Source organism: Micromys minutus (assembly GCF_963924665.1).
Source record: "Micromys minutus genome assembly, chromosome: 12".
NCBI lineage: Eukaryota > Metazoa > Chordata > Mammalia > Rodentia > Muridae > Micromys > Micromys minutus.
Window position 1 is genome coordinate 54,858,240 of NC_137981.1, and position 72,089 is coordinate 54,930,328.

Below are 72,089 nucleotides of genomic sequence, written 5' to 3' on the forward strand. Positions count from 1 at the left end.
AACCCACAGTGCATGAACGGTCATTATTCATTTTTGCTTGGACTCTGGCATCCAAAACTGCCTACTTTTAGCTCAGTGGGCTTCTTTATTCTGTTGGAATCCTACAGATTCTTGCAAAAAAAAAGTATAATAATCAAAATATTGCTTCCAACAACCATGGGTTGCTATATTTTGTCTTTTTGAGTCCAGAATTACCTGTTTTCTGCTTTTTCCACTGAGTTTGACTCTGGCTTTGTCAGCCAGCCTGGGAAGATAGTCTTTCAACATTTCCTTCATCTTTAGATTAGAGCTCTTCCATGGATGAGCCTACCTTGGAAAAATGACACATTCTGATTCTGACTAGAACCAGGTATTTCAGGGACTATAGAGATGATTGGTCAGTAAATATGCAAATGAGGCCTGATCCTTGGTACATATATAAAAGAGATGCCCTGTGTAAAAGGTGTATGTGTCTAATTCTAGCTTCAGAGATGTAGATTGTTGAGACTGGCTCACCAGACAGCCTAGCTAGTGCTTGGTCATCTCAGCAAAACAATGTGGATGCTTCTGAGAAAGACCCCTGAACCTACACCTTAACCCCACATGCATATTTGTACATACTTATATATGTATAGGCAACTCACTATTCAAATGTGGTGTGGCATGTGTACAAATGCTTTAAAGCACGCACACAGTTTTTGGGCTGATAGGTAACCTGAATTTTTCAGTGTTCAAAAAGTCAAGTTTTGCTAGGTGTTGTGTGCATGCCTTTAATCTCAGCACTCAGAGGCAAGAGGATCTCAGAGAATTTGAGGCCAGTCTGGTCTACAAAGCAAGTTCCAGGGCAGTCAAGGTTATTGCACAGAGAAATCCTGTCTCAAAAAACAAACCAACAAAATCATTTTGTTTGGTGTTTTATTGTGTGTGTTTGGTGTTTGTGTGTGTGTGTGTGTATGTGTGTGTGTGTGCGTGCACAACATGCATGTGGAGATCAGAGGATAACTTTCTGTAAATTACTCCTCTCTGTCCTGTGGTTTCTGGGGATTGAACTCCTGTGAACTCCTGTCAACCAGGCCCAGTGCCAAGTGCTTTTTCCTGATTGGCTGGCTTGCCTGAAAAAATCTATTTGAATCATACTAAATTATCACTCCTCTGCTTTTCTTACTACCTGCAGTAATTTAAGTTGTATATCCCTTGGCTTGTTGCTTTAATTACCAGCCAATAAACTGTTCAACTAGTATTTATTCTTGTTTTCCACTCAGCACACATTTGTAGATTTGAAGTTGTGTACCATATACACAGAGTAATGTAAAATCAGGTCTTTCATAAAATTCCATAAGGCACTTATTATTTTTATATCATTGAAATCCCCTTCCTCTTTTAAAGATGGTCATACTTTGTAGCCCAAACTAGTCTTCATTTGTAATCCTTTTGCTGAGTTCTGGGATTATAAGTGTGTACCATGACATCAAGCTGAAATAGCTGTGGTTTTTCATATATGCTTTTCTGACAGAAGTTATTTTTTAACTCCCTTACAAAAAGTTTTTGTATTAGGTTATATGTGGAGACACATAATCCCAATCCTTGGGAAGCACAGGCAGGTGGATCTCTGAGTTCAAGCCTGGCTAGAGCCAAATAGTAAGACCTTATCTTAAAAAAACAAGTGTGCATTTGTGTGTGGCGTGTTTAAGTGTATAAATGTAAGAGTGCTTGTATAGTGGCACATGTATGGCAGCTAAGACAACTTTGGATGTCAGTTTTTACCTTCCATCAAAGGCTGAAACAGTCCCAGTCGGCATGCTGGGATTACAGATGTGGGTTATTGTATCTGGCTTTATCTGGGTTCTGGAAATTTGAACCCAGTGCTTCATGCTTAACACCACAGGTGCTTTGCCAACTGAGCATTTTTCCAGCCCTAATTTTTTTGCTTATTATACGTTATTATGTTAATAAATACAATCCATGAGCATCTTTTGGAAGGGAGGAGCAGTGTCAGGGATTGAACTCAGTCAGGTCTTTGTGTGTTAAGTGCACAGGACCACTGTGGTGTGCTCTGAGGCATGTTTGTCTTTTTAGTGTCTATAGTCCATCGTGTGTTATACCACCTCAGCCTAATTACTGTTGGTAATTTTTTTTGTTATTTTCAGGGTTTTTTTTTTTAGTTGTTATAAATTACTGATGCTGATATTTCAGTTGTACACTACATGCATTTGTATTCTTAATTAGGAATAGGTTTGCTGGATCAAGTTGTGCCCATTTGAAATCTTTTGGTATAAAAAGTCATTAAAATACTTTATAAAAAATACTTTATGTATGCTACGTGCCTGCAGTTAGAAAAGGGTATTGGAGTCCCCTGGAATTAGAGTTACAAATGGTTGTGAGCCACCTGCAGCTTTGGACAGAGGTTCTCTGGATGAACTTTATGTGTTCTTAACCACTGAGCAATCTCTTCAGACAGATAACTAGCCATAAGAAAGAAAGTATCACCTAGTTTAGATTCTTATCTAAAGTGTTTTAAAATGCTAAATATAATTTCTTCCCTACAATCCATGCCATACTTTGATCTTCATTGTTATATTTATACATTGGATCAGCAGAGTATTATGTTTGCCCTTTTCATTTGAATTTTCTTGTTAGTGAAGTTAAACATCACTTCATGCATTTATTGGCCATGTGTGTATTTCTTTTGTTCTTTGATACTTTTTCTAGTATTTTAAAATTATTTTGTTGTATATGTATGAGTGATTGCCTGCATGGTGTCTATGCACCATGCTCATATCTAGGGCCCTCAGAAGAGGGCATTGGATCCCCTGGAACTGGGGTTACGGATATTTGTGAACTACCTTGTGGGTGCTAGTAACCAAAACTGAATCCTCTGTGAGAGCAACAAGTGCTCTTAAGCCCTTAGCTATCTCTTTAGCCCTGTATGATTTTTATATCCATCTACTTCTGAATTTCATGTAGATTATTATATATAAATAAATAAACTTACATTTGTAATTAGGACCATACTTAGGAGGTATTTCTTAGGTAGTGTTCCTTAGGCAATGTCTCTTTCTTCAGGGGAGTTTTGCAGATTAGAGGAAGTTACTACTAACTTGGAGTCATTCCTAGCCCTACTGTGGCTTGTCTACATAGCTAGGCCAGCCATAGGTGACCATTTGTTGGTCATGTGTTTGAGATTCCAGGTGAATAAATATGACATTACATTTTAGTGTTATCTAAAATGGTGCATTTGCAAAAACTGGCTGGTAATACTTTAGAACCTTCTATTTATTCAATATTGGTTGATAGAGGTGGCCTTGTCAACTGCGATTCAGTGTCCCAAACACCTAATTTGTAATGCTACTTTTTCAATACATTACCTCATAATTTACTAGTAGAATCTCATGTTCAAGAATTGATATGTAAATAATTGTCAGGAAAGAAAAATGGGTTAAGTGACAGTATTTACAGTGTAGCATTAATAAGATGCTTTAATCTCGTCCCAGACCTTTCCCAGCTGCTTCCTATCAAGTCAGTTAACATAAACATGTACTGACAACCAAAACATGGAAAGTCAATCTGAAATTCCATAGTCTGTTATACAACAAGTACCAGTTAAACACAGTTTGGGACAATGGAAAAGACATTTAAAATGGTTCAATTATATCTTGTGACAGAATTCTCTACCATGTATTATATGTGTAACTGAATATAAGATTGTAATTATAAATATTAAATGTTATTTAGGGATTTTTTAGTATGTGTGAATATATTCATATATATCATATATAATAAAATAGAAAAACTGTTACTTTGTGAACACCCTTGTATTTTCTCTATTAAATTAGTATGATATCTCATCAAATATTTTAATGTTAAGTCTGCAATATTTTGAGAAGTGATTAACTTTCCCATTTTCAATATTTTTCAGATACTGCAACAAGAAAGAAATCACTCTCCTCCTAAGATGGAATCTGTGATTTGGGAATGTGGTTGATAGACTTGACATGCTGGCCCAATGTGCCCTATGTAATAAAATGAAAAGAAGATACAGGATGGTGTCATTTTCCCATATTGTGAAACCAAAAACAAATGCCCTTTGTGAGACCAGGCTAACAGTTCTTTGACAGTACAGGGAGTTTTTAACTGAGGAGCCTAACAGATACAGAAGTGGTACTTTCAATCCGAGACCTGCAGGCGTATACTGATCTAAAACACATCTTGAGTAGATCTGATCATCCGAGAGCCTCATTCTGATCCAGGAAGTATGGCTGTGAGCTGGATTGTCTTCTGTCTTTGGCTCTTGACTGTGTCTCTGGGGCAGATAGGTGGGCACAGTTTGTTTTCTTGTGAGCCTATCACCCTGAGGATGTGCCAGGATTTGCCTTACAATACTACCTTCATGCCGAACCTTCTGAACCATTATGACCAACAGACAGCAGCTCTAGCCATGGAGGTAAGACACGACAGAAAACAACCTGTGCTGCCCAGGTGACTCACCTGGTGTGTCTGATAGAACTATAGGGAAATAGTGTTGTTTCTCACTTTATCTTAGACATTTGAAAATTTATATAGTTTGGCTCATACTAAAATAGATTAAAGAATTTGTGTTTAAAGACATTCTACTCTTGAATTTATTTTTAGACGTGTTTTTATAAAGAGTTAAACACTAAGACATGGGTGATGATACCTCTTCAGAGATTGCATCTCTTTTACTTAACTAATAATATAGATAGCAGAGTATAACAATTACATAACGTTCACTAGCTGAGTATGGACAATAATGTGATTTGTTTTGTTCTTCAAGACAGGGTTTCTTTGTGTAGCACTAGCTGTCCTGGAACTCACTTTGTAGACCAGGCTTGCCTTGAACTCACTTCAGCTTTCCTCTTCCCACCCAATGATGGGATTAAAAGTGTATGTTACCACTACTCAGCACAATGTAATGTTTTTAAGGCTGAATTCTTGTTTTGCAGCGTTCCCCCCTTCTCTTCTTCTCTCCCTCTCCTCCTCTCCCCCTCTCTCCCTCTCTCCCTCTCCATCCATCTATCCATCCATCCATCCAAGATGATTTCCTGGTCATGTCAATTTCATATCAATTTACAAGTAACGTTCAAGCAATGAAAAAGGTTTTGTTATGTTCATTCTATTCCTGATGGTTCAGAATTCTATGTAAGTTTGTTGCCTTACTTGAATTTTTCTTATGGTAATTCTTCAGGTACTTAATTTTGCTTCAGAAACTATTAATGGATATGGTTGATCCTAGATTTAAAAGTGTCTATAATGGTTTTAGATTTGAGGACAAAGATATATTTACTAGATAGAAATGGAAATGCAGTAAAGTCTGATGAAGACTATGGAATATGGGCTTAAGAGCTAGGCAGCCAGTGTTTGAACTCGAGCAGTGTCACTGTGGTAATTTGTGTGAACCTTGCCAACTTAGTTCCTTTGATTTTAGTAACACCAATAACCTGATGGTGGTGGTGGTGGCGGTGGTATAAGCCAGTACTTAGAAGGGGGAGGCAGGAGGATCAGGAGTTCATGACAGATCTCTGCTACAGGATGAGATAAAGGCCAGTCTGGGCTGTATATAACCCTGCCTCAAAACACAATAAAATAAAGTTAGTAATAATTACATAATATTTTATAGCACAAAATTAAAATATGCCTAGAGATTATTTAGTGCACAGTAAACACTCTCTAAGTGATGGTTTTTGCTGTTTATTTATTTAAGACAATGTCTCACTACATAGCCCTGGCTGGCATGGAGATCTGCCTCTGCCTCCTGAGATTTGGGATTAAAGACGTGTGCCACCATGCCCTGGCTATCCATATTCTTATATTGACATGACCATGTAATATAATTTGGTCAATGTCTTATATTTTTATCAGTTTGACAGTATTTTCAGAGCCTATATTTGGAATTCTTCATTTTACAGTAAAACACATTCACTGCTTCAAAGTCTTATATAAATCTGGTGAAATTTGTAGAATAGTATTTCAAAGTTTATCAGGCATGTTAAATTATCCATCTATTTGATGATGCTGTAGATATTGATTAAAACATTTTCTATTCTTCCTATAACTATAAAAGGTCTAACTAATAAAGAAAAATATATGAATGGGGTATTGTCTGATGGCCATAAGTTGTAATAATTTTTGCTATGTGCTGAAGATTGAATTAGAAATACCCTCACATCTAGTATCACCACAAAGTCCTAATTTCCTTGGAGACTATGATACGGAGGCCTGTACTGACTTAGGTTCTGTTTTGACTCTGTCGTGCAAAGGTGTAAGACTTTGGAGAAATTGCCTATCCTTTATCATAATGTATTTTAGGCAACAAAAATGGGGGAAAAAGGTAGAAATGTTTTGAGGATTAAATGACAGATTTGTAAATAGCCGTAAAATGCATGGTGTACAGATTTTAATTCTGTTCCTGATCCAGTTCTAACATGTCAGAGTTGCATCATTACTCTTGGGTTCCTAAGACATTCCGAATGATGGTGTCATAGGCTTTCTCTACCTTCTCAAATTTGCCCAAGTAACCTACATAGTTTATTGTCAGTGGGTCTGCCTCTTTGAATTTCTGATAGCCTAGGAAGAGTCCATAAGTGGGAAGTAGTATCTAAGAGAAGGCTTCAAAGATTTGACGAAACCCTGAAGAAATTGCTTATTTTGTGGCTGTCATAGCAGAGCGGGATTGCCACCAACAGAATCATCAGATACAGTTGGAAAATGTGAGTTCTGTGCAATAGCAAAAGACTTGAGAATTAGCAGACGCTGCAGTGCTTATAGCTCAGTAATTCTATTTTAAAAAAACCTTATTTTTCCTAGTGTTGGGGCTCAAACCAGCACTGGTTTTGTTGCTGTTGTTTTGGGTTGGGGGGATGTGATTTTTTGAGACAGTTTCTCTGTGTGGCTGAACCAGGATCTTAAGCTGCTAGGAAAATGTTGTATCAAACCATTTGTTTTGAGGAGCTACTGAATTACTTTCTCTAGTGGCAGCAGTTTCAGATTCCAGGTGACACCAGGATTCCTAATTTCTCTCCTTGCTCATGAGCACTTGCCTGCCTTTCTTTTCACTCTTAAAAAATTTTAATAGCTACACTATTCCAGTGGCTATGATATCTTTGGCTTTTAAAGCTATATTGAGTTGATAATTACCATTTCTTCACTCAGTACTTACTGATGAACAACATTTAGGATTTTTTTATCTGTTCTTTGCTCTTACAAGTTCCACATGTGTTTTCATACTTTTGCTAATATAGTTTTGAAATGAAGTTCAGATATTCAAAGAAAATGTTTTCATTGATAGTTTTAAATTCTCAATAGAAGTTGTATAGTAAGTTTTTTTGTCCCTGGTAGCAATGCATAAGGGAACCTGTTTCTTACCATTAGCAGAATCTGCTCTCTGTCTCTGTATTAGACTGTCACTGACAGAAACTACAGAAACAGCCTAAGGATGAAAAGGTTTATTTTGGCTCACAGTTTAGGGTCTTCCACTGCATTGTGGGGGATGGTATAGTGGAATGGTTTAGTTCATAGTAGGTGTTTATGGTCCTGCTGCTCACATTGCAGTGGACCCACAGGCAGAGAGAGTACTTGAACCAGCAGCTGAGTTTAACCCTCAAATGGACAACACTCTAGTAGACCTACTTCCACCAAGTTAAGTCCCACCTTCTCAAGCCTTCCAAAAGGGCCACACCTGCTGGGACCAGCTGTTCAAAACAGGAGCCTCTGGGAACATTCACATTCAAGCCATAGCATTCAGTAGTAGTATTAACCACTGTAGCTGGAAGATAGCATCTCATTGATCTTTAGTACTTCCTTTACAGACACAGAAATTGTATTATATGCAAAAGTAGTTAAGTAAAGATTAGTTACACTGTGATGAAGAGGGACTAGTAAGACCTTTGGAGGTACTATTCAAGCCCAGGTTTGTTACTTATAAACAGTGTAGCTGGGACTAAGTGTCTTACACTACCATCATTAGAATATATTGGTTACAAAGATAAAAAAACATGGAAATTACTTTTTTAAATAGCAGTGCCAATTCTTGACCAGAGGATGCAGTTTGAAGCATAATAGACATGTGTAACTGGCTTTACTTTAACAGTCAGTCTCTGGCCTTCAGAAGCCATTCACCCCCTTTGCACAGGTCCTTGACCTTATCAAGTCATTGCAAACACCACTTTTGCCTGGAAGGCTCTGCCAGTATCTGGGGGATGATACCTTTTTTCCCCAAGGCCTGGCTTGGGTCTGATTTTGATTTCCTTGTGGAACCTAGGAAGACCAAAGTTTATGCCTTCACCACCATACTTAGCAGTGTGCTTTGTTGACCCCTGGGGTGTGTGTGTTGTGGTGGTTGTTGTTACATTAGTTTTTTGTTCCCCCTCCCTCCTGGAATCTGGAGGCTTGTCCTTACTCACCTTTGTATGCCTAGCACTTAACCCAGAGCCTCACATGTAGTATTTACTAAAATGTAAATGTTTGAATTAGACTGTAGTAATGGTAGTAATCATAATTATGTTTTGCTGCTATACCTAAATCTTAGTCTCCTGGAGTTGAAAATAGTTTGGTGGGATAGTGATTCTGGCCTGTGAACATTACTGTGATACTTCTTTGTCTGTGTCTGACTGTCTGTCTTTGGTTGTTGTTGAAAGTAATTGGAAGTTTTCAATGTATGTGTTTGCATTTTATAAATAATGTAAAAGAATGAAGCAACATAACATTCTCTAGGATCTTGTTTTGCTTCTGTTTAAGTGTACCTTTGCTTGTTCAAATTCTGTTGTTCTCGATCTGTTAAGTTTAAGAAAAAAAATGTACAGGGTGTGTGACTTAACCAAAACATTTGTGATACTGTGCTGATTAGTTTTACATCAACATGATACAAGTCATCTGAGAGGAGAACCCTGATTGAGAAAATGCCTCCGAAAGATCAGGCCATAGGTGTGCCTGTAGTGCTAGGTTCTATAAAAGAGCAGCCTGAGCAAGCAGTAACAAATAAGCCAATAAGCAGCGGCACCCCTCCATGGCCTCTATATCAGCTCCTGCCTCCAGGTTCCTGCCCTGTTTAGGTTCCTGTCTGACTTCCTCCAGTGAACAGTGATTTGGAGGCTTAAGCCAAATAACCCTTTCCTTTCCACATTGCTTTGGCTGTGGTGTTTGATCACAGCAATAGTAACCCTAACAAGGACAGGCTAATATAAGAACCTTTTAAGATAAAAAAAAAAAAAAAACAGAAATCCTGTAATACAGATAGCGAAGAATTATTTGTGGATAGGCCTTTTGAGAAAGAAAAACTCTTTTCTTTGAGCTCGTTTTTAAGTGCTAGAATACATCATATTTACTTACTACCTTTTGTTTATTTTATTTTTTCTGTTTTTGAGACAGGGTTTCTCTGCAGCTCTGGTTGTCCTGGAACAAGATCTATAGAACAGGCTGGCCTCAAACTCAAGGGATCCACCTTCCTCCACCTCCAGAGTGCTAGAATTATAGGTTAATGTTTATAGGAAGTTTTTTTTTTTTTTTTTTCCTAAACCAACAACAGTGTAGTGAAGTGACCCATTTTATTATCTGTATTTATTTTTGCAGTGCTGGATATCAAACCTGGGGCCTTGTGTATGGACCTACATCCCTTGCCCTAACTAATGGCTTTAGAAGACAGTTCTGTGACTAAATTAAAACACACACACACACACACACACACACACACACACACACACACACACACAGAGTTTGAGAGAGAGATTGTAGTTTCTGCTTTTAAGAATAAAAATAACAGCCTTTAGAAATTTTGAGTTGGTTTTTTTTTTTATGGTAAATTACATTAAAGGAATCTTTTGAAATTCTTGCTTGAAATCAGATTATTAAGTATAGTAGGATTTGCACTATAAAGTATTACTTTGTAAGTATGCCATAATCTGGAACTCTCCACAATAACGAAGTGTTAAAGTGTGCTAACCCAAGAGTCTATGTAGTGTTTTAGAAACTCTACTTTGACTTATGAAAGTGAATAGATTTCTGTGATAATGGCAAATTTCCAATTAGATTATTCAGTTTACCAAGCTATTATCAGTGAGTAGACTACCATGATACATTTTTGAAAATTAAGGTTTGAAAAGAAAAAACAATTACTGAATTAAAGGTGTTTTGGACTTGGTTTTGTTTTGTTGTTGTTGTTCTGTTTTGTTTTTACCTAGAGGTTTTAAGTTATTTAGAATAACTTCGTATTCAAATTGGATCTAAAGTAGCTATGAATAGGAGTCTTGAATTTTAAGGCTGTTCTACACTAGTTCACATTTAGTGATTTTAGTCATGTTCTTCCCAAATCTAGTGTGGCACAGTTTCTATAGTTACCAGGCCCTTTGTGCAGAGACAAAGGTTGGAATTCTGATTCTCCTGAGTCAGATTTTGGCCTTTGACACTGTCCCCTTTTCACACCCTTGCTAAGCTTGGACTGTCGCTATGCTTGAAGGCTTGTCTGTTAGCAGGTTGCTATGGTGACAAATGGAAATTTGAGAGTAGAAAGAATGGGAGCACAAAGGCTTGGTTGATTTGAATTTAAACAAAGAATGTAAGGTTCCATGCAGTGCACCTTTGTTGTAGAAATGTGAAATCTACTTTTAGAAAGTTACTTTCCAGTTTGTAAACTTCCTATACTCTGGTCTTGATTTAGGGAATAAAAACATCACCGCTTAGAGAAACAGTCAGGAAGAATCATTTAGAATTCAGTCAGCAATGTTTCTCTTTCACAGATTGTGAGTACTGTTCCTTATGTTATATGTGTGTTCTCAACCTAAATGTCAAGGCAACATCGTTTAATTTTTATTTTGCTGTGGTTAGAAATTGTTAAGGTTAAGATCAAGATGGATTTGCTTATTTTAAAAGTACCAGTACTTAGTTTTTCATAACAGCTTTATTGAGTTGTACCATATATAGTAAGGTATACTTTAAAGTGTTCTTGTTGATGAGTTTAACAGCTCCCGTGTCACCATCTCTATCAAAGTGTAGAGCACTCTGCCGTCCACCATCTTTGCTCGCGCTTCCAGCCTTCATAGATGTGTGCTCTGTCCTTCGGAGTCAGCACAGTCTAGTGTTGAATAGGCATGGGCTCACACATGATCTACTTTAGATTTTATTTTTAGTTCTGTGTATGTGTGTTTTTGAGTGTGGGCTTATGCCGGTGGAGGCAAGAAGTAACCATCAGCTCTCCAGGTGGTTGGGAGCTGCCTGGTGTGGGTGATGGAAGATGAACTGTGTTGTCTGCTATAGCAGTTTGTGCTCTATCTAACCTGCTGAGCCTTTGGTCCAGGCCCACGGGAGCTACCTTTTTATTTCTGCTTTCTGTCACCTCGCACCACTGTTTTGGAGTTACCTACTTTGTTTGACATTAAAAAAAAAACTCCAGTTGAGTTTTACCATTTGACAGTTTAGAACAGGGAACAAAATCACCCTGTTATAGCCCTACTATACATGAAATTATTCTTTATTTTATTTATAAGTACCATTTATTAGTTATGTTCTATGTGTGTTATGACCATTTTATAAAAGGGGAAACTAAAATAGGTTAAGTGAAACAAATTGGATAAGTACAAGGGATCTGGGTAAAAATGTTAAAGTTTGCCTAACAGATTCCTGTTTATAGTTGTATGACCTTGGACAAGTTAGCATTTTGTGTCTGTTGCATGAAATTATTAAATTTGTGGAACTTTAAGCCCTGTTGTGCTATTGTCAGCCAAAATCTAGCTCAGGATATTTATAGTTCAGTGCAAACACACAAAATGGTCATTAAAATAAATTGTATAACTTAAGATGGCACTCACAGATGGAGATTTTAATAACACATTAACAAAGATACCTCAGCATCTGGTAGTTTACAGTTTGCTTATTGCCACATATATGTGCATGTTTGTCAAATACACATATATCAGTATGTGAATGGAATTCCTTAAATTTTGCTTTGTTGTTGTTTTTGAGATAGTCACTGTAGTTCTGGCTGACTTGAACTTTGCTATTGTAGATCCGTCTGGCCTTGAACTCACAGAGATCTGCATGTCTCTGCCTCCCAAGTGCTGTTAACTTTGCCTTTAGTTTTTAAACAATTGTAGGCTCTTAGGAAGTTAGGAATTTGCAAAAACAGGACACAGGAACTCCCTATTTCCTACTCTAATCTTACTATTTTATTAAGTTTTGATATCTAGTTAACAGTGAAAGGTGTGTGCATTTTTCCAGATCTTTGCTATTACAAATAAAACTCAATGTAAACATTTGTGTCAAGTTCTTCAGTGGACATAACTTTATTTCTTTGGGATAAATGACTAGGAATGTGATTGCAATGTTGGATGGTGAATATGTTTGGGTTTTAAGAAACCATAGTGGTTGTACCATTTTACATTCCTAACTGTGGATATAGTGTATGTTTGTCTCATATTGTTACCACCATTGTTTCTGTCTTTAGCGGTGCAGGTATCTATGTAGTACTAGTTCATGTGCCTTTTATTTGTCAGAATAACTGTTTGACCTTTATGGGTATGTTCAGTTAGATTTTCTTCTTTGTTAGAAACATTTATCAGGTTTTACTGTTTTTGCTGAACTTCTTTCCCTCCCCATATCCTTCCATGCTCCTTCCCCACATTCACCTTACAGTTTCATGGCTTCTGTGTTCTGTTACTTATTCCCAATCTCTAACAACCACCTTTTCCCCTCTAGTGTCTCTTACATTTTATTTTGGGGTCTTGAGTTAAATTTTACTTATTATTAATGTGTGTGTGGAAGGGTATGCCACAATTTGACTGTGAAGATCAAAGAACGACAAATGGGAGTCAGTTCTTGATGTGGGGTGGATTCTGGGGATTCTAACTCAGGTTACCAGGACTGTTCAGGTTAGCACTACCTTTATATGCTCAGCCATCTTGTTAACACCTGAGTTATTTATTATATTCCAGATACAAATCCCTTTAATTATAATTCCAGCATCTGGTAATCTGAGATAGGATTATGTTCTGGACAGTTTGGGCTGTGTGACAAGATTCTGTCTCAACAAACAAACAAACAAACAAACAAAACCTAACCCAACTAAAGCAAGCCAGAATCTTTTGTAGTATTTAAGATTGCAGAAAATGTATCCTAGTTTAAAATTTGTCTTTTTATCTTTTAGCAGAGTCTTTAGAATAGGAATTTTCTATTGTCTTTTTGGTTGTGATACCAGCAATTTAATGGCTGAGTCATCTCTCCACCTCAGGAATTTACTATTTTATTGAAGTCCAATTTATCCCCCCTTCCCCAACACACATTATGTTTTGAGTTTTGTTTCTAAGACCTCTTCACCTTGTCCTAGTTCTGAAAGATAATATTAGCATTTTCTCTGTCTCTCTCCCTCCCTTCCTTTCTCCCTCCAGTCTTAATGTTATATAGTTATATTTTTAGTTAATACTGGCTCAATATTTAGCCCTTGTCATATTTATTTCACCAGTTTTATGTTCTTTTGACTTTTTCTCTATGCATCGGTGGCTGTTCTGGGGCTCAATCTGTTTGGCTGGCCTCAAACTGAGAGGCCCACCTGCCTCTGCCTCCCTAGTCATTAGGACATGACTAATTTTTGGCTTATGGGTATTCATTAATTGAAGCATCATTTTGTTTAGAACATATTTTGTTATAATTTTTGGAAAAAGCTTGATTTAGTCTACTAAAAGTCATGCTAAGTTTTGAGTATGTCACTATTCGGTAGGTTGAGCATCAAACCCAGGACCTCATACATAAGAGATTTCACTAAATTTTAGAGATGATTTGGGGGAAGAATTGCCATCTTTACATAAACTCTTATAGTCCTTGAACAGTTATGTTATGGGTTTGTGTCTCCCCGAAATGCATCAAATGTTGGAGTCTAAACCTAGTGCCGCACAGTGTGACTTTTCTTCAAAATAGGATCATTCTAGATGTAATTAGTGTGAGGCAATGCTGAAGTACAGGGGCTCTTGATAAACTAGTGATATGACTAGTCTCCTTAGATGAAAGGAAAATTTGGGCATAGAGAAAGGCACACCTACAGGGAAATGATAGGAGCCATAGAGGAGTGCTGAGCTTTATTATTATTTCTAGCCTGCTTCTTCATTAATATCACCTGTAACATTTAAATATGTACAAGGATTTATCAAGTCTGGATTTAACCAAAATAACCCCTTAAGAAATAGCTCAGAGAACATTTTATTTTTAAAAAAATCCTAGAAATACTAGTATTCTTGAGAAGTTTTATAAATGAATATAAAAGAAACAAATTACTAACAAATTTGTCTAAACCTGTTTATTAATTATTCAATTTTAATTTTTTCCTAGCCATTCCACCCTATGGTGAACCTGGATTGTTCTCAGGATTTTCGACCATTTCTTTGTGCACTCTATGCCCCTATTTGTATGGAATATGGACGAGTTACACTCCCCTGCCGTAGGCTGTGTCAGCGTGCCTATAGCGAGTGTTCAAAGCTCATGGAGATGTTTGGTGTCCCTTGGCCTGAAGACATGGAGTGCAGTAGGTACGGTCAGTCATATTGCTATGCTAATGCTGGTCTTCATTATCTTAAAGAGCAGTGTATTTGTTGTGTTTTTTTTTATGTGTTGGTTTGTATACAAAAACTGTTCTGCAGTATTGTATGCAGTATTTGTATTGCAAAACAGTGCTCTACAGTTGAGCACTGTTCATGGTCTCTTTTTGGAAGAGCTAAAATGATAGGCAAAAGATACTTTTTGTGGACAATGTATAAGAATTACATAAACCAAAACTTTGGTTGATACATTTTTTTTCCTACTTTTAAAATACTCTTCTTGTCTTAGAAGTAATGCTGTTCATGGAAAATTACCAAATATAAAAAAAATAATTACTCAACTATCATTTTAGAAGCTTAAGTGCATTTGATACAGATGTAGTAATATCTAAGGTTGTTGTGTTGGCTCTATGGTTTGGTGTGGTTTTTTTTTTTTTTTTTTTTTTCCCTATCATATATTAACACCCAGTTGAGAAAATGTTGGGTGCTTTTCAAATCTCATCTAATATAACTGTGAGCTGTTACAGTCTTAAGGATTTGTTCAGCAGATGTTCCAGTAGTGTTGTAGGAATGAGCATTGTCAATAATAATAGCATATTACTATTAGTAATAATACAGTGATTATATAACATACTTTTTATCATCTGAAATACTTCAAAAATAAAGAATAATAAAGGAATACTTACATACTCATAATGATCTGCCTTTTTCTTGTCTCAACAATTTGTAATGTTTGCCTTCAGATGTTCTTGTAAGAAATAAAACAGTATAGATACAAGCTGAGTTTGATGTTTGTCATCCCAGCATTTGGGAGGCTGAGGCAGGAAGATTGTGAGTTTGAAGCCAGCATAGGATACATAGTGAAACCCTGCCTGGGGTGGGGTGGGGTAGGGGACTCTATAGTACAGTTACATGTTTTGTTGGTCCTGTCTTGCTCACATTCCCTTCTTTTCTCCCCAAAGTAAGAAAAACATCATGGTAAATTAATTATTAATTACTTCCATGCTTGGTTTTATATATAAAATATAAACATACATATATATTCAATGAGCAAAATGTTTTCCCCTTTTCTCTCTTTGTCCCCCCACCCCCGTGTGTGTGTGTGTGTGTGTGTGTGTGTGTGTGTGTGTGTGTGTGTGTGTGTGTGTTTATATGTAGGTTTGGTTCATTTCTTGTAATTACTTGTTAAAAGTTAGTATTTGATAGTTAAGTATGTTAATATCCTAAAGTTATTTAGCCATCTCTTACTGATATATTGCTTAGGCTGTTCCATAGTTTTCATTAAAAACTGTTAATTTCTTCTTTAAAGTGGTTTTGACTGTGGTCTGACAGTAGCTAGTGGAGGCATATACCATGTCCTCTTCGCCTTCGTAACTAGTCCCACTACAGTGAAGATTACATTTCAGCACATGAGATTTGAGGGCATTCAGACCATAGGACTAGTTCTTCAGCTTCACGGACATTCTCCATTTCTTCCCCACACTCTTTATTTTCCCCATTACTTAGTGTAAACTCTGTTGCTTATCACTTGAAATGATATTTTTGTTGATAATCTCAGTTTATTCTTTCCTCTTCATTTGTTAGATCTCCAAATGGAGTGCTCTGACCATTGCTTATAAATTAATATGCTATGTATTTGCCAAACCATAGCTATCCTTTTGTTATTTGTAACTATCTGTCCTGGTTTAAAAAAAAAATTCTCTTGGTCCCTTCAGCCCTTTGGCTGATAGAATTTTAGCTCAATGAGGACAGGGACTTTGTTCTGGTCATTGCTTATCTTCATCATCTACAAGTCTAGCACACTAAAATCGCTCCATATATTCTTTTAATTTATGCTTGTTAGATAAATATATTCATGGAACTCAGCCTAAGAATTCTAAGAGAGCAATGTGGAAGACAGATTCAACCCAGACTTAACCAGAGCAAGTGTATGCAGAGTTAATATGTCTGAAAAACAAAACAGCCAGGTGAGGTAGTGAGTGAGGCAGATCTGAAAGTGGCCAGAGGGAAGCAGCAGAGCTCATAACTGATTGGCTGTGGAGATGAGAAAGCAGCAGAGCTCATAACTGATTGGCTGTGGAGATGAGAATGCAGCAGAGCTCATAACTGATTGGCTGTGGAGATGAGAATGCAGCAGAGCTCATAACTGATTGGCTGTGGAGATGAGAAAGCAGCAGAGCTCATAACTGATTGGCCGTGGAGATGAGGTTGAGGAAAGCTAAACAGAACTAAGAAAACAAAAGAAATACAGTTTAGGCATGTTTCACTTGAGATATTTAAGACAAATATAAGAATGAAGATCCTGGCATTATTTAAACTTGTATCTAACTTAGAATCTAATTCAAATTTTAGAGTATCCTAGCCAAGCTGCTGTGTTACACTGTATTGGTCCAGGTGTCTTGATTCCTTCTTGCATCCTTTTCCTGTGTGTCCCTTGTGTGAGGTCCCTTACAGGGTTCAGATCCTGCTTTCTTTTATACTTTCTCTGAAATCTCGCAAATAAGAATCTGCAAAATTACTATCTGATTATAATGAAATAAAGCTAGAAATCAACACCTAGAGAAACTACAAAATAAATAGGCTCATGTAGATTAAACAACACTCTGTAGCATGATGAATGGGGTCATTGAAGAAATCAAGAAGGAAATATTTTTAATGCCTGGAACCAAATGGAAATGAAAATACAGCACACCAAAATCTGTGAGATACAATGAAAGCAGTCCTAAGGACGACAGTGTAGCTTTCTGAAATTTGTGGTGACAGTGACACAGAGCTTTCTTAAAAAAAAAAAATCTCAGTTTTATGCATAGCCATGTTTAGCAATAACTAATTTAAGGGTACAGTGGGTTGATGAGAAGTTGTCAGGATGGTAGGGAAAAGTGAGGTGACATTAAAGACCTTAGATGGCCTTTATTTACCTAGGAAGATAAATGGAGACTAGGCTGGAGTATCACCTAAGTGGTTGAGTGCTTGTTCATTCATAACAGCCCTGGATTCTAAACCCAGCACTGCCTCCCCATAGACAGTGGAGAGTGTGCTTGAAGTTTAAGTCTTTTGTGAGGTCATTACTGACCTACCTCACAGCACTGTGGACATTTAAGGAGGAAGGAGGCATTAAAGGAAGATTTTTAAGTCTTAGGTTTGAACTGTTAGTTGTTGTTCTTTTGGTACAATATTGCATATGCACATGCACACATATTTCACATTTGGAAATTATAAAGATTATACTAAGTACACATTCCACATATATGTTGTATATTATTAATGACTCGATTGACTATTTTAATGGAGTGCTGATTCTGAAGGTAAAACAAATTTAATTTCAAGACCAATGTAATTTAAGATCTGTGTGAAGCTCCCCCAAATATGCCATTTTCTTTATTTCTGTTTATCTTAAGTGATAGGAATAATGAGGTCATAGGTGCTCAGTTTAGAAATTGAAATTGTTAAGTGACAGCAGATTTCCCTGGAAGTAAATATGGTTCTCATCTTTTGGTTTTTAGGTTTCCAGATTGTGATGAGCCATATCCCCGACTTGTGGATTTAAATTTAGTTGGAGATCCGACTGAAGGAGCCCCAGTGGCAGTGCAGAGGGATTATGGGTTTTGGTGTCCCCGAGAGTTGAAAATTGATCCTGATCTTGGGTATTCCTTTCTGCACGTTCGGGATTGCTCACCGCCATGCCCTAATATGTACTTCAGGAGAGAAGAACTGTCATTTGCTCGCTATTTCATAGGCCTAATTTCAATCATCTGCCTCTCTGCCACACTGTTTACCTTTTTAACCTTTCTGATTGACGTCACAAGATTCCGTTACCCTGAAAGACCTATCATATTTTACGCAGTCTGTTACATGATGGTGTCATTAATTTTCTTCATTGGGTTTTTGCTTGAGGACCGAGTAGCCTGCAACGCATCCAGCCCTGCACAGTATAAGGCTTCCACAGTGACACAAGGGTCTCACAATAAGGCCTGTACCATGCTCTTTATGGTACTCTATTTTTTCACTATGGCTGGCAGCGTATGGTGGGTAATTCTTACCATCACATGGTTTTTAGCAGCTGTGCCAAAGTGGGGCAGTGAAGCCATTGAGAAGAAAGCATTGCTGTTTCATGCCAGTGCCTGGGGCATCCCTGGAACTCTAACTATCATCCTTTTAGCGATGAATAAAATTGAAGGTGATAATATTAGTGGCGTGTGTTTTGTCGGCCTCTACGACGTTGATGCGTTAAGATATTTTGTTCTTGCTCCCCTCTGCCTGTATGTGGTAGTTGGGGTTTCTCTCCTCTTAGCCGGCATTATATCCCTAAACAGAGTTCGGATTGAGATCCCATTAGAAAAGGAAAATCAAGATAAACTAGTGAAGTTCATGATCCGGATCGGTGTTTTCAGCATTCTCTACCTTGTACCACTCTTGGTTGTAATTGGATGTTACTTTTATGAACAAGCTAACCGTGGCATCTGGGAAACAACATGGATACAGGAACGCTGCAGAGAATATCACATTCCATGTCCTTATCAGGTAAGGGAACCCTTGTTACAATTACAGTGTGTGTAGTGAAAAGAGGGTTACTAGACAGAGGGTATTATTTATTGTTTTCTTTCTAATTCTTCATGAACACTAAGCATGAGTTGAAGTTTTAAAGTGAAGATTATTGATAAGTATATCATAGTATATAATACACATATACGTATAGACATTCATTTTAAAAGATGATTTACATTTCCATACTAGGAGTTTAAATAAACTTATTTCCATTATCACAAAATATTTATTGGTTCTTATAAGTCAAGCTTTTTAGGGGAGATAACTATTTCGACTCTGGGGTAAGTGTCTTATATGGAAATTTTACTAGTGGTTAGATTAGTAATTGTTTGAACAGTTTTACAGAAATAACAATTCAGTTACATAAACTCTTGGCATTATTTTTCTTGTTTGCATACTGACTATTTTATGATGTGCCTTTTAGTTTGAAGAGTCACAGAATCAGAATTTTAGATTTAGAAAGAAGTTTAAAAATCATTTATTTGGGTTCTGTATATAATTTAAATCTTTATACATATCTGTTCTGTTTGAATATTTGAAGAACTGAGTAACTTGCCAGGCTTAGTGTGTGACCAGCTGGTAGTTTGTCCTGGGAGAACAGCTCTCTAGGTGGTACCTGATCTTATCCCTTTTAAAAGGAATTATTGATCTTAAATGTTTAAGGTTTGTTTATTTAATTTTATGTGTATCAATGTTTTGCCAGCATATACACCTATATGCACTATATGTGTGCCTAGTGCCAGTGAATTCAGAAGTGTTAGATCCCCTGGAACTGGGGTTATGGGTGGTTGTAAGCCATCTTGTAGGTGCTAGAAACCAAACCTGGATCCTCTCCAAGAGCCATAAGTGCTTTCATTGCTGAGCAGTCTCTCAGCCCCTCACAAGGAGTTTTCTTAAGAGAGTGTTCTGACATTGCATCTATTCCCTGTCTTTTAAGTATAACAGTCATTTACAACTCCTGGTGTTTCTCAGACCTCTAAATACTATTAAAGGTGCTTACATCTTAGACTAAAGGGCTGTGTTCATATATCTTTTCTTCCTACTAGACAGTGAACTCTTTGAGAGCCAGAACTTTTTTCTTTTATTGAAACCATTATCTATGCTCATACAATATATCCTGATTATAGTTTTTTAATAACAGTCAAACATGAAAAAGTGAAATATAAAATGAAGTATACTTCCAGTAGAAGCCTCTCTGATGATGACGGAATAAAGCACTGATCCGTGAGTAGGGTTGAATGTCATTAGAAATCATCTTGGTGGTTTTTTTTTTAAGACCAGTAGTGTTTGGTTTTACCCTAGGTCTCTGAGCTGTCTGTAATCTTTGGTCCTTGGCAATACAGGCAGTGTTGGGTATGAGTTCTTTCTCATGGAGGGGGCTGTTAGTCAGATCAGATATTGGTTGGCTACTCCTACAAGTTTTTTGGCTGTGTTGGTGTCAGTGTTTCTCTTTCGGTACTGCAAAGTACCTTCCTCCAGCAGAGACTAGAACATAGGGGTAAAAGTTCCATGTAGGTACCAGCTCAACCTATGGGATGGCATGTATGTTGTGTCAGCAAATGGAGCACTTTTGTCAGTTTGCAGAGAGTCATCCATTGTCTCAACAACAACCTGGGTTGTTTGGGGTTTTTCAGGGAACCCATTGGCCAACTCAATTGAGTGCAACCCTGTTCCATACTGGAAGCTTTACCTGGCTATAAGAGATGGCCAGTTGAGACCCTGTATCTCCCATTACTAGGAGTCCTGGTTAGGATCGCCTTCATTGAGTCCAGGAGTTTTCACTGGACTAGATTTCCACACCATCCACCAAATCTAGTATTCTCACATTTTACCCCATCTCCCACCACACCTGGACCCCAACAGTCACATCCTCATCCCCCCAGTCCACTTGTGAAATCTATTTCCCCCTCTCAGGGAGGTTCATGTGTCCCCTCCAGACCTCTCTTCATAATCTAACCTCGCTGGGTCTTTGGGTTATAGCTTGGCTGTCATTTACTTAATGGCCAATATTCACTCATAAGTGAGTACTTCTCATTTATCTTTCTAGTTCCTGAGTTAGTTACTTCATCCAGGATATTTTTCTAGTTCCATCCATTTGCCTGCAAATTTTATTTTTTAAAAAATAGCTGAGTTATACTCCATTGTGTGAATGTACCATATTTTCTTTATCCATTTATCTGTTTAGGGGCATCTAGATTATTTCTAGTTTCTGGCTATTATGAATAAAACTGCTATGAACATAGTTGAACAAGTGCCCTTGTAATAGAATGGAGTGTCCTTTGTGTGTCCAAGAGTGGTATAGCTGGATCTTGAGGTAGATAGATGAGGAATCATACTGGTTTTCATAGTGGCTGGGCAAGTTTGCACTCCCACCAGCAATGGAGGAGTGCTTCCCTTGTTCCTCATCCTCACCAGCAGAAGCTGTCACTTGAGTTTTTGACCTTAGCCATTCTGACAAGTGTAAGATGGTATCTTAGATTCATTTTTATTTGCATTTTCCTGATGGCTAAGGATGTTGAACATTTCTTTAAGTGCTTCTTGGCCATTTGCGATTCCTCTGTTGTGAATTCTGTTTACCTCTATACCCCATTTTTTGTTTGGTTTGTTTGAATTTTTGGAGGTTAGCTTCTTGAGTTCTTTATATATTTTAGATAGTAGCCCTCTATCAGATGTGGGATTAGTGAAGATTCAAGGGGAGGGGTGCGATCTGGTGTTTCTCACCACCTTTTTACTTTCTTCTTAAGAGAGTAGTTTACTTGGTCCAAATAATTTGCCTTAAACCTACTATATAGCCAAGAAGGACCAAGTTTATAAAGTGTTACGATGGAACTCAGGGCTTTGTGCTTGCTAGAGTGGTGAAGGCACACAAGAGATGCTCCATCGATTGCGCTACACTCCGTCCCATCTAAGCATCTTTCAGTGTGTCATTCAAAGTACATTCACAATTAGCAACCCTTCCGAGAATTATTTTTAAAGAAATGTTTTCATTTTCTCAATCTGAGGCCAAACATTTAACAGTGACCCCTCCCTTACTCCCCACAATCTCTGGCTCTCACAGTTCTACTTCCTCCGTGGGACTACTCTAGTACCTGATTCAAGTGGAATCACAGAACATTTGTCATACTTTATGCTTTTAACAACCAAAATGAAGATGTTAACATTCATTCAGAATTTCATTGTAGAAGAATCTTGAGCACCCGTGATACTGTATTGCCATTTTGAAGTAATATTAAGCATTTCTAAAGGATCGTGCAGGAAGCTCTGATGATAATTTCTAATAGGAGATTTTAAAGTATTTTAAGCAGTAATGGGGCTGCCTCGGGTAACTTAGGAAGACTAAATAGCATTTGAATGTGTTTGACTAAAAATACTGACATTGCAAGCCTGTGGGGTGGCTCATACCTGTAATACAAGCACTAGCATTTGAGGACAGCCTGGTCTACAGAGTGAGGACATGAATAACAAAGCACAGCAAGTGAGGAAACCGTAGCTGGCTTCTAAAAAATAGTGAAGTCGGCCTCTGGCATCTAAAAAAATCAGTTTGTGAAGTAATTTATCACAGTTTAAAATAACAATTGGATTTAATGTGAATCACATGCACATAAGTTTATGATTTGAATAAAATGAGCTAAATATAAGTTAGTTTAAAAGTCTTTGAAATGAATGTTCTTCCTGAAAATGGAATTTCTCTGCCTACACTTGTACCAACTTTTTTCAAGAATGTTCATTTATTTTTTAAAGTGTATCCAGTCACACTGTCAAAAGTATTATTTATGGCCAAGGATACGTCTCAGTTGGTAGAGTGTCTAGAAAGCACAAAGCCCCAGGTTTCATCCTAAATAGCATGTAACCCATTGTTAGTGGTGTGCGTATGTGATCACAGCGCTCTGAAAGTGGAAGCAGGAGGGTCAAAAGTTCAAGGTCATTCTTGACTGTATAGAGGGTTCAAGGCTAGGATGGGATATGTAGTATACTGTCTCTAAAAATTAAAAAAAAAAAATTAGTCCCAAACTTATTCAGTAATGCTTATTTCACAATTGAAAGAGTAAAAGGGCTAGAGACATGGCTTAGTGGTAAGAGTGCACACTTCTTGTGGAGGACCCACACTACCGCCCTCAGGGGAAATCTGACTCCTGCCCTCTATGGGAAATGCACATAATTTTAAAAATATCTTTTAAAGCAGTGATACTTACTTCTGGAGTAGGTGTCCTGTTGGTAATTTACCAGGTACTTTGGTATTTGTTTGTTTGTTTTTTCCTTAAATAATTTATTTATTTAGTGAATCTTAAGAGATTTGAAGCATTTTATAAAAGTTATATTTCTCAAAAGTTGTTAATCCTAGAATAGATTTTTTTAATGTAATTGGGACAAATGGAGCATTGAATTCATACCAACTGTTTACCATTTATTTATATAAGGAAAACATGTTACCTTTTAAGTTGCTATGAAGACTAAACAAGATAAGTTTTAGTTTCTTACCTGAGGGTCTTTTATAGAGTATATTTTCACTGTTAGGATAAGTATATGAGTTTTAGTTTCTTACCTGAGGGTCTTTTATAGAGTGTATTTTCACTGTTAGGATAAGTATATGAGTTTTAGTTTCTTACCTGAGGGTCTTTTATAGAGTGTATTTTCACTGTTAGGATAAGTATATGATTCTTCTCGTGCTCTCCGCTCTGATCATCAGATCGTCTTTCAAACTTTTAATTTTCAGAAGCATGTTCTTTTCATTTTGTTCATGGCTCTAATTCATCTAACCAAGGAGTGCTGTATGTCCCAGGGAGTGTGACACTGGCGCTTTTGTGTTGGTCATAGAAAGTATGCTGCCGTAGTAGAAGCAGCTTACTTCAGGCCATGAGTTCACAGTAGAACCATTTGCAGAACCTAAAAAAATACATTTTTATAGAATAACAAGTATCATTTACCCTTCCAGACACACAAGACGAGCCATCTGTTGTTTATCTAGTCTTGATTCAGAAAAATATAAAAATAGAATGACATTAAAACTAATTTGTTGTGATTTTAGCTTCATTTTCCAATAGGAGTTTTCCCTTTGCCAGGCAGCTTCAAAGAAATCAGCCATACTTAGGAAAGGACTGTGAGGGAAATGAGGTTTCTCTTCTTACACCACGGAAGACAGTGAAGGATTCGTCTTGTAAATATATAGTTCTCATGTTTTGATGAAGTATCTACAAATCTTTAAAGTAGAAGCTGTCTTATTTGTAACTTCTAAGTTCAATAAATTTATCCTCACAATTTCTTAGTTTGTGTTAAAGAAGAAAAGATTATAGATAAAGGCAGCTGCTGCTATGGCCTCCATAAACAAAACAACTGAAGCTCCGAGCTCAGTTAGGTAGCACTACAGAGGTGCCTGATGCACTTTTTGTTTGGGTCATGAAGACAGACAGGAAGCAAAGCTAGATCTCATTCTTGCTGTGTAGCTAAGGATGGCCTTAAACCCTGATGTCCTGTCTCTGTCCCCCAAGTGTTTGCTTGGGTTATAGTCATGTACTGCCAGGCTTGGTAGTTTACTTTTTTCAATGTAGTTGTCCAGATCTAAATGATACTGTGACCTTTCTATATGTAAATATGGGGGCTTTGGAGGCCAAGTGCTTAGCTCTGCTGCAGTGTGCAAACACAGTCACATGTTGCAAGAAAGTTTTACTTACTGAAGAGTGACTTAACCTACAGGCTATAATTCGCCAGCCCCTATTACTGTGGGAATTATGTTAGGAACTCCTAACAGCAGTTGGTACATATCAAGTAAATTGTCAGACTTGAAGTCTCACTACTTTGGTCATCATTTTATCACATAATGTAAGTAAAATATTTAGTATAGTTTAATATTGCTGTGTCACTGTACTAAATATCACTTTACATATCACTGTAAGACATGTCCATAATGTTTATTCCTAGCACTCTTAGAAAGTTTCACTGTACCAGCTATAGGAAGTAAATTTTATAGTTTATGCTAATGTAATAGCAATAGTTTAATAATTGTAGTAGCTGCCAAGGTATGTGTGTGTTTTCCAGTATGGTCTCATGCATGTGGAGGCCAGAGGACAACCTTTGGTGTTGGCTGATTGACAATGGAACCCAAGGATAATTTTCCAAAAAAAGAAAAGAAACTAAGTGTAAAACACAGTTTAACCAAAGTCTTACAGTAAATGACAGTTCGGATATGAACTGCCTGATTTCAGAGCTTGCATTCTCTGATGTTTTATGCCTTTTCTATGCAACAACACTAATGTATTTGGAGGGTATTTTCCTATTTTTGACTGTTTCACGAAGAAGCTGGGTCTTTAGGTCAGTCACTTGTTGATCATTTCTGGCCTCAAATATACTACGTGGTGAGGAATGACCTTAAATTTATGATCTTTCTGCCTCGCCCTCCCAAGTGCAAATATTAAGATGTGTGCTATCACACCCAATTTATGTGCTTCTGGGGTTCAAACCCAGATGCTGCATGCCGGGCAAGCGCTCTACCAAGTGAGCTACGTCCCAGCCTGAGCTCTGCAGTCTTACAAGATGTCTAACGTTCTTCTCACATGTAAAATTAAAGGACTCTAAAGATTGCCTTCCCATAAACTACAACATATTTTTTCCTTTTAAAAATCTCACTAATTCAAAATTATTCTATTCCTACTCTTCTGGCATGTTGATGGTTGCTGTGGAAGGTGGGAGTGGTTAAGATACTTTAAGGAACCACTGTCTTTAAGGAGCTCAAAGCCCACTGGAGGGAAGTAACTGTGAGTCAGGTAACTAAAGCAGAATAATGTGTGAGTTCCTGTCTTTAGTTCTGTAGCAAATGCGCCTTTGGGCCAGGCATTGTTTGGAGGCCAGCCTGGTCTACCGAGTAGGACAGCCAAGGCTACACAGAGAAAAGCCCTGTTTCAAAAACACACACACAAAAACTTTTCAACATGCACCAGAAAAAAAAAAAAAAAAAAAAAAAAGTGAATAACAACAAACAGACCTGGAAACAACTAGTAAAAACAGCTTAAAGTTAAAAAAAAAAAAAAAAAAAAGTTTAAAGTTTCTATAGCAAGAAGTACAATGTTAAGTATACTAAGATTGTATTTATCTTTCTAGCTCTTTATAGCTAGATTAAAATGTCTCTGAGTATGAAAACCATACATCATATGCTGAAATTTAGAAGTTTAGATTTACAGACAAGTGTTTTATTAACTCTACCTTAAAATAAAACACAGCATTTAAAAGGTGGAGAAATGGTTCAGCAGAGAACCCAGGTTCAGTTCCCAGCACTCAAACAAAAATTACGACTCACAGCTGATAGCGCTGCTTGTTTGTTTTTAAATCATGGGGTTGTGAACAGTTTGGGGGCATTTTAAGATCTAATTTATAAGCCTGCTCTGTCCTTGCCATTGTGCACATTGTGAGGGTGTTACGGATTTAAACAGTGTTTGGTAAGGAAGAGTCCTTGTTTTGTGTATCCTCCTTTTCTGATCATCTTTTAGTCTGCATTTGGAAAAGACAAAACCCTGCAAAATACTTTACTTTTTGTGTGATTTGCTTTAGGAAGAAAAACAGTAGTTCTTTTCTTAAGCTAAGAGAGAAATTACACTTGGCCTGTGTGAGCATTAGCATCACACTGTGTATGAGGGGTATCGTTCCTTATGCTCACCAAGATTAAGATAGTTCTGTAGAGTTTTTTTATTGTTTCCCACTTACTGCCTCTAGTATTGTGTGATCTGTGTGGACAGTGTTGTTTTTCTACTTTCTAGCCATTCTTTGCTGTAAGACAGACGGTAACATTAGTGACAATTAACACTGGTCTTGTAGAATCAGATGAAAGTTCAGAATGTTGTCCTTTGCTTAATCAAATATAACTTCTTCACAATGCCATCCTGACAAAGGATGACAGAATTAAGATAACTTCATTGTTTCTGTTCCCATTTTGAGCTCTTAACTAAATTTGGCTTTGGGCAGTTTTCTCTGGGGTTAGCTAAATAACAGGTATATCTGTCTATATTGCTATCTGTGTGACCAATCTGTCGGGTGGTCATATGCCAGGATAATGTCTGAACATCTGCACTCTGCTGAGCATTTTGTTCTGAATCAGGTGGCAAGTTCTGCTCTCCTTTGTCTCTCCCTCTGACCTCTAGAGAAACTGAGAAGCTAAGGGCTTGAATAGTAAGATGCAGACTTGGTCTTTAACCATTAGTTTTCACTTTTTATTTACTTAAAGGCGGACAGTAAGGTTATACAGCAGTCATTGTAAAGCTGTAGAACCCAAGTTGTAGAACTTTGTTACAAGGGCCACATTGGCTGCTCTTATTTTGCATGGAGTAATTATTTTTAAGATGGCAGTCTCTTACTCAGAAATTCAAAGACTATAAAATAGTTGAAAAGTGAATTTATATTGATTTCCTTTCTTTAGTGACTGGAGGAAAATCTGGAGGTTGAAATCCTACTTTATTATACATCTTTTGTAGTGACACAAATAAATTAATGGTCCAAAGATAGGAAAATAAAGATTCAGAGAAGAAAAGAAACAAAGCTATGAAAGAGTGAGCTGCTAACAGCTCTTTACTTGCCCAGCCTTGTGCTGCTTTAATTTAAAGCCACTGCTTTCCTAAAAGGAACAAATTACAGTTTATATAAGCCGGGCCTGGTGTGCAGGTAGCAGTTAGCAGTTCCTCACTTCCCTGCTCCACTCTCTGTATTGCTTCCTTAGTGAACATGTAGAGTTCACAGTGAAAATTGCTGCTTCTCTGTTCCAAGGCTTCCTTATCTCTCTGCTACATTATCTTAATTACTATAGCATTAAAATAGGTTTTTATGTCAATAGGGCAAGTAATTGACTTTCCAAAGTGTAATAAAAGTAAAGGCTGATAAAGCAGCATAATGTAATTAAGAAGTGTATAAAAATTGTAACTAGAAGCTTCTGTTCAAGAACTGGTGACTATGGGTGTGGCCCAGTGGTGGAGCATTTGTCTGAACATATAGAGGGTCCTGGGTTCTTTCCTCAGCTCCCAAGAAAACAATAAACAAAGAAATCCCCCACTTTGTGTTACTTGTATGACAGGCTGCCTAAACCTGATTAACAGTTTATTTTCATATGGCTTTACATGATTATAGGCTTGATATAAGTTTTGTGATTAACTTATTTTAGAAAATAAAAGCTAATTCAGCACAGTGTGTACCTTCATTAGAATAATACAGATTTTTCTTAGTAAATGTAGTGGCTATTCCTGGTTGTCAACTTGACTATATCTGGAATGAACTACAATCCAGAATTGGAAGGCTCACCTGTGATCCTGATCTTGAAGCTGGGAGATACAAGTTTCTGACCTGGATCTTGGCTTGGAGATCTTGAGGCATAGTGGCTATGAATCCCAGGAGACTGAGGCAAGGAGATCTCTGAATTCAAGGTCATCTGGAACAAAGCAAGTCCCAGATTCAAGTGTGATGGTACACACCTTTAATCCCACAAGATAGGCATGCAGATCTCTGAGTTCAAAGTCAGTCTACAGAGAAAGTTCCAGGACAGCCAGGCTTGGGCAGTGAAGGAGATGGAAAACAGAAAGCTAGTGATGATGTAATAGAACAAGGGGGTCATGTTCCAGACAGCAAGCCCAGAACTTTAGCAGCTTCAGCCTTGTGTCTCTGACTTAACATTTTAGAGGAGAAGGAGACAATTGATGCTGGTTAGCTCGAGCTAAGAGATTAGTGGTGATTAAGAAGAGAGGTGAGGGGCTCAGCAGTTAAAAGCACTGACTGCTCTTCCAGAGGTCCTGAGTTCAATCCCCAGTAACCACATGGTGGCTCACAACCATCTGTAATAGAATCTGATGCCCTCTTCTGGTGTGTCTGAAGACAGCTACAGTGTACTCATATAAATTAAGATAAATCAATCTTAGAAGAGAGGTGAAATCTTCTGAGAAGTGTTTTCTGAGAGCACAAAAACACTGTATTCCAGAGATAGCCAAGTTTGTACCTTGTGCTGCAGCTGTACTTGGTAATGTGTAAGAACCACCCAGGTGGTACTGGTTTTGAAGGCATGAATGGGTCATAAAGAGCAGCTGAGGCTTGGCACAGTGAGAGGCTAGGAAAGGCCACTGGTAAAGGTGTAGCCTCAGTTAAAGTTGACAGTCCAGAACTGAAGGGGTCATGCAAAGGAGTTGAGGGTTGGTACCATGAAGAGAGCCTATGAGAGGCTATTGGTGAAGCCTAGTTGCAGCAGATCCTATCTTAGAGAAGCCAGTACCATGGGATAATCACCAAGAATGGCAGCAGCAATGGATGGAGTGAATTAACCTGAGCTTAGAATGCTACAGAGGGCAGAACTGGAGAAGTGATGTCAGCCCTTTGAAGGAGCCCAGAAGATCACATGTGGATCCCAGACATTGAAACAAGAAGCTGTAACATTGAAGTTGCCTTGGAGACCCCAAGATGTTTGAGATGCCAGAGCCATGAGATGCTGAGGGAAGCTGCTAACAGGGAGTAGAACCAGCCCAGGAGAAAGAAGTTTGTTGCAATCAACAAAGATGAAAAGGAGTTGGAGATCTGAAGACCACTTTGACATCAGACATTGAGATGCAGAGTTTGGAGTTTGCTCAGCTGGTTTCTTGTCTTGCCTTGGGGGTTACAGTTAAGTAATTGAATGAATCTCAGAAGAGACCTTGAACTTTGAACTTTCAACATTGTTGAGACTGCTATAGACTATAAGGACTTTGGAAATTGGACTAAATGTATTTCGTATTATGCTATGTTTAGTTCTGATTCCCATAGACTCGTGTTTGGGGACCAGGGAGTGGAATGTGATGGTTTATATATGCTTGGCCCAGGGAGTGGCACTATTAGAAGGTATGGCCTTATTGGAGTGGGTGTGTCACTGGGGGTGTTGCCTTAAGACCCTCATTTTAGCTGCCTGGATGTTAGTCTTCCACTAGCAGTCCTTAGATGAAGATGTAGAACTCTTTCCTCCTGCTCCATGCCTGCCTGGATACTGCTCTCCTTCCACGTTGATGATGGAGGACTGAATCTCTGAACCTGTAAGCAATTAAATATTGTCATTTATAAGACTTACCTTTGTCATGGTGTCTGTTCACAGGAGTGAAACACTAAGACAGTGAAGAAAAATTACTAAGACCAGATTCAAAGCCAAAGCCTCAACAGTGTAGGCCACCGAGTAATGTGATTATACCTTAGGCAGTTTTCTTTTTATTCAAGGCTTCTCCTCCTTAAGATGAGTACTTTTTCCCACTTATTTCAAAAAAATTTAAACCTCAGGGCTTTGTTAGGTTATGAATCTAAATAGATAAACCAAGGTATAGGTGAATTTTTTTCAAATGCTTAAATAAAGCCATATAGTAGTGCTATTGACTAAAATTATAGTGATTGTGGAGATAGTGTTTAGAAGATAATACATATAGTTTATTTATAGCTAACCAAACTCTTGTACAAAAAGCAAAAATCAAGTAATCAAGGTAAATGCTGGTGTCTTCTTTGTCTGGGATTCTCCTTGATTTCCTAGATGACAAGCCAAAGAAATACATCAGATGAATTGATGTTCGGTTCTTTTATTGTCTGTTTTGAATGAAACCTGATGCAGTCTGTTCAGAAACCACCCTGGAAGAGTCTCAACAAGGGATGGTCTAAATCCAGTTGGCCTGTGGCTATGTTGATAGGGAATTATCTTTTTTTTAAAGATCCAATTGGTATGATATAATTTGTCCATCTAGATAAGTCCAGTGCAATTTTATCTCTTATAAAAATATTCATGGGGGCTGGAGAGATGGCTCAGCGGTTAAGAGCACTGACTGTTCTTCCAGAGATCCTGAGTTCAATTCCTAGCAACCACGTGGAGGCTCACAACACATCTTCTGATGTGTCTGAAGACAACTACAGTGTACTCATATAAATGAAATAAATAATTTAAAAAATTAATTAAAAAATATAACAACCTTTTCTTATATAGAGAAGTGCTGAGAAAAACATCTATGTCTGCTTCCATGTTGCTCTTTCTTGAATCTCTCGCTTTCCCTTCTCTTCCGCCTTATCAAAACTTTGTCCCGCCCCACTCTCTACTGTCCAATCATGTATCACCTTGACATCAACCTAGACATCACCCTTTCTGTTTACTTAAAAAAAAAAAAAAAAAGCCTTTTTTCTCTCAAATGTAAGCTGTATACAACTATTACCATTTGAAAATCATCTAAATGACTATGTTTTCTCAAAGTTAATTAGCTTGGGTAGGCTATAAAACTAAATTAGTCTTTGATTCTGTCAGAAATCTGAGAATGGCCAAATATCTATAAACATGGGAAGCCTAATGGTTTCCAGAACTGAGGTTGTAGAGACAACTCTCCACTAATACACTGCCCTGTTGGCAACATGTAAGAGCAAGTCTTTGGCCTTCTGGCCCAGGATCACTGTCAGACTTTAGAAATGCAGAAATCTTGAAGGGCTGATAATTCTGACTTGGCAAAGATTATCAGTCAGCTATTCTGCAGTGTGTGATAGGAAATTATCTGAATTACAAGAAATGATGTGGCTTCGAAGACCCAGTTGACTGGCTGACATCATGGATTTGGGTTCTAGATGGTAAAAGTAGGAAGAACTAGCTGAGCAGCAAGCATGGATGCATTCATTGTTCCTGCCTGTGGGTGTGGTTTGGCTACCTGTCTTACTCCTGCTATTGTGACCCCTATGGAGTGGTAGGCTGTAACCTGGAATTGTTAACTAAAATAAACCCTCTGTCCCAAAATTGTGTCTTGTCAGATTGTTTTATCATAATAAACACAACCAAGACAGACGGTATTTTATAGCATGAGAAAAATCTTGGCATTTTCAGGAACTTTTATAAAAGAAAAAAAACAAGTGCTTCTCATTTGTCCCCTTTACTATTAAAGGATTGACTTATTTCCCAAGTTTCTTTTTTGAACAATTGATTCAGTTTATTACAAGGCTGTTTTAAATAAAACAGAGCAGTTGTTTTTTTCTTCTATTTAAATACACTTATTTTCTGGGCTTTGCCCTGTGTATGGTGTTTATATACTACCTACCGTTAGTACTAGCGCTCTCTGCAATGTATAACCAGATAACGCACTCTCCAGCTCATCTTAGTCACAGAAGGGAAGCTCCTTTCCTTTGACAGAATCACTTGGCCATTCCCTCTGTGTCTTGGACTTCAGCTCCAACACTTACATATTTCTTGAGTCACTGTCTTGCTTTTAAAACCCTTGTCATCCATAGGTGCTGACTTGTTTCCCCTGGAATTTTTGCACTTAACTAGAATCTTGTGATACAAACTGTTGTCCCTTGTCCCTGCTCCTTCCTATCTCCCTGTGCTGCTTGTAAGACTTTGGTGGTTGTTTTGGGTGTTGCTTACTTTGTTTTTAATACGCCTTCTCTTTAATTCAAGCATTTATGATATGAGAGCAATGCTGAGTCTTTAGAGTCTGCTATACAGCGAACAATACTAGAACTTTCTGAATAGTTTTAAGCTCCCCGTGTTTTAGGTGGGTGTATGAGTTCCAGAATGCCCCTTTGTGTACAGTATTTTTATTTTTGAGGATCTTATTCTGTCCAGCCTGTCCAGCCTATTGTGTAGCCCAAGCTGGCCTTCAACTTGCAGTCTTGTTAGCCTCCCAGGTGTTCAGATTAGAGGCCTGAGCCATCAACCTCCCATTTCTACTTTTTTGTTTGTTTGTCTTGAGAGTTGCTCTGTGTAACCCTAGATGTCCCCAATCTCAGAGATCCACCTGCTGGGATTCAAGGTGTGTGTCACCATGCTCAGCCTCAACATACATTTTAAATAATATCTACTTATGTGTACGGGAGTTTTGCCTGCATGTGCATCTGTGTGCCATTTGCATGCCTGGTTCCTACACAGGAATTTAGAACTAATATTTCTCCTAAAACCTGATTCCTGCATTCTGTCCCCCAGTTCCCCCTTTCACTGAATGGTATTTGCACTCCCTTGTTGCTCAGACTCTTAATTTGGAGCCATCTTTGAGCCCTGTGTCCTCTCATTTAACCCATTAGCTTTGCACAGCCCCCATTTCTTCACAACTTGCATGGGGGCCTCCTGACTCCTCTTTCTGCTTACACTCTTGCCCTTGTACAGGAAATGGAAATGAAATTGGTTGCCCCTTTGGACAGAGCCCTTCAGTGGATTCCGGATGTTCTGGAATAAACTCCGTATTCTTACCATTGCCTGCAGGACCAGACACATTTGGTTCCTGTTCCTTCTCTAACTGTCTTAAGATTATTATTATCAGTATTTCTGTTTGAAATACTTACACTTCAAAATAAACCTCCAACTCCCACTTGTGTATGCCTGTGGAGAGACCTTGCCCACTCTGATCTAATATCTAATCCCTGTCTGTCATTTGCACCCTAATAATCCTTTCCTCTTTGCCCCTGACCTTGCTTTAACTTTTACTGCTTCCTAAACACCTGAGATTTCTTCATTCCTTGTGTAGTAGCAACATTCTACCCTGCCTTTCCCTAGCATGGAAGTTGAACAAGGACACAGTTTTCTGACTCATCTGCTGTGTGACATGATAATACTCAAAATTTGAATGACTGGGGGTGCAAATACATTTAACCTTAGGATGAATCATTTTTTGTTTCTATACTTTGGTTCCAAATGTATAAACTGAAGGGCTTACACAAAGTCCATGAGCATTTATTTCAACTTCAGATGGTCATTTCCTTATAGTTACAAATTCAATGCATTTAACTTTTCAAGTGATTTTTTTTTTGAAGACACATTGCTCAGTCCAGTACTTTAGAGTCACAACACTAAGAATTATGTTATCTCTGATGTGCTCACTCTCCCACTGGAGAAACAGTGGAAACACCTTTTGCAGCTCTGTTTTCTAAAGTTACTTTACACTGTCTACTTCCTTGTATTATTTTTAGAATTTCTTCATTATTATTACTTATGTATATGAGTGTTTTTGCAGCATGTATGTATTATGTAAGCCTAATACTCAGGGAGGCCAGGAAAGGGAATCTCATCCCCAATAACTAGAGTCTTATAGATTGTTGCAATTTACCATGTGGGTGCTAGGAATCAAACTAGGCCCTTTGGAAAAACAGCTAGTACTCTTAATTTCTGAGTCATCTCTGCAGCCCCTTTTGTATTACAGAATTAAATTACCTCTCTACATTTAATTTTCTTTTCTGATTAGTCCTCATTTGACATTTATTGGATATAAGCAAATGTGATTTGAAGCATATTTCTTAGCTGCTTCATTCTTGCTCTTTAGGGATTCCTCTTCCCAATTCTCTCTCCAGATCCATACAACCCTGGTTAATACACATGTTAATTGGTTTGATGGATTTTAAAGTCATGGAAAAGAAAACAAAATTAGATGTAAAATTTACTCTCATTTTACTGCAGTTTTTCCAGCCAGGTTGTGGTGGTGCACATCTGTAGTCTTGGTGCTTGGGGAGTTGAGGCAGGAGAAACAGTAGCTCGAGACCAGGCACACATAGAAGTTCACCTTGTGCTATGCACTCCAGTACCAGAGAAAGAGGAGGACTGCCACAGTTCAAGACCAGCTCGAGCTTCAGAGTGAAACCTTGTCTTAAAAAATCAGAAGCGGTGGAGCCAGAGTGCCAGAGAGTGAATGTGTGCTGGGTCAAGGGCGGCTCGTACTTAAAAGACTTTGTTTCAGAGCAGAAAAACTTCTGCGGTGAATGGGCTCATAAACTATAGGATGACTCCTACAGTGTGCCCTTACTAGCTTTGGAGTCAAAAAAAAAAGTAAACAGCTTTCTTACACCAGGACTTTTCAGAAACTTCAGCAAACTAATGTATAATCCTTTAAAAGGTGATTACAGTGTCCATGTTTTATTTCACTACAGAATTTTTTTTTTTTTTTTTTTTTTTTTTGGGAAAGGAGCAGTTGGACTGAGACCCAAACTGTTTACAAAGACCCAAGCACAAGTGAGAGAGCACACGTGAGAGAGGGAGCACACCCCTCACAATGCTTTCCGATGGCACTCCGGAGGAGCCACTTCATAATCACTGGAACTGAGCAAAGTTGCAGAATCTTTGCCGGGTACTTGAGGAAATCATGTAGCTAGTTCAGTAAAAGGCTTTTCTCATCTAGAGGTGTATAGGCCAGCATCGCTCCAATTCACACAAATAATCTCAGTAAATGTGGCGCTCCATACACCTGGGACACGGGTGCATCCGGGAGATCGGCCAGAATTCCAGCGTACCGTGCTCTCACATCTGCAGAGTAGCTGAGTGCCCAACATTACACTGAAGTGCTCCTTTATCCCTGACACAACCCCATTAACAGCATATTCCTCATCATCTGTATTTCCTCCAGACTTCTTATAATTTGCATAATCCTCCAAAATGGAGTCCACATTCTTCTTGGCAGGAAGATAAAAAAGCTGCTTTTGTCTGGTGATTAAGTCCCAGTCATCCACAAGCCTTGGTTTCAGCTCTTCAGGAATCTTTGCTTTAACTTCACTTCTGTTCATGAAGGTTTCTTCATTTTCAACAGTAGGATCTACCCGGGCTCTCTTCTTCCTAGGAGGCTGAGATGTCTCACTGGTACTGCCACCACCTCTCTTTCCAGGTGTTTTCTGCTTGTTCTTTTCTAGTGTTTTTCTGATCAGATGTCTTCCCTGGAGCAGCCCCTCTTTCTGGCACCCATTCATCCCAATTTTTATTCCAACAACTGTAATGGATAAAATACTTCACTCGTTTGTCCTTTATGGCAACCCTTACACACTTTACTTCACAAAGAAGAGGCCCATGAAAGCACAGCACTCGCTTGTCCTTCTGGAATTTAGGCTTCTGGTCCTACTTGGGCGCCATTTATAAGTGATTCACCGCCTCATCCTTCTCCACTACCCCCAACTACCCATAGTTATCTTTTTTAAGCTTTATTTTTATTTATGTCTGAGTGAGTATTTGCCACATGTATGGATGCTTGAGGACAACAGGAGAGGGCTTCAGATCCTCTGAAGCTGGAGATACAGATGTTTATGAAACTCCCCATTATAGGTGCAAGGAGCTGAAGTCAGCATGTGCTCTTAAATGCTGAGCCATCTCTACAGCCTCACACAGGAGACAGTGGTGCTCTGTGAAACATTTACTGGGTAAAGCATTGTTGTTACTATTAATGTATCACTTTTTAGGGAATATACATTTGCTCCTTAATATTTTAAGAAAGCCTTTAAAAATATGTTCTGGGGTTGTAGAGACAGCTCAGATGCTTAGAGAAATGGCTTAGAGCACTTACTGCCTGTGTAGGAACCAGGCATGCAAATGGCACACAGATGCACATGCAGGCAAAACTCCCGTACACATAACATAAGTAGATATTATTTAAAATGTATGTTGAGGCTGAGCATGGTGACACACACCTTGAATCCCAGCAGGTGGATCTCTGAGATTGGGGACATCTAGGGTTACACAGAGCAACTCTCAAGACAAACAAACAAAAAAGTAGAAATGGGAGGTTGATGGCTCAGGCCTCTAATCTGAACACCTGGGAGGCTAACAAGACTGCAAGTTGAAGGCCAGCTTGGGCTACACAATAGGCTGGACAGGCTGGACAGAATAAAAATACTGTACCGGATCAGAGAATGAATATTAGATTATGTAGGGAGATATATGTAAAGCTGGTGTGTATATAAATGCATTCTGTAAATTTAAGTATTGCTTCATTTATAAAACTGTTATTTTCTATCTAATTGATTTTTGTATATTTATAGCTTTAAAAATGTATAATATAAATTATAGACTATAGACTACTTATCAGTGCAATTATTGTAGACCATATATTGATGTGTGCCATGAGCAAATGTACATTTTATGAATTTTTAGCATTTCATTAGAACATTTTAAAAGTTTTTCTGACTAAATACTTTGTCAAATTTAAAAATACAAGTAACAATTTTACACTTAAAATTTTAAAAATACTGACCCAGGCATAGTGACACATGATTTTAATTCTAGTTGTTGGGAGGCAAACATAGGCAGATCTATGTGAATTTTAAGTCCAGACAAGACTACATAGCAAGATTTTGTTTAAGAAAACAAGCTCCAACATTCAAAAACAACAAACTGCAAACTGTGCTCAGAGGAAAAGCTTCTCTTCATCAATATAACTATGATTTACATTCTACATACTTTTCTAAACACTTTGGTCCTATGTTTGCTAATGTGCAGAGATGCCTACCCCCCAACCCTGTCTGTAGTCAGTGAAGCATGCCTCTCATGCTCATCAAAGCCTTTGCTTTGAATTAGATAGTCCTTGGATTGGTTATGATTAACAGAGTTTGACAAAGGTGATTTATTCTGCATGAACCTGAGACACTCATATGTAAAAAGGATCTTTTTCCAGATTTGCCAAGTAAAATTGTAGAATACCTGTTTCTAAAGAAGAAAGAAGGGAGGGTAGGAGAGAGAGCAAGACTTGGAGGCACTCTTGGTCTGAGTGTAGAAATTTTAATAGGGGCTGTGTAGAGAATACTATTAAAGAATATTCATCTCGTACTGAGCAGTGATGTTGGTGGGGCTCAGGAGGCAGATGTCCTCGTCTCGGGAGGTACGTGTTGCTGTGTCAAGTGAGACCCTAGCAGAGGGCTGGGTGGGAGCAGGGTAGACAGTTGAACTGACAGAGCATAATAGAAGTGAAATGCAAAGGTACAGAGATTAGTCAGCAGATGGCAGTCAAGCCTAAGGTCAACTTGGATGGAGAAAGAATTATTCGAGTAAGAAATGGTTCTGAAGAGTTTTCCCTGAGTATAGAATAGAGAAAAATCTTCCAAACTATGGGATGGTGGACATTGAGGAAGATTGCAGAGCCTCGGTTTGGGGAGGAGGCTGTGAGAATGAATAAGTGATAGCCTAGACTCTAAGAACAGCTTCGAACTTTGCAGAACTAAAATTTTGGTTAAAGCCAGGCCGTGGTGGTGCACACCTTTGTTTGACCCTAGCAGTTGGGAGGCAGAAACAGGTAGATCTCTGAGTTTAAAGCCATTGTGGTCTATAGTGTGAGTTCCAAGACAAATGGACCAAGGAGCTCTGTCTCGTGGAAGAAAACAAAAAACAAACAAACAAACCCACTGGTAGAAACTATAATCGATACTAGTGATAAGTAAACTTCAACTACAATAGGAGTGTTGAATTCGAAGTTAAAGATGACCAGAGACCAGAAGTGTGTAGAGGAAGGGAGGGGCTTCTTCAGCAGCTGTAGGAATCTCACACAGTGGACTTGAAGATGTAACAGATGTTGACATCCCTGTGCTGTATGTCCATTAGGTTAAGGGACAGAGATGCTTTTAGACAAAGGCTTGGTGTACTGTACCCAAGAGACATCCAAAGGGCATATGTCAGCAGGAAAGGAAGGAAATTCAAAAGGAGGAATTCATAGTTTTGGGCCATAGTTAGTAATAAAATATTTTTATGAAAGTTACTCTGAATACTTGGGAAAATATGCAGAAGATAGGTATGGAAGGGCCATCTAGTGAAGGGGATTGTGACACTGAATAATTTTTATTAATTCCTTCCTAATAAAACCAAACACAAGTAGCCAGGTGTGGTGGCTCACTCCCTTAATCCCAGCACTCAAGAGACAAGTGGATCTCTGTGGGTTTGAGGCCAGCCTGGTCTAAGTATAGAGTTCTGCATACTTACAGGGATACACAGTGAAACCCTGTCAGAAATACATATGATAAGGCCCTGGTTATGAAACGTTTGGAGGGCAAGGGAACCTGTTTTTGCACTTTAGTAATGTAAACTACACACTGCTTTTAAAAGGCACAGCTAGCCCAAACATAGAACTTGGAGGAGGGGCGGAGTTTATGAAGAGGGGTTGGGGAACCTTTGAAAACATGTTGATGTGGGTAAGAAAATAGCTACTGGTAGACAGTGTTAAAGTCAGACAAAATGTTGGGTGAAAGAGCATTGACCGAGTAAGAGTGTCCTACAGCAGAATACAAAGTGACAGGTGACAGGATAAGAATAGGCAGGTTCTGAGTGTCTAGTGTATCTCTGAAAAACTGAAAGGAAGACAGAAGATTAGTCAAGAATGTAAGACTTATGGTTAGAGAGATGCTCACTTCCGAGTACTTGCTGTTCTTTGGAGGATCCAAGAAAATTATTCTTAGAACTTTATAAATGAAGATGCTGTATTTGTAACATAATTTCACTATTGTCTTTTGTGTTTATAATTTCTATGATTGCCTTTAATAGATGCACATATTTAAGATGATTTTCTTTACCTCCCTGCAGGTTACTCAGATGAGTCGTCCAGACCTGATTCTCTTTCTGATGAAGTATCTCATGGCTCTCATAGTTGGGATTCCCTCTATTTTTTGGGTTGGAAGCAAAAAGACATGTTTTGAATGGGCCAGTTTTTTTCATGGGCGTAGGAAAAAAGAGTAAGTTAATGAGTTCTCACAGTATTAACAGCCCCTACGTGTGTGTGTGTGTGTGTGTGTGTGTGTGTGTGTGTGTGTGTGTGTTTTCTCTTGCCAGTGTGTCGGACTTGAGAAGTATTCTCAGAAGATTGTAACTTTATCAGCAGTGACATTAGCACAATGGCATAATTTAAAACAACTGTCTGGACACAGTGGCTCATGCCTGTAATCCTAAGGCAGAAGAATTAGGAGTTCAGGGCTAGCCTGGGCAACATAGGAAGAGTCCATCTTTAAAAGAATGAAAAGAATTGAAAATCTCATTCTGAGAAGATGGTTGAGTAGAGGTGCACAAGGGCTTCAGTGTTCTAATCCTTTGTATTGGAGCTATGGAACTTTCAAAGTATCGTTTTCCTGAAACTAGAAACAAGTGGATGCTTTTTGTCTTCATATTTGCTTGACCCTCCTTACTTCCTGTGAAGGTTGGTGTGTATTCTCATCTTTTTTCAGATGAGGAAACCAAGCAGCATAAATGCCTGTCACGCCATGCTGTTCAGTGTAAGAGGGACTTCAACGTCTGTCAGAGTTTCCCATTGCTCTTCCAGGTCTGTCAGACATGGGAAGAGATAGACCACGCCATTCTAATTCAGTGCGAGTTCAAATTTTATAGCCTTGCTTTTTTGTTTGGGTTTTTTTCTTTTGTTTTGAGACAGGGTTTCTTCTTATAGCCTTGGCTTCCTGAAACTGGCTTTCTTTTTTTTAAATCTGACTATAATCTGAAGCTATTGAGAGAGTTAGTTAAGAGTGATCATAGTATATAGTATCATATTCCTGATTTTAATGAAAGCATTTGTAGTTAGCCGAGCAGGTGGTACACTTTTAATCCCAGCACCTGGGAGGCAGGGTCAGGTAGATCTCCGGCTTTGCCGTCAGCCTGGTCTACAGAGTGAATCCCAGGAGCCAGGCAGGGCTACACAGAAACACTGTTTCAAAAAAATCAAATAAATGAAAGATAGTTCTAGTGGTTATTGGTGTTTCATTAAATATTTTGCTGCTTTTGGAGTTGACATGTTTCCTCTCTATAAGAACTCACTCCTCATCTGTTGGTGTTCTGTTATAATTTTAAATATCAAGAATAACATTAAATGAACTAAAGAAGAATCTATGTAAAATACTCATCAAATGTCCGTCTCCAGCCTTTGAGCCCAGTACTGAACACAACAGGAACTGTAGCAGTGCTGCTGATTGGAGAACTCACACATACTTTCTCAAATACTTCTTCAGTGCATGATCTAGAGATATTGGGGGTTGTTGGTCTTTTTCTTTTTTCTTTTCTTTTTTTTTATTAGATCACTTAATTTTAATTTTAGCTGATTTTCACAGATACTTTATAGTGATTTAATTTGATTTTTTTTGTTAATTCAGTTATTGCTTTGTTCAACATGCACATCTATTCTCCACCCTTTCTTTCATGACATTTAAAAATCTTTTTTGGTTTTTTGGTTTTTTGGTTTTTTTTTTTTTTTTGTTTTGTTTTGTTTTTGTTTTTGTTTTTTTGAGACGGGGAGATGGGGTTTATCTATGTAGTCCTGACTGTCCTAGAACTCATTCTGTAGACCAGGCTGCCCTCAAGCTCAGAGATGTGTCTGCCTCTGCCTCCTGAGCACTGGGATTAAAGGCATGAGCCACCACTGCTTGGCCACTTTTAAAAACTTACTTTTGTCCCTTTAAATTGTTTAGGACTTCATTGAATATTTGCTTATTCTAAGGTTCATGTTCTAAGGTTGACTGCTCACAACTGTTCTAGCACTAGGCAGGTGTTCCTGCCATAGAATCAAGATGGAGTCTTAAAATGCTCTTGCAAATTAAATTTTTACCCAGTTATCATGAGGCCCATATTACTTCCACAGAGCATGGGGGGGGGGAACACTTTTTTCTATCTTATAATTATTTTTTAAAATATCTTAGGACTTGAAGGATCACAGGTGTCTTTAGCTGAAAGAGCCTTTTAGAAATAATGCATTTATCAGCCTTCTTTTCATAGATAAAAGAAAAGACCAGGGTGTGACTTGCTGAGACTGTGTGCTCACAATTGAAACTGCTGTTTCAAGTTTCTTATTCTAACACTGGCTCTTCTGTCACACCACCCTAGGGCAGAGCAGCAGTGGGGTTGTTTTGTTGTGTTTTGAGAGGAGGCCTTAGGTATTTAGGGGTGAATGAGACCTTGAACTTCTGATCAACATCCCAGGCACTAGGATTACTGGCATCAAGCCTAGTTTTTGACAGGGATTTTTGTTATATTCTATCCTCTGTCAAAAATGTTACCTCAAATTGGTCCCATGACTTAATTTGGGGAGCAGTTAACTTCAAGACTAGTGTCAGCTGGTGTTGTGTAGTAGTATTGCTTGTTGGTCTAGAGGAATGTTTGTATCTTAACTTCCTGTTGCATTGTCTAGGATCGTGAATGAGAGCCGGCAGGTGCTCCAGGAACCTGACTTTGCTCAGTCACTCCTGAGGGACCCAAATACTCCAATTATAAGAAAGTCAAGAGGAACTTCCACTCAAGGGACATCCACACATGCTTCTTCAACTCAGCTGGCCATGGTGGATGATCAGAGAAGCAAAGCAGGGAGTGTCCACAGCAAAGTGAGCAGCTACCATGGCAGCCTCCACAGGTCACGTGACGGCAGGTAAATTCTGGGAGCAACCTGGTTTATGTATTCAGTTAGGAACACACAGATAAAGAAACAGGAGCCAATTCTGAAGCAGAAGTGGAGCTTTATTAAGCTTTTAAAACTTGAGTATGGAATTTAAAGCCAAAGAACATTAGGGTTTAGAGCTGATACAAAAGCAGTATAATGTTACTGTAGGGCACTGAGTAGTTATAAGAGAAGTCAGACTGCTCAGTTTAGAAAGATGCATTTAATTGGGTGGTGGTGGTGCACACCTTTAATCCCATTTTTTGGGAGGCAGAGGTACGTGGATCTCTCTTGAGTTTGAGGCTAGCCTGGTCTACAGTGTTCCAGAACAGCCAGGGCTACACAGAGAAACAAAATACCAAAACAAACAAACAAACAAAAGAGGAGGGGGGAGGACAGGAAGAAGAAAAAGAATTAATTAATTGGTTAATTAATTTAGCCAACATTTTCTATACTGGTGCTGTGTGAGCCTCTGGGAATTGAGAGATTATGTGCCATGAGCTTTGCACTTAATAGGTTTCCTATCTAGAAAGATGATGTATTTGGTGTTGTGGTTAAGAATGTGGATCTGGGGAGCTGTAGAGATGGTTTAGCGATTGAAATTACTTCCTGTTCTTCCATAGGACCTGAGTTCAGTTCCAAGCACCCACATCTGGTGACTCAAAACTTTCAAACTCCAGTTCCAGAGGATCCAACACCTCTGACCTTTATAGCAACCTGCACGTATGTGCATGTACCCTCATGCAGACTCACACTTAGACATAATTAGAAAGATGAAAAGTAAACCTTGGAAAAAAATATCTAGAATGTAAAGCTTAGTTTCCTTAGTTATAAAGGAAAAATAGTAGTAGCCACCCCTTTAGTAATATCACAAAAGCTCAATAAATAAAGTGCCTAGTCACTAAAAACAGAGCCTGTCTCAGTAATGTTAATAAGTACATGGAGTAAAACATCCCAGGCTGTACAGGTGTTTAGGAGCCATATCGTCAGTACTTTCGGTTCTAGTTAAAATGACAGCCGCTGCTCAGTCCTGCTGTGCCAGTATGCAGTCAGACAAGAAGCATCTCAGTAACCTTAGTTATAAAACCAGGAGGTAGCAGATGCAGCCATTCAACTGTCAACCTCTACTATTTGTCACCTGAATTACTATTCGGGTTTAAACCCAGGGCTTTGAGCACACTACATCCCAGCATCCCAGGACTCAGCCCATGTGTATTAGGAGCAGTGGAAGCAGAGACTAGGAGTGATTCTTTCTGGTGTCATAGAGAGCATATCAGAAGATGCTTCACAGAGAAAGCCTGGCTATGGTTTCTCATTAAATTTGACTGGGATACTAGAGCTGGGAACTGTTTAGGAGGTGGTACATTAAGTCATTTGAGAGAATAAGAGTTTATCAGAGAGTAGAGAAGCAGTGGGAAGAGCTGAACAGCTTACTTGAAAGGTACAGTTTTAAGAAACTAATATCGATGTTGAAAGGCCGGAGAGGAGATAAGAACATTGCTGGAGAGAATTTAAATCCCTCCAGCCCCAGGCACATCATTGTGGAGGCCCTTCAGAACACTAAAAATAGAATTGCTTTATGACTCACCTGTGCAACTCCTGAAGAAACCCAACGGGATCTAAGTCAGCATGGCACAGACAGCCTCTGCCCATGCTTACTGCACCGCTGTCCAGAATCAGCTTAGATTTCATCAGCAGATGAGTGAATAAACAAAATGTTATGCATATGCACAGTGAGGTTTCATTTAGCCATAAAGGACAATAAAATAATTTTTTGCAGGAAATTGAGGGGAACTAGAGATCATGAATTTAAATGAAATAAGCACAGATTCCCAGGACTCCCTTTGATTCCCTACTTGGATAATTATTGATCTGTGAACTACATATACCCACACATAAACACCCCTTCAAAGAATGAGTAACTGGCAGTTAGAAGGGTGGGTAGAAAAGAAAGTGGGTAGCAGTTTGGGAATGCATGACTAGGTTGGTACATAGGTGACCTGCCAGGGAAAGTACTGGAGTGAAACTCACTACTGAGCAGTGTTTGAGTTGGTTATTTAGATGAATGATTGCAGAGTCAAGAGAGTCAGAATGAAAACCCCTGCTTTTTGACTGACTCTGGAATGCCCATTCGGTAGTGTTGAAGTCTGGTCTGTTGCTATGTATTGGAATGCTAGATTTTATGCCACCATCTACCCTAGGAGAGGCTGTTTTTTGTTTACAAGCTTTTGTTGTACATACCTTGTTCCTTGATTTAAAACTATTGGTTAAATAAAAGTGGCCACAGACAATTACTGGAGGGATTAGAGGTGGGTGGGTTTGGAGTGACCTGGTTAGAGGAGGAGGAAGTGAGAGGAAGCCATATGATGTGCAGTAAAACCTTGAAAAGTTAATTTACTTTTAAAAAACTATTGTTCCCACTGTCCCTGAGGGTACCAGTGGTTAACCTATAACATTTAACGTTGGGGTAATGTAATTAAGAGGCATCCGTGTCCAGCTCCAAAAATGTACTCTTCTCGGTAGCATGTATAAGAGCAGAAATACGTAGTCTTGAATTTTTTTTTGTCTGCATGGTACTGCCTGGCTAACCGAAGGAAGATGGCTAGTATTGATTGTTGGGAGGGCTCATAGGCCCCTCGGTTTGTTTTCCCAGTGGCAAGAGTTTACTTTGTAAGTTTTGAGGTAACCAACAATTTTTAGACCAGTGTTTACCTTTTTTACAGTGGCTACAATACCCTGGATGTCTTTGTGTGTCATAGCAACCAGAATACCATATTCCCTAGTCAGTGTGCCTGTTACTTTGAGCTCTTTTTTGAAATCACCAAACTTACCACAGTTAAAGCCTTGGGCAGTTTGACTTTTGAAAGGTCTTGCTGTGGCTTGCCTATGACTGGCAGTGTGTACTTGAGAGCAGTGCCCTTGTCTCTCGTCCATCTGTCTGTCAGGGCTCCTCGTGTTTTCCATGCTCTGACTGCTCTCTTACATTTGGAATTTACATTTTTTAAATCAATTATTGTCTGGTTTTAGAGTCTGATATGATTTTAGAGTCTAATATTTAGAGCTGAACCCAACCTCAATAAGAATTTTCTAAAGACTTTTCTAGAATCCTGTATTATCTTAGTAAATGAGATGGATCCCCCTGCTCTCCCCCCCCCCCCCAGTCATATATCCCAAGCTCTTAAAGCTGTAACAAGACAATCAGATTTGGTTTTGTTGTTTTATTTCTACCACAACAACCACTGTAACTGCTGTTCAACTTTTAATACAGCTGACTCCAACCAGGTCACTCCAAACCCACCCACCTCTAATCCCTCCAGTATCTGGCTGTCGCCAATTTTATTTAACCAATAGTTTCAAATCAGGGAACAAGGTTTGCACAACAGAAGCTTGTAAACATAAAAAGTCACTCCTAGGCATAGACCTTCAGGTATAAAATTAAACATTCTAATCCATAGCAATAACCAAACCTCAACACTATATATTTAACAGCAACAGCAAAATGACTCCTAATATTTTGCCTAAGCACAAATTACAATTATATTTTATGTTCTATGCTATATAAAATATGCATTTTAATATTGCTTAGTATGCTGTCTTACTGATTTAAATAGCTTTTAAAAGGAACAGAAATTTGATGATTCCTACTATTTAAGTTATATTAAACATTGTAATTAAACTTTTTTCTATATAATTGGTTATTTATCATGGGCAGAATATTTATATTTGGGAATTTTGTGGATAGTCAGGTTTCTCAGACGTAATTATACAATGTAATTTTTTTTTTGAAAATGTATTCTTTGAAGGGCTTAGGCAATAAATTTAGTCTCAACAGCACACATAAAAATGTCAGACACAAATGGTACATGCTTGTAGTCTCAACACTAGGGAAAGATTTTATTTGTGATTCTGTGTGTGTGTGTGTGTGTGTGTGTGTGTGTGTGTGTGATAGAAGAGGGCATCAGGTATCCTGGAGATGGGTGACAGACAGTTACAAGATGCCTTGTGGGTGCTGGGAACTGAATCCAGTCCTCTGGAGGCCTCTATTTCATAGTCTTTAATGAGTTTTTCTGCTCTCCTCCCTTCCCCACTGTACCCTCTTTTCCTAGCATCCTTTTTCTCTCTTCTTGCTTCTCTCTTTCCCCATTCCTCCTTGTACATGGTAGCAAGGAATTTACTGTTGCATTATTTCCCACCCTTTCTGGCTTTTGGTGTGTATGGTGTCTGTCTGTATGTGTGTGGAGATCAGCAATGGATGTCCTCATCCTTTTTGAGATGAGGTCTCCCACTGAACCTGAAGCTCACTGGTTGTGTTAGACTAGCTGCCAGTAAGCTGTGTATCTCTTCCTCCCAAGCACTGGGGCACTGTACACAGCCATGCCAACTTTTATGTGGTTTCTGGACATTGAACTGAAGTCACCAAGCTTATGTAGTGAGTTCTTTACCTACTGAGCCATTTCCCCAGCCTCCCAGTCTTTCTTTCTTTTCTTTTTTCTTTTATGTTGGAGGGGAAGGGGTTCTTGCTACATTGCCTAGGCATGTCTCAAACTTGCCAGTCCTCCTGCCTCAGTATCCCAAGTAGGGTTATAGATACTCAGTATGTATACCACAAAGGCCTTGAGTTTGTTGGTTTGTTTAAATTTTCTATCACTATTAGAACATTTGCTTTCTTTATTTGCCATATTTATTTGAAATTGATACGTAGGAAGTCATTGAGAGCTAAAAGTTGGCAAGTCATATTTAGCTTGAAGAACAATAATCATTATGCAACATAATAATTTAAAAATAGATTCCAACAAGCCCATTGTGACATTTGCATTTGCAGGCATTCCAATTATCCTGCTAAAACATTTAGTACAGATGTAAATGTCTCCAGGTTCTAAATGTAAAGTATCTTTTTTTAAAGTGTTTGGTAACAGAGTAGGTCTCTTATAATCCTGGTTAGCCTTGAAATTCAATATGTAGCCAAAACTGAGTTAATCCTTCTGCCTCCACCCCCCCCCCCCCAATTTCTGGGATTACAAGCATGTGTGCACCGTGCCTGGCTAAAGTGTGTACTCATTAATACGAGAAAAATTTAAAACATTTAAATAGGCATCTGCCCTGGTTAGTTTTTTGTCAGCTTGACACGAGCTAGAGTCATGTGGGAGGAGGGTGAGTAGAGAAGCTCCCCCAGAAGATCGTCCTGTGCGCCAGCCTGTCAGGCACCCTATGGCAGGGCCCAGTCAATCAGCAACTCCATCCCTGGGCAGGTGGGCCTGAGCAAACCATGGGGAACAAGCCAGTAAGCAGTGTTCGTTCAAGCCAGTTCCTGGCTTGAGGTTCTGCTCTGAGTTCCTGCCCTGACTTCTGGAAGATGGACTACACAGTGAAGCTGAAATAACCCTTTCCTCCCCAGGTTGCTCTTGATCCTGGTGTTTTATCACAGCACTAGAAACCCCATGACAGTATCTGGGTTTTTTGTTTGTTTGTTTATTCAAACTGGAAACAAGCCTGGCATGCCTTCAATCCCAGCACCCAGGAGGCAAGAGGCAGGTGGATCTTTGAGTTTGAGACCAGCCTGGTCTACAGAGCAAGTTCTCAGACAGCCAGGGCTACACAGAGAGACCCTATCTCAAAACTAAACAAACAAACTAAAAGCAAAGATAGGGTTAGGTTTTTTTTTTTGGGGGGGGGGGGTGAGACAGGGTCTCCCTATGTTAGCCTTGGTAGGCCTTGAACTTGTAGAGATCTGCCTGCCTTTGCCTTCTTGTATGCTGAGATGCAGTGTGTACCATTATGCTTGGTCCCTAGGATGGGTTTTTAAGCAACTGTTTTCAAAGGACCTCTCAATTTTAAACTCTGAAATTGAATGAAAAGGTCCCTTGACAAACACTGCTGTAGCTAATGGCCACCTCAGCAGCATTCAGGAACCTTCCTTTCAGAGCTTTTATAATCATGAGGAAAGAATAGTAGGTGAGTGCTTTTTTAAGGCAGTAGTTGTTAGGAAAAGGATGAAGAGAGTGGGGGGCATATGGCCCATGGAGGTGCAGCAAGGCCTGGGGGCAAGGGAGCTGCCCCTGGGGGGCCATATTGGGAATCCCTTCCTTCTGAGGACCAGCCACACAACAATATAATACAGAATAGTTTATTCAGGTCATGGGGGAGTTAAGAGGGTAGTAGAGACACACAGAGAAAGAGAGAGAGAGAGAGAGAGAGAGAGAGAGAGAGAGAGAGAGAGAGAGAGAGAGAGAGAGAGAGAGAAGTAGAAGTAGAAGTAGAGACTAGAGGCCGGCCATGAGCACATGAACAGAGAGGGAGGAAGGGAATGGGAAGATGAGGGACAAGGGGGGAGAGCAAGAGAGAGAGAGAGGAGGGGCAAGCAGCCCTTTTATAGTTTCAGGTCACTGGGGCAGAGCACACCTGGCTATTGCCAGGTAACTGAGGGGTGGAGTTTACAGAATCCCAACAGTAAGTAGTCCTTTAGCTGCTTATATTTATTTATTTTGATAACTATTAGAAAGGGAATGATCTGGGCTTGGTGGCACATACCTTTAAACCCAGTTTCCGGGAAGCTTAGGCAGGAGAATGTCTGTAAATTCACAGCCAGTCTGGTCTACATGGTGAGCTCCAGAGCAGCTAGGATTATTTAGAGACCTTGCCTCAGAAAGAAAGAATGAAAAAGGGAGTGAGCCTGGGGCTCATCACTCAGAAGAGGGTCCCTTGCCCAACATGCCCAAGGCCTTTAATTTAATCTCCAGCTCTGGAAGCACAACAGACAGACAAAATAGTTTGCTATATCCTGAGTTGTTTTTTTCTTTCTTTTGCAGTGCTAGGAATAAAATCCATGAACATACATCTAGGCCAGCATCATACAATTGTACTGCGTGCATTCCTTGCCCTTGGTGTTGAGACAGGGTCTCATATATTGCTTGGGCTGGCCTTGAGTTTTCAAGTCTCTTGTCTCATCATCATGAGTGCTGGTATTGTAGGCCTAACGAGCATTCCTGGCCCTGATTACATTTAGAAACATTACCTAAACATTGTATCTAGGCAGGGCTTGTAGCTCAGGGCCTCTTACCCCTGTGCTATAAACAAAATCAGCATATTCATTAAGTCATCAAGGATACTCAGTTCTTTTTTAATTTTATTATTCTAAATTATGTTTTCCAAAAGAGTATATTATGAACAAAAGTATTTTAGAAAAAAATGTCTCAAGGTTCTGAAGATTAAAAGGTAAAAATATAGGTCTGGAGAGATGGCTCAGTGGTTAAGAGCACTGGCTACTCTTCCAGAGGTCCTGAGTTTAATTCCCAGCAACCACATGGTGGTTCACAACCATATGTAATGGGATCTGATGCCCTCTTCTGTTGTGTCTGAAGACAGCCACAGTGTACTCACATAAAATAAACCTTTAAAAAAAAAAAAAAAAAAAAGATAAAGTATGGTACTTTTATGCCAGAAATATTGATAAATACCACATGAGATTTGTAAGTTTACCAATAAAAAAAAGAAAAGGTATAATTGGTTTTCATAAGCTTGACTGGCCTAGAACGAGCAGTTCTTTATTCCAGTATCTAAGGGAGGAGGGGGAGAAGGAGAGGGGAATGTGTTAGTTGTAGTAGTAGTATAGTGTTCTGCCTGCATGTATGCCTGCACACCAGAAGAGGGCACCAGATCTCATTATAGATGGTTATGAGCCTCCATGTGGTTTCTGGGAATTGAATTCTGGACCTCTAGAAACGTTCTTAGCCGTCTCTCTAGCCCATTGGGTTTTTTTGTTTGTTTGTTTGTTTGTTTTGTTTTGTTTTAATTCTTGCCTCTGATGTGGCTCAGTGAATCAGGATTTCAACAAAAGTAAATTTGAACAACCACTGTTGCATTTCTGGATAAGAATGCTACCTGTAGCAAGCTGTGTAGCCCAGCTGATGTGTGCAAAGTGCAGCTGGGAGTACACATAAATCAGCTGATGAGAGAATCGGTTACAGGGTTTCAGGATGCAATCTGATGTACTTCTGTGCAAGTAGATGTTACTTCTATAAATTTGTATGAGCACAGCTCTAAGGATGAGGAAAATAATTAAGATCACACAGATGTCATCAGTGTGGGGCAGTCCATGCATTGGTATTTTAACTTACGCCTAATTTCTCCTCTGGTTCATGTGTTCCTTCTTCCAACTCAAGTCTTTTAGCAAAACTGACATTTGCACTGCTGCTGCCTTCAGAGTCTGGAGGTGCTTCACTCTGTTTCCTCATCTCTCTGAACCCAGTGTTTTAGAAACATGCTGGAGTAAAGAAAGAATCCATGCCCAACTTAGCTCCAGTAGTTCAGCCTTACTTACTTACCTTTTGCCCTTTGGCAGGGAATAGGACCCTCATCCTGGACCTAAGTGGATTATCTCGTTCTGATAGCCACATTCTACAGCATAATGGAATTCCTCTAAATACTCACGTCAGCTGTTGCCTTCTCACTGCTGATTTGCTGAGTACTTCAGTTACTAAGGCATTTTAATGAAAACTATTAGTCCTGTCTTCTGGTGTGTTCTGTTACCCATTTCAAAACCACCTCTTACACAGGTACACTCCCTGCAGTTACCGAGGGATGGAGGAGAGACTACCTCACGGCAGCATGTCACGGCTGACGGATCACTCCAGACACAGTAGTTCCCATCGGCTCAATGAGCAGTCCCGACACAGCAGCATCCGAGACCTCAGCAACAACCCCATGACTCACATCACACATGGCACCAGCATGAACCGTGTTATTGAAGAGGATGGAACCAGTGCTTAATCCTGTCTAAGGTGAAATGTGTGCTGTGGAAAAGCAGGCTTTAGTCTTTGCCTTCGCATGGCTGGCTGCTGTGACTCGCTGTCACTCTGCTATTCGGGCAGAGTGCGCCCACTGGGAAAGTAAATCTTTGCTCTTTGTATCACATCAACCTTGGGATGTGCACACATCCAAAACACTAAGAATCATGTCATCACGAAAGTCATTCTTTCTAGGTGAAGAGTTGACTGTCTGGTGAGCATTTTTACAAATCCGCTTATTTTATATCTAGAAAAATCCTCTATGTGTGGTGACTGCTTTGTAGTGACTTTTCATATAATATGAACTAGTTGTGAGATGACATTCTGGTAGCTCTGTTAATAAAACAAAGTTTCAGAATTAAAGAAAATTCTATGCAAGGTTTATTTCTCAGATGAAACTAGAACTTTGTAGGTTTATTTCCACAGAGTGTAAAAGGAACTGTTTTTAAACTGTAGAAGACTCTGATAAGCCAGCAAGGGTATTTTAGCTAATAGGATAACAGCACCACAGAAGATCTGGTTGGCCTATGGGAGGTTCTCTTAAAGCCTGTTCATCTTCCCCCGGATATGCAGGCTGTGGATGAGCACTGGAGTAAAGGCAGAGATGAGCATTTCCCCTGTAGTTGGATTGGTTTTTGTTTTGTAAATATTACTTTTATGGGCTATGCTTTTATAGTATTCATATGCATGATAGAAACATTTTAATTTGTGGCCATTTTTCCCAGGAAATAATAGACAACTTCATGTTCATATGTTCTGTGGAGGCATGCAGTAAGATAAGCATCACACATTACAAGGGTTTTAGTGGTAAACAAATTACAAATGGCAAACTATTTTCTGTGTATTCATTGTCGTATTTTTCTACAGTGAGATGTGATCTTGCCAAAGCCATCAGACCTTGGTACCCAGGCCCTCCTATAGTGAGCTGAGTCTCTGCACCAAATTCCCCAGTAGCCAGTTGGCTACAGCTTTTGCCCCACATTCCTATTTACTGAATTACTGTGATTTACACCTGAAATATATATACTCTGAGTCCAAAATGGTGATTGATTTAGGGTCTTGAAAATCATTTTAACTAAGTGGAGCATGGTTACTCTTTCTGTGAATACTGTTTAATCTTAAAAATATCAAGTAAAGACCTCTTGACATTTTATCTTGTAAAGCTTAAATGATTTAGGATACGAACTGTGAACTTTATTTGTATGAAATTGGTCAGAAAGAAAAATTCTTGAAAATGCTAATATGTTATTCAGAAAACATAAGTGATTCTTGGCACTGATTGCAAGTACAAATCACTCTGGAAATGTTTGATAGCCAACATGTTTCTGTCAAGCTTGAGTTGATGCTTTAAAAACAAACAGCTTTCCAGGTGATCATTAGTGTAGCCAGGCTTGAAGTCACTCTTTTGAGCTTGCTTTCCCCTTAGGATGGGCTGATGGCATCACATTCGACCATGGGAAGATGGAACCAGATTCTGTGATACACTTACATGGTTTCCTGATATGCAGTTGTTTCTTACTCTGTTATAATCCACTATGAAATGCACAATTCTCAGCTCTCATCTCTAGAGAGTCTTACTCAATAAATCAAAGGCAGTAGGATTTCACAAATCTGTATTTCTAAAAATACCACAGAAGAGTCTTAGCAGGTTATCCAAGAATCACACCCAGAAAAAGAAAATACCCTAGACTCTGGAGAGGTCTGGCTTTGCCATATGCTAGTTTTCAACTTTGAACAAGTCAGCCTCCATGAGCCTAACTCCTCTTGTTTAAAGATGAAGATTGAAGATGAATAAATATCTCCTCTACCTACCTCAGAGTTGTCACGTTGAGATGAAATGAAAACAGCAGTCTGGAAGCTCTTTGAAACTGAAGTGTGGTGAAATGTGCAGGGTTAAGATTTTTGAGGACAAGAGCTTTATTGGAGGTCTACTGTAGGACATTTCCTGACACGTGTTTAATTCATGTGTCTGCTTCTCTCACCCACATGACAAAAGAGCCAGTTTCCTGGCCGCAATGATTTATTTGTGTCACGTTGCTTCTTAGAAGTGTGTATCAGTAGAGATTACCCATTCTTCATAAGACACATTTGAGCATTTGGCCTCACAGATTTTCTCTTTGCTCTGTCCTATCTCTCTCCTTGAACTGGGGTTACTTCGTGGAGAGCCCCGAAGTCCCTTATAACTGATAACTTCTCTATTAACAGGTCAATAACTCATGAAGCTTCTGTCTGAGAAGCTCCTAGAACAGCATGAACAAACCAAAACAAACATCCACAAACAAAAATAGAAGTTAAGATAGGCATACCAGTTGGAGCTCAGAGATGTCGTCTGCCACCATCTGCATCACTGCCACTTGCCAAGTGTTAGTTGGTTGTCTTTTAAAGTGGGCCAGGCGTAGACAGAGAAGTGAACATTGCCATGAAAGTCTCACCTTTGTGCTTCCAGAGTTTACGTGTCTTTGCATCTCCTGTTGCTTCAACCAGTGGTGATGTATGTGAGTAATGTTGGCCTTACAGTCACCTTCAACAAGTCCCGCCATTCACTTTTTCTGTGCAGTTTGCATAGTATTGTTTAAGTAACACTGTTCAATTTGGGCATGTTCTTTATCAGGCTAGTGCTCCAGGTTTTAAGAATCCTTTTTTTTTTTTTTTTTTGGAAGAGACCATTGAAGAACTACAGCAGAACAGTTGATTCCAAATCTTAACCTGTTTAACTTGTTTTGAACAAGTCTGGACAGTTTTCTTACCGTATAGGTTACTTTCATTTCTGTTGTGATTGGCATATGTTAATACTTAAGTGTTTTCTTTGTTCAATTGACAACCAAAAAAATAATAGTGTTCTCTAATGTTAATATATTATCAAAAGGGTTTTGAAAAGAACTTTAATTTTAGCAATATAGTTTTGTTCAGTAATTAGGCAAAAGAGCCAAGGCAGTATTGAGCTTAAACAGAGAGCAATTGTTGAATAACAATTAGCACAGGCCTTAGTACAGAGTGAGCTTCCCAGTACCGTCTGGCAAACCACTAACTACATAGCACTCAGCTCAGACCCTGAGAATCGTGTGTGTATATGTATATGTATATACACATGTGTGTGTGTGTGAACTTGTTAAAAATCTGTGTAAAGTAAGAATCCTTTTCAGTTTCATACAAAGAAACACAAGAAATGGGAGGTTTGAAGAACCTAGGTTTATAATAAACTCGATGCTCTTTTGTGATCACTTAAGATGAGAAAAACTGGGGGCTGTAGAAATGGCTCCGTGGTTAAGTGTACAAGTTCAGTTCCTTGCACCCTTGTTCTCACAATGCCTGTAGCTCCAGCTCTGGGGATGTAGCATTATCTTCTCCTGACACCCACATACATGTAACACACACACAAATACAAAATAAAATAAATCTTTTTTAAAATATAAAAACTGCTTATTTAATTTAACTATGTATGATGTATATACATTTACATAAATTTGATTACTGTATGTCTTAGGGTTTTGTTGCTGTGAACAAACACCATGACCAAGGCAAATCTTATAAATAACAACATTTAATTGGGTCTGGCTTACAGGTTCAGAGGTTCAGTCCATTATCATCAAGGTTAGAACATGGCAGCATCCAGGCAGGCATGGTGCAGGAAGAGCTAAGAGTTTTACATCTTCATCCAAAGGAAGCCAGGAATAGACTGAGCATCCTCAGGCAGCTAGGAAGAGTGTCTCCAAGCCCACCCCCACAGTGACACACTTCCTCCAACAAGGCCACACCTCCTAATAGTGCCACTCCCTAGGCCAAGCATATGCAAACCATCACACTGTATATGGAAATATATTGACATTTATGCATCTCTTCCTGGTTTTTCTTCCTTTTCATTTTTTGTTGTTTCCGCCACTTGAGTATTGAGAGAGGAATAGGAAGTGTAGACGTCTTTCCCCGTCCACCAATCTAATCTAATTCTAATCCTGTGTCTCTTCGGTAATTATACTGATACAGAATAATGCTTATCTTTCAAGATCCAAATCTGGGAAGAAAAAAAATATTAAAAGTCTGTTCAAACTACCATTTTAGTAGATATAGGTGTTTAGTTAACTGTTTATTACTGTGTTTTCTAATTAGAAAATCTGGCTTTAAAGATTTTTTTTTTAAGTTTCCTCTAATATTTTAGTCAAAGATCCAAAGTGCAAAATCCATTACGTTAAATCTATTTAAATATGTTGAATGATAATTATCTTTACCTTTTTACCTAAATAGTCATCGGAAACCTATCTTGCCCTTTTTCATGGATTGTTTTGGGGGGGTAGAATTGTTTGTAATTGACTCTGGTTTTATTAGCACCACTTCCCATGGTTAAAAATGTTTTTTACTTTACTTTCTCATAATTCAAAAGTTTCAAATTTGTCAGTAGTGACACATCTTTAATCCTAGCACTTGGGAGACCAAGACAGGAGGATCCTTTGTGAGGTCAGTCTGGTTTACAGAGTGAGTTCCGGGGCAAAAGATAAATAAAGATTAACATATCGTAAGGTAAAATAATTTAAAATAAGTAATTTTATTCATAAATATTCTGTGTTCTGTTCTCATTACCATTAACTATTGAGTTAGTATTTTTAATTTTTTCAAGCTTGTTGTATTTCCTAAAGCAGGTAAGTGTATTATTTTATTAGTAGTATTTATAATAGTAGTGTTGTGGCCTTAAGCTTTTTGGTATGTAAGCAGGCTTGCTCAAATTTGCACACTTGCAGATGTGTCTTTGTTTTATGCTTACTGGCTTTTTAAAATTTAGAACTTGATGGCTTTGTTTTCGCCAGGTTTTAATTAATAACTAGTAAGAATATACCGTGTTATTTTTAAAAATACCCAAGGAGTTTTGAATCAGGAAAGCTGATAACTAGTTTTGTCTCTCCTTTCAATGAGCACTGTTAACTTCAGACAAAGCATCTTTGTTTGCAGTTGAAAGGAATTCAGGGATTAGATTAGGAGTCTGAAATTCCACTGGACTCTAGTTTGTTTCTCCCTCAACCGTTTTCTAGTCGTTGCTTAGAGCGCACTTGCACTCTCTTCCCGAAAACTGCTTGATCACCTTACAGCTAAGGAACTGGACTCTGAGACCCCGAATATTAGAAGCATCCTGCCACTGGGCCACATTCCCAGTCCCTCGCAGAACACCTCAGGCTGGTCTCAGAGCCTAAGTACTTATCCCAGCCTGGCTTTGAACTCATATTTCTCTCACCTTTGCCAGGCAAGTGCTGGGATTTCGAATGTGCCACCATGCCCAAACTTAAGTAATTTTAAAAAGAGGAACATTATAGATAATAAAAGTAAAAGAAGTACCAGACATGGTTTGATTATTATTATTACTATTACTACCACCACTACTACTATTTTTTTCAAGATAGGGTTTCTCTGTGTAGCTCTGGTTGTCCTAGAAATTGCTCTGTAGACCAGGCTGACCTTGAACTCAGAGATCTGGCTGCTTCTGCCTCCCAAGTGACAGGCTTAAAGGTGTGCACCCCCACTGCTCAGCTTGATTATAAAATGTAAAAGAATTTAGAGAAATGGAATAGAACTCTTTAACTGCCTCTTGGAATTCATCGAGCATGTGTAGTTGCAGGATTGCCATGGAGAAGTGAAGACCTGTTTTGAAATATTAGCAGGATTAGGATTTAGCTCAGCAATAGACAGAGCTACGTGTTCAGACCCAGAACTGAAAATAAAACTCATAAAATATTGTTAGAGATAAATGTGACTTGTTATTGCTAATTGGTCCTGGCTTTGTAGAAAATGCTGCCATAAAGTTCCCGTAATTCTCTAATAGGGGCTGGTGAGATGACTTGGCAGGCACAGACGCTCGCTGCCGAGCCCAACAATGTTGATTTCTAGCCTAGAGAACAAACGCCCACACGTTGTCCTCTGACCTCCACATGTGGGTTGTAGTGTACATGCGCATGTAGGCACACGTGTACACACATAAACACAATAGATGTAATAAAAATGTTTAAGTGTTCTTTAATAAGACAGATTCCAGTAGCTTCATCCTTTCAACAGAATTCTCTTGTAAATTAATGATGCTTTCCATGAACTGGATCAAGGAAATCTCACTTGCTATCTTTAATTTTATATGTGTGGATGTTCTGCCTGGATCTGTATCTCTGTATCATTTGAATGCCTGGCGCTGAGGAATCCCCTGAAACTGAGGTTATGAAGGGTTGTGAGCCACTACGTGGGTGCTGGGAACCTAACCCCCGTCCTCTGAAAGATCTCCTAACCACTGAGCCATCCCTCCAGCCCACTCAGTCGGAAAATCGGTTTCTTTGCTCTGGATCAGTTCAAATGTCTTGAGTGCTTTGGACTATATACTTAGAGTGTATAGTTGGGTCTGAAGTCTGACAGGTACATAACAGTAGAAGTGGGTATGGGTTGGTGTGCTGGTTTCTAGTGTGGTTTCTTTTTCTAACCATGTCAGCTTTGTTGCCCCTCCCTCCCGCTTTGGTTCTGGTGAGCAGCATAGTCTTGCATGTGCTAGGCAGCCACTCTGCCACTGGGCTATATAGACACGCCCTCAGCACCTATTAATTTCCTCAGCTGCATTTGTCGTAGGCCTGTCACTGGTTTTTCAGTAATTAAATTAGATGTTCAATCTCTCACTGAGATTCCTGTAGCCATATGCTGCCTCATGACATCTTAGTCAAGAAACACATGGCAGCCTAAGGCAGGAAGATCACAGTTTAGGACCTGTTTCAGACCTCCTGTCACTACGGCAGTGGTCCCGTAGGGTCACATCACTTAGTAACATCATAGGCATGTGACTTGGTGAGTGCATGCTCTGATGTTGCAAAGTGACCCGTTGCTTAGCAGCATATTCCTCAAATGTATCCTGCCATTAACCATAACTGTTACAATTTTTTCTAAATTGTCTCTAAAGACAGATTTATGTTCAGTTTTCTGGCTCTTCAAGTCCTTGTTGTTACATATACTGAATATGAAGTCCAGTTGCAGTGAGTATTAGGGATTAATGATGAGAACGTCTGTAGGAGAAATGAAGTAACTCTAGAGAGGGGGGTTCACAGTCATGATTAGCAACCCTTCTACCTTAGTTTAGAAAGCTGATACATCTTTTCCCTCAGCCCTGTCTCAGATCATTTCCCCAGAACTCATCTTGTCAGCAGAAGCATTTACTACAAAATCAGTTTTTAAAGGAATCAGCACAGTAGGTTTTTACATTGAACTGAGATGAAATATGCCTTGAAAATAATGTAAGTGTGAAATTGTTTAAATCATAAAACGGATTCTGTAGTCTGTTTTGTTTGTTTGAGCAAAGTGACTCACACTGGAATCCCAGTCTCTGAGAGGCTAAGACAGAAGGATTGTACATTAAGGCCATCTTGTGCTGCATCGTATATAATTATAGGCCAACCTGAGCTACATAGTGAGACGGTGTCAAAAACCAAGCAGAGGGAGAAAGGATCTGGAAGTTCTGTCCATGGGTATTTCTTCTGTATCTTACCCATGAATTAGAATAAATCTGAATTTTCTTATTTCTCTTTTTATAATATTCCAACTTCCCCAGAGCCATCCAGCTTCTCATGTTCTGTGTTTATTATTTCCCCTGGTACTAGGGCCCTGCCTGCTACCAGAGCCTGTGTGTCCTGGGCAAGTGCTCCAGACCTTGTGTATTGTTTTGTATCGGGGTCAAGACCTTGAACTTGATGTGCTGTCCAGACTAGGTTTCCTGCATGGCCTCCTGAAGGCCAGGGCTGCAGTCAGGAGCTTCCCATGTGCTCAACACCAGCTTATGTTTGTCCTTCCCTCCTTTCCTTCCTGTGTGTGTGTGTGTGTGTGTGTGTGTGTGTGTGTGTGTGTGTGTGTGTGTGTCCTGGTGTCCCGTCCGCATGTGACTAATGGTGGAACCAGGACTTTCTTATGTCATCTAACCGCCACTGAATCGTATCTCCAGTCTTTTAGTACCAACTTCAAACAGCTTTTCTGATTTTATTTTCAGCTTGTGTATTTTTCCTTTGAGTCTTACTTTCTCGGTGATGTTTAAACTTTTGTTTCATCACGATAGAGGTACACCATTGTCACCTCACCTTCTCCCCCTCCAGCTTCCAAAGCACAGTTCACTGGCAGCTTCAAGCATTGTGCTGGCTTACTTTGTTTGTAGGAGCTATTATAAAAACTAATTTTTTCAACATTAAATTTTTAAATTAGGAAGTGTTGTATTCAAGCCCAACATAATACATGTCTATAATCCCAGGATTTAGGAGGGAAGGCTAACTGAGGCCAGAGGATTGCCAGGAATTGATGGCCAGCCTAAGCTACAGAACAAGACCATGTCTCCAAAAATGAGAATACTTTTTGATATTTTAATCTGATAGTCAGTTTGGAAGAGTATTTATATGAACATGTATCTGTGATTAATAGTTATTTCATTGCCTATAATACTGAATATCTAAATCCTATATCTAATAGCTGACTCTTACTTTCTTGCTTCAACAAACAACTCTGCTATTCAGTGATTTTTTCTGACAGTCAAGCTCAAGATTCTCTGTCTGAACAGTTGGAAAATACTCTTCTAAGCATGTGAAATTGCTGTCTTGAGGGGAAGTAACCACATGTTAGCAACTTACAGCGTTTTAGAAGAGATGTTAACCTTTCATCTCTGCTCTTCTGAGACAATCAGAAGAGACTACATAAGTTCTTAGGTCATCTCAAAAGCTTCTGCTGTCTTGTTACTGAATTACTGCTTTTAAAGACATTTTATCAATTTGAGGTAAATGCCTTTGAGAACACTTAAGTTGCATAAGCTCTTCACTAAGTCAGTGTTTGATTTTCAAGCTTTTATAAGCTGACATACTGTCACACTGTCAAAGGAATAGTCGATAAATACCATTTAGAGGCAGAATAATCCCCCAGTGTGATCTGTACTCCATTTTTACTTACAGAATTTTATCCTCCAAAATAAACAAACACCATGTTATACAGCCAACACATTTTCTATAAGCTTTCATCTAAAGATTTTCTTTATACTTACATTTCTGGTTATGGGAACAAAGGTATAGGAATATAAACACACACATACACACAAATATAAACACAGATAAGAATATGAAACTCCTATCCAGGAGATTCCCAGTTTTATGGTCCAAACAGGTATAAACTAGGTTGTTCCAGACTCAGACTAAATTGTCCCATTGCTGTGAGTAATTAAAATAGTTGCTAGAAATTGTTACTCGGCACCCATTACACGCTTGCTGTTATTCTGGGTGTCTTAGTTTTTGATGCATTCATGTGTTAGACAATGGTACTTTGGTTTCAGTAGAGACTTGGTACGATTCTTCCTCAGTGATGCCCTCAGTGCGCCCTGAAACCTTTCTAGTTTCCTACTCGTCCCAGCTGTTCTAATCAGTATATCCGAAGTATGGCCCTCTTCAAGCGTTAAGAATAAGCAAATTCAGACAATTCATATTAATTGTCAGGAACTCTAATCTTATGATCTTGCTGAGAGATTACCAAACACAAACATTGACTACAGGTGAATGCTGTCCATGCTCAAAAAAAAAAAAAAAAAAAACTCCCCATTCTCTGCTGACAGTTTCTCAAGGAATTCGGAGGAAGGAAAATGACTCCTTTTTCATTATTCTGAAACTTATTTTAAAATAACTGGTACTTAGCAATTTGGTTTTTGAAGCAGCATCCTGAGTTAAACTGTGGAGGTGACTGAGTTCTAAAGCTAGAACTTTTTTATCTTGTTTCATCATGAGACATCTAGTTAGAACGTGTCTGTGGTGGAGACTCGTACCTTGTGCTGTTAGTTCTTCATGTCTCTTCTCCATGCGTCGGCTAAAGAGGCTCATTTGCGATGAGTGGAAAGTTGCTGTTGTTGGGTCTGTGTAGGGCGAGCACACCCAGTTAGAGCATGGGCTGTACTTCAGGTAGCTGGGTGTGCTCTGCACTCCGCCAGTGTAGATTTATTTTGTTTACAGTAGACTGATGTCAGTTTTGTAAATGTTTTTCTTAGCACTTTAACTGTGAGTGTAAAAACTGATTTTAAATGTAGTGCTTGTATATTTTGGTTATAAATTGGAAATTTTTAATAAAACTAAATAACTTGTTCTTGTGTCTGTCGTTAGTATATTATTGAACATAATCTCCTGTTTCGTCATCCAAAAACATTTCATGTTTTACAGTACTTTTATTTACAATTACATAAACATTAACCTGGGAACTAGAAATATATAAATACACATTGCCTGTTGGAAGGATGATTTGTGATAACCATTCAGTTTCGAATGAGTGACTTTAAGTATTTAGCTAACAAAAGTAAGAGAACAAATAGTGAGCCGAGAGATAGGAGTGTGGAAGCGTATAGCATCCATCAGAAATTAGGGTGGAGGTCCAGCTTCCTCACACAGGGGTCCCCAGTTGAGAGATTTTCAGGCAGGGCTGTTTCTCACAGCAGCCCAAGATAATTTACCAGTGCAATTCACACTGTGCTCAATTATATTATTTTCTCTCTCATTTTTAATCAACATAGACTACATATATGTATAGATGTTCATTATATTATTGTAATGTAATAGAGGTTCAGCAAATGATGGTTGAAAAACACAGCCCATCTTAAGCTGTAGTTTCTTAGGTGAATTTGTTTTCAGACACAGGAAGGCAGATTGGACTTAAGTAGTTAGGAGACACTTGGAAGTCATAAAATCCAGTCCCAGCATTTGCGAGGCAGAGGTGGGTAAATCTGTAAATTTTTTTGCCAGCCTGGTCTACATAATTCCAGGCCACCTAAGGCTACACCATACCCGTCCTGACAAGAAATCGCACACTTCAGAAACGCATACTAACATTGGGACAATAAAGAGATTAACATGGTTCCTTCCCAGCAGTAACTAGTAAATTCTGTTTCAAAAAGGAAATCCTAAAGTGTGGGGGGATTTTAAATAAGCGATCCACACTACCCCCGGCAACACACCAGCGGACAGGCCGCCCTGCCTGTTCTCAGCCCGGCAGACTCACCCCGAGCTCTGAAATCCCTCCACCTGGCTAAGTTCCCATGGCGGGTCGCTGCCACGACAGCCCCACGCTTCCACATTCCCACAGTTAGCTGGGGTGCACTTCTCACAAACCCATACTTTGCCTCCCGTGCCTTTCTCTCTGGAACCCAGCTGAGTCACCGCGTGAAAGAAAACACCACACAATCAACAGGTAACACAATCGCTGGGCTCAGCAATCTGTAAGCCGTTCTAGATCCTCCGGTAGCGGATCCCAATGGACCCCACTACCTACGCCTTGTCTCCTTAGTCTCTCCAACCCCAAAAGAAGTATCTTTCTCCTTCCCCTCTTCCTCTCTCTGACCCAGAAGTCCCGCCTTCTCCTCGCCCAGTGATTGGTCCGCTGAAATCTTTATTCATGAGGGGAAGGTCCTGCCACACCAAAGTTTCTCAAAACCTTTTACTAGCTTAAGTGATGTCAGTAACCAACTGCCCACTGTCTCTGCAAGGCCCTTGGTTTTGTTTTGAGAATGAAAGGCTTCCTGTAAGCTGAGTGTGAAAGGTCCCTTTGCCATTGGTTCTGTATGATAGAAACAGTAGTTCTTTCCTAGTAAGGCTTCCTGAACACTTTCCCCTAGTTTGTGCAAGCAAGACACGCACCGTTCTCCCTGCAGCATCCTGGGAGGCTGTAGTTGTTCTGTCTAAAATGCCTCAGTATGAATAGCCACAGACTAGCCACGCGTCCCCAGATGCCCTGAAGCGCTGAGAGGTTGTACACTGTGTTCTTTCCACTGCCACCCCCCTTTTATGGCAAAGTATATATATATAATACCAAACAACAAAACAAACAAAACTCCGATCTAGAGTTACCTCTTCAACCAGCTGGACCCCATAATCCCGTTTAAGTAGCTGGATGGCCACACCTCTCCCATTCACAAACTGGGTTAAGTCAATAGGTTGAGTTGGATCAACTCGACCTAAATCAATGAGATACTGTAGTCCCCTGAGACTCAAAAGCTGATACTGGTGCCTGAAACTATGTCCTTCATTAAGTCCATATTTTGGGATTCGGATGTAAAATGGAGTTTGCCCTCCCTCAAAGCCCAGCCTCGACCGGGTTCCTCTCTGCCTTTCTCCTTTATGGCCTCTGCCACACTTCCTACCTCTTCTCCGATCTCTTGGAAGTCTTTCCCGTTTTCTGGAGTTAGGACTGGGCTTCAGATTAGCCAGGTTCACTCGGCAAGGACTGAGGCAGGTCCAGGCTGGTCCCCCAGCCATGACCCGAAGTTCTCCACTGCCCTTTTAATTGTCAGTTTACCTTGAGACTTTCCAGTGATGGATGGATCTAGCCATCCACACAGTGAACTTTGTGAGTGTTTGTATTCTTGAGTTGTTGAAGTTGAGGATTTCCAGCAGGCACCGACTGACTCCCTGCCGTGTGCCAGGCTTGTAAACCAAGTTGTCGTTAACAGCCCATCACCCGTTCACCTCTAAACAAATATCTAAGATGGAAAAAATAGACTAAATCATCATGTTTACTAAATTTGAAGTACTCACATTCAAGCGGAAGTGGGAAAGTTTGGGTTGTTTGCTGGTCACTAGCAGGTTGAGAGTTATAATGCATTCGCTGGAGCACATGAGGCATAAACCCAAATTCCTTCTTTCCAAAGTGAAAGTGTTGGGCTAAGCCAGGGGCTGTTAACTGTGGGATCCTTTCATCAAATAATAATCGTTTTTAGAATTACTAAGTTCAGGGACTGGAGAAGTAGCTCAAGGGTTAAGAACATGTTTTCCCAGAAGGCCTGAGTTTACTTCCCAGTGCCCACATCAGCAGCTTACAGCCTCTTATAACTCAAATTCTCAGGTTCAACACTCCTGGCCTCTGGCACACAGCCGTTCTCTCTCTCTCTCTCTCTCTCTCTCTCTCTCTCTCTCTCTCTCTCTCTGTGTGTGTGTGTGTGTGTGTGTGTGTGTGTGTGTGTGTGTATGTGTGTGTGTGCGTGTGTGTGTGTGTGTGTGTCCCTCAAAAATTAACTAATTCCAGCCTGAGTGGTATACATAACAAGGCCCTATCCAAAACAAAAACCAAACAAAACAAAACTCAATTGTTTGCACCTTGGCTGTGATGGTTCTCACTGAGTTCTCTGTATGAGAACGTGTGTAGATATGTGTATACACATGAATGAGTGTTTCTGTAACACTCTCACTGAGTAAGATAGCTATCAAACCAGCTTCCTGGACTTGAGATTATATTGTGTTGACAAAAAAACATTGCCACTGGGAAGAAAAACTGGGTATAGGCATTTTTCAAGTTGCTTTTAAACGACTACAATATTAGAGTCTCCTTATGTACCCTATACTGGCCTCAGATTCTAGATTCTTCTGAGTCTCCCACACACTGCAATAACAGACATGAATCGCCATGTCTGGCTCTGTAAGACTTTTAAGTACTCAGTTAAGGCGACCTCTAGTTGTTCCCTATGATCCTCTGGCCTATGCTTTATTCATTTGCTCTTTTCCTTCAATTTAAAGAATATGTTGGGGGCAGGACAGATGGCTCAGTGGTTAAGAGCACTGACTGCTCTTCCTGAGGTCCTGGATTCAAATCCCAGCAACCACATGGTGGCTCACAACCATCTATAATGAGATCCGATGCCCTCTTCTGGTGTATCTGAAGACAGCTACAGTGTATGCATATAAATAAAGTAAATAAATCGATTTTTTAAAAAGTATGTCAGAAGTTGTTATATAGAGGTTTGACTCACTCTTGTTTGGCCTTCTTAATTTAATGTTCTTAAAAGAGAATTAGACTCTGCTAAGATATTTATATAAAGTTGTCCTTAGCAGCACGTGCCAATCTGCTTGTTTCAAATCTCTCAGAAGCAGTGACTCAGAATTCAGACTGCACAGCAGCGCCTACTCTGGACACCCTCCCCCCCCCCTTTTCAAAGGTGTCCAGCCCATAGTCCCAGGACGTGTAAGCAGTGTACCTCTGATGGCGGAGAGACTGTTGGAGTCTGCTGGTCTGGTCTGCTGCTGTGGGGATGCCATAACTGAACAGCTTGAGGAGGAAAGAGTTTGTTTTTGCTTCCAGTGACAGCCAGTTGTCAAAAAGGAGTCAGGGAAGGAATTTGACACACAGACCTTGGAGGAATGCTCCTTACTGGCTTGCTCTCAGGTTTACATTCAGCAACCTTTTCTTAAGCAGGCTGGGTCCTCACACATCGAGTAGCAATAAAACCAAATGCCCTGCAGGCGTGTCAGTAACAATCCCTCCCCTTCCTGGGTCCATCACGTGGAAAATCAAGATTTACCTTCACAGGGTCTTTGCGAATATGTCTAGGGAGACTGTCCTGGGTTGTCAATGGGGTCCCAGTCTAGACAACATGACTTGGTAAAAATCACAAGATGTTCTTGGCCTTGACTGTGAAGAGTGGGAAAAGCTGCCATATTGCTAGGATTTTACTGTACCGTCTCTGACTTTAAAAACGGAAGAAGTTTGCCTTGGATGCACTGGGAACAGCTCTCAGTGACAGTCAACAAGGATGAGGAATGAAGTCACCCCCACCCTAGTCTCCAGAACAGCACTGCTGGCCCCTCACTTAGCCCCACCCCCACCCACAAGACCTTCAACTTCAGAGCTACAGAACTACATCCCACAGCTAATGTGAGTTGTTGAACCCCTGTGGTGGGGATGATCTGTTAGGACAGCATTAGAAAATATGCCTGACTTCTGCAAACTGCAGAGCATTCAGTGAACGAGTAATGAGAAGTGGCCCAAGGAATCCATTAAGACTGGTATAGTTCACAGAGCGGGCCGGTGGCAGTGACGGTAGCAGCTGACAAGATGGAGATTCTTGGGAAACAACCAGCCCCCTGTGCCTTTCATGGGGGACTCCACCACTTCTAGACCAGTTTTCTCTCCATTATGTTCGTACCGTGAAACTTCCATTCTTCATACTCTCCTCCTCCAAAACTGCTCCATTTCCTCCCTCGATTCATCTAACCAAGCATGTGTTTTCATCAGCCCTGCATAGCCACCAGCAAATCCAGCCATGTGGGAAGGATGTCAGGCCTTAGGGAAATACGGACTTTCAGAAGGGAACACAGCTCTGATCCCTGGTCTCCGTGTGCTCCCAGGAAGCAGTCACAAAAGAGAATTATATGTGAAGCCATTTATTTAAAAAAAAAAAAAAAAAAAAACAGTCAGACACTTAAAAAAGTGTTTTGAAATATTTGGACACAGGAAGCTCTTGGCTAAGGTCCATCATGAGTCACCATCATCTACTCCTTAATGTTGACTTAATGTTGAATCCTTTCCATGTCTTTGTAGATTGCTCAAGTCTAACATCAGATGGGTCTCTTGGGCATTCTTCAGCCCCCATATACTATTAGATGAGTTGCTATGTAGAAAATACGCTAGAAATACCCAAACACTGTACATGGGTAATTCTATACTGAGATGGATCGACGAATCGTGTATTTTAGGAAATTTTTTTGATAGCAGACTTTTTAGAAAATTGTTTGCTAAATATGGGAAATAAACGAATGTGCTAAGTCTGGAGGCAGCTTCTGCTTCCCCATATGTTGAGAAGGAGAGAAGTTGTTCGCTGACAGCAGATTGGACATGGTTGAGCCAGTTTTAGGGAACTGTTGGTGATGCTCGTCCCCATCAGCCATCAGTTGAGGGCTGTCCCAGTGAACCTGTGTCCTAATAACAAGGCCAAATCCTCGGGAAGGCGACCATTTCTGAAAATCCCCAAGGCCACTTGGCTGGAGGGAATTGCTTCCTTCCTGGAGCGATCACTCTAGTGTTAAGGTTAATTAACAAATCCAGAGGTACTCAAGCGGGCAAGCTGAGTCCGTTCTTCTAAAAGCCCTTCCTTCTCCTCCAGTTCACTGATAGTTGATTCTCAGAAACAGGATGTAATCAAGTAGGAGTCCGTTTTAGCTGACATCCTTTTGGGTTTCTTTAGAGTGAAGGATCATATTTTTATATATTTTTCTTGTCTATTTGGGGAAATGTTTCAAGCCTCTGTGACTATTCAACTCCATATATTCATTCATTCACCTACTCCACACTCCATGAGATAAAACTGGTCAGAAAAAGGAAATGATAGTTTTTTTCTCTTTCAAAGCTACATTGTAACGAGTAAACTTCCTACACTTAGGACTATACACTGCTTTTCCCAAAGCTGGTGGGAGTGCAAATGTGGAAGAAGATAATTCTGCCATAAGGAGCGAGTGTACAGAGAATTTTATATAATATAAATGATGAGAGATTAAATCAACAATTATTTCTTGATTAAGTATTAGTTGCTGCAAGGGGAAGTTTGGGGATGGGATAGGAGGTTTGCAGAGGGGAAACTGGGAAAGGGGATAACATTTGAAATGTAAATGAATAAAATATCCAATAAAAAGTATAATTTTAAAAAGTTTTCATTGCTGGGACTGTGGTGTCTTAGTTGAGTACTGTTGCTATAACAGAACACATTAGGCTGGAAAATTGATAAAGAGGCTTATGTGGGATACGGTTCTAGAAGCCTAAAGTCCAGAACTGGATGACTGCATATGCCTGGCTCTTAGATGATGACCTAGTGTCGCTGCACCTATAGAAATAAAGCAGAAGAGCAAGGAGACACGTGCAAAGAAATTGCTTCTTATATTAATTTTATGTGCATGCGTGTCTTGCCTATGTGTGTGTTAAGTATACCATGTGTGTGCCTGGTGCCTAGATTAGAAGTAGGAAGCTTCTAAGGACCTCAAAAGTAGAGTTACAGCTGCTATTTGGGTGCTAGGAATCCAATCAGAGGCCTATGGATGAGTACGCGGTGCTCTTACTCACTGAGCTGCCTCTCCAGTTCCCAACAAAGAAATACTGTCCTTGTGCATGTCTGTGTGTCCGTGTGTCTGTGTATGTGTGTGTGTGGGGGGGGGGGGCTAAGGATCAAACCCAGAGATTTTAGCATGTTAAATATACACTCCACCAACTGAGCTATCTCCTATTCAGGTGATGTGTGTGTGTGTGTGTGTGTGTGTGTTCCTGGGTGTGTGTGTGTGTGTGTGTGTGTGTGTTCCTGGGTGTGTCTTCTACCTTGTCGAAGCCTGCTGGGCTCATCTCTGCCATTCTTGGACACACATCACCCATCTCCCCTTGGGGGTGCTGGGATTGTGGATACACTGCGCTGCATCCAGCTTTTCCTGTGGGTTCTAGGGATCAGACTCTGGTCCTCAGGTTCGCTCAGCAAAGGCTCTGCCCACTGACCCCTCTCTCCAGCCAGCACAGCATCTTTTCGCATTGCACTCAAGACTCATGGGGAAAGTGCAGAACACTAGAGGGGGGGAAGCAGCCATAGCGAACCAGTTAAATCACAAAGGAACAGCACTTCCACTGAAGGCGTACATCTCCACAGCAACAGGAGACAGGAATATATCTCCTTCGTTTACTGAGCAGAAAAATACACTGCAAATAAGATTCGTAAGCAGGAAACCTACCTCTTAATGAGTGATAAGACCTGGGTCTGAATATTCGAGGACTGTGGCCACCTACCCCAGATCCCTCCCTTGCCTCTCCCTTTCATTCAAGTGGAAGAATATAGCTGTACAAACCCCACCGCTAGCATAAGAAAACAAACACACAGCATGGAAAAGAGAACAGTATTTTATAGAAGATGCTTCTGTTGAAGTCTTGCTGCCAAGCTCTGCAAAGCCAGGGCGTCCAAAGGAGTCAAGGATGGTGAACTGGGGAACCTGAAAAACTAAGAGAATGGGATTGCCCATAACAGATGGAGAAGGCTCCAGACAGAGGCTGGAGGTCAGTGGCTTGAAGGCCACATCCGATGCCTGGCCTCTAACAGCAGGTAGATCCTGGTCTGAGAGTTCAAGGACAGAGGTCAGAGCTATACCAATGTGGGCCACATGCACGTAGAGACAGATGATACTTGATACCCAGTAGCGTTACGTAAAGAGGAAGAAGAGTCTAGAAGCTCATGCCTGGACATTCCAACACTGGGGAGTTGGGATGATGAGGAGAGTGGAAGAAGGGTCATCCGCACGTGCAGCAAGTGAGTGAAGACTTTGTTGAATAAAACATGACTCCATGACTCCTGCCACTGGCCAGACAGGTGAACTGAGGGCTGTGTCCACCCAACCCTTAACAGAGTTGGCAGGGAAGAAAACGTGCACAGGGTGGGGCTAAGAGACCCTGAGGTGTGATTTTCAGTAAAGGAAAGGCGAGAAATTGAGGAAGAGAAATTACTATTACATGTATTTATTTAGTGGGTTGAGGGTGGGTATGCACATGCCTCGGTGTGCTTGTGGAGGTGAAGGTACAGTCTGTGGATCCCTGGGCTCAAACTCAGGTCCTCAGGGTTGGCAGCAAGCAGCCTGGCATTAGGAATGGGTGTGGAGAAGAGGCTGGCATCTAAGGGGACAGGAGAAAGTGTGAAGTCATCATCTGAGAGAACGGGAGAAAAGAACCAACTGGGAACACGCAGTTTGCTTGCCAGACAGTGTTAACAAGGGTGGGGCTTCTCTGCCCGCCAGAGACTGACGCCCAGGCTTCTTAGCTGCTTTGGAGTTTTGCCCGTTTTGGAAAGCTGGTGATTAAAGTTATTACGCGTCTTTCTGTGGAAGGTTTGTTTATTTGTTCTAAGGCAAGGGTCTCACAGCACCCCAGACTAGCTTCGAACTCATCATGTAGCCAAGGGTGGCCTTGAACTCTTGGTTCTCCTGCCCCCACTTTCCACGTGCTGGAATTCTTACAGTCAATTTTAATATGTAATTCGGTGAAATCGTGTTTGACAGACTGGTTAACTCATTTACCTTCAAAATACCATTCACACTTGAATGCACAAATAATTTGGGGGGGCTAGTGATATTCATTTAGTACCCAATCACCCACCTCCCACCCCCCTCCTCCCCCAACCCCCATCTCCACCTCCTCTTAGTGGTGAGGAAGAGACGGGCATTTGGAGGCCGATGAATGCATCTTGTAGCCTGGGAGCTTGAAATGGGGCAGGGTCTCAATAAGGTGCTTAGAACTCTCAACTCAGTACAGACTCTGAGCAGGAATCCTGACCTCTCCCCCCGTCCCGCTTCGGTTCTCAGTCCATAAACACCAACACAAGGGTTGTCCCTTCCCTCGCTCTGGCCATCTCCACAGCAAAAGAAACGTCTGACGCGGCTGCAGCACCCATGCAAGACTGACAGAGTCGCCCTGCCGCTGGGTCCCGGTGCGGAACTAATGTCCAGTGGCCCAACAAGAGGGGCGGACCATGCTCCTGAATCACGAGTGAAAGAGACCGGCTAAGAAAGGGAGGGACTTCCGTGTCTTCCCTGGGATTGACAAGTAGTAACCAGGAACTAGGTCGCCACCACTTTCCACTGCTCTCTCGCTCCAGTCGTGGCTGCAGGTAGGTATCTTTAGCCTTGGGACAGCGAGTGGAGAAGCTAGGTCGAGTTCACAGCACCTTATAGTTCCAGAAACGGGGGTGGGGGATATTGATTGTCAGTGTGTCTGCATGTGGAGTTGAATTCATTCTGGCCTAGTGGTTAAGACAGACCCAAGCTGAGGACAACATGCACTTTTATCTCGGTCTAGTCACCCAATGGCAGGTTCAACGAAGAGTTAGTGTTCCCAGCAAAAGCGGCCTTGAGGATTCTGGAAAGTAACCCAGGCCCATGTGATCATAAGCCACCTGTCAGATGTGCCATCTCAGCAAAGCCAGAGGGAGACCAGGAAATATTCTAAGCCACATAATAAAAACAAATGCTCACTGTTGGGATAACCCACACATAGTGTATCAACTGTCTATGAAGGTGTGTCCCTGCCTGTATTTTTAATTGTTAATTGCTGAGTGGGGGGTAGGGGCGGGGAATGCTATCAGGCTAGCTGGATATGTAAATGTCATTTCCTCGCCTGCCCAAAAAGAAAAGGCCTAGCAGAGGCCCTCAGTGTTAAAAAGGTAACACGGAGATATGGGCTGGGCCTTGTCCTCTGCTGACTGGGTCAGACTGGATGAGTAAGAGCTAGTGACTGGAGCTGGAGCAGACCTACCAAGCAGAAAGATGGGCACAGGGATAGGAGCAGAATAGGAGCAAGACAGGGAGGTAGAGCAGAGAGAGAGCCACATGGAGAGACAGACGCAGTGTCTGGGAAGTCCGGTGGGCTAGTGGAGGGACTGCCCCAGCAAATAGCCCAATAGCCATATACTCTACAGATGTCTCTGTGTCATTATTATTAAATCACAAGAGGAACTTTCGAAAATCCTGAAGTGTCTCACGGCTCCTCCACTCTGCCCTTGTAGCCCACAAGCTACCCGTACATATTTCATTTATACGAATATATAACAGATGGGCTGGAACCAATAAAACTTTATTAAAAAACAAAAAACAAGCAACGGGCTAGATTTAGTTCCAAGACTGTAGTATGTGTGTGTGAGCATGCATGCATGTATGTACACACACACACACACACACACCAGTCCACTAACAGAAGATAGAACTGAGGCTTGTAGGTCAAACAAAAATAGAACTAGAGAAACACTCCTTTCACTATAACAGAGTCTTCCCATTTTACCTGCCAAGACATCACCTGGAGTGGGGGTGTTATAGAAACGCAGGTTGGGGGCCCTTAGTTCAGGTTATCCGAAGTGAGAATTCTAAATGTGTGCTGCCTGGGGCCCAAGCTCACCTTCCCAGAGTTCCGTGTGTTCTTAAATTGTCCAGGCAATAAATGAGCCCTGTTTTGCAGCTGGACAGATAAGCAGGTTCCGGGGAGACTTCCCAGGTTCATTTTCTTGTCTTCTTTGTTCCAGAAACCCTCAGAGGGCATCAGCTTGCCTGCACACGGTGGGGGCGAGCGGCAAGTCTGCAGACACCTGCAGCTGGCTCTCAGTGGAGTCTGCTAATGAGCGGCTCCTGCTGACTGAGGGGAGGTGTTCCTTCCAGGCCTCTGGCCAGGAGCCTTGTCTTTTAGGCTTGTCAGAGAGCCAGTACCACGGGCTTCAGGTTCACCTCATGGAAAAAAGACACAGAGACACAGCCCAGGCCGCGGATCTCTCTGAAAAGGGTCAGGCCAGCTGGAAGGAGGCTTGTTATTTGGCACAGAACTTTCACACTTGAGCTGTTCCTTTCTGCTTAGTTACTTAGCCCTGCCCAGCCCACCTTGATCTCCTGAATGTGGACGTTGTCCGTTCTAAGTCA

The 72,089-nt window shown here is 40.0% G+C and overlaps 1 protein-coding gene and 1 pseudogene across 4 annotated transcripts; one reads left to right on the forward strand and one right to left on the reverse strand.

Moving 5' to 3' along the window:
- Positions 1–4,231: 4,231 nt before the first annotated feature.
- On the forward strand, positions 4,232–50,884 carry FZD3 (frizzled class receptor 3; the record flags this gene model as incomplete). Of its 3 annotated transcripts, none has more annotated exons than XM_080925904.1 (6): positions 4,232–4,420; positions 14,302–14,498; positions 18,011–19,028; positions 39,256–39,443; positions 41,876–42,109; positions 50,671–50,884. In XM_080925904.1, the coding sequence occupies 6 exons, from the start codon at positions 4,232–4,234 to the stop codon at positions 50,882–50,884; spliced, it is 2,040 nt and encodes a 679-aa protein (XP_080782030.1). The 3 variants fall into 3 exon arrangements, with proteins under 3 accessions (XP_080782030.1, XP_080782031.1, XP_080782032.1); XM_080925905.1 differs by having other exon boundaries at positions 39,295–39,443; XM_080925906.1 differs by having other exon boundaries at positions 14,302–14,464; positions 18,778–19,028; positions 39,295–39,443.
- LOC308428001 (mortality factor 4-like protein 1) lies at positions 35,016–35,708 on the reverse strand (annotated as a pseudogene). Its single transcript has one exon. The product of its transcript is annotated as a mortality factor 4-like protein 1 (transcript).
- Positions 50,885–72,089: the final 21,205 nt, after the last annotated feature.